This window comes from Dunckerocampus dactyliophorus, chromosome 7 (assembly GCF_027744805.1).
Source record: "Dunckerocampus dactyliophorus isolate RoL2022-P2 chromosome 7, RoL_Ddac_1.1, whole genome shotgun sequence".
Lineage (NCBI taxonomy): Eukaryota > Metazoa > Chordata > Actinopteri > Syngnathiformes > Syngnathidae > Dunckerocampus > Dunckerocampus dactyliophorus.
Window position 1 is genome coordinate 5747769 of NC_072825.1, and position 60948 is coordinate 5808716.

The 60948-nt window shown below is 41.3% G+C and overlaps 1 protein-coding gene across 1 annotated transcript; it reads left to right on the plus strand.

The window, feature by feature from the left end:
- Positions 1-12451: 12451 nt before the first annotated feature.
- Positions 12452-51141, plus strand: fhl3a (four and a half LIM domains 3a). Its single transcript, XM_054782006.1, has 6 exons — positions 12452-12655; positions 42866-43042; positions 44778-44952; positions 46638-46807; positions 48044-48230; positions 48463-51141. Exons 2-6 carry the CDS (start codon positions 42887-42889, stop codon positions 48612-48614), a joined length of 840 nt encoding a protein of 279 aa, XP_054637981.1. The 5' UTR covers positions 12452-12655; positions 42866-42886; the 3' UTR covers positions 48615-51141.
- Positions 51142-60948: the final 9807 nt, after the last annotated feature.

Here is a 60948-nt window from a genome sequence, read left to right on the forward strand (position 1 = left end):
CCACATGATGTCACATGTTTTGTTTATCAACCCGACGGGTAAAGACGCCGAATCCTGCGCACGTTACAGCATGACTGATCCCCTCACCGGCAAAACTCTACTGTGTATTTAACCGCTACCAGCGTAGTTACACTTTTTAATGTGTGCAATCACACTTACTGGGCTCCTTGCTGTTTCATTCATGGAAGTCTGGGAGGAAAACACTGCAATGGAACCTCCAACATCAGACACAGGAAGCTGCTCACCTCTCACTTTGTTCAGATTTCACATTTTCCCCATAGGAAGTCATGGAAATAGAATAATCACACTCAGAACAACTTTTTGAAAATGGTTTCAAGTAACATTTTAACAATCTGAACTGTCATACACGTGTAAAAAGATGTTAACCACTGTTATTAGTACTCTTAATAAACATAAAAACACTCAGTAGAAATGCAACTCATCTGTTCAAGGGTCAAACTCGTGCCATCATAAAAATAAAGTTTGTTATTATTATAAAACCTTTATTAACTGCACAGGCAGTTCTTTTTGAGTCACATTTTAACATTTGCAACCGTCATACTAGTGTAAAAATAAATGCACCACTGTTATTAGTGCCGTTACGAAACACAAAGACATATTTAGCAGTTGCATCTCACACATCCCGTTTTTTGATGTGCTTGATTGTCTTGCAAGTGTAAAAAGAAGCCCGCCACTGTTATTAATGTTGCTATTAACTCATTCAGTCCCAGACATTTTTCAAAATTCAACCCCTTTAGTACCGCCCATTTTAGACGATTTTGACTGATCTTTCAAGGCACACAGAATATTGTGTTCTATAGCTATATAAACATAGAACCAACCAAAACAAAGATTAGACTCCCATCTTTCATTAAAAAACAGGGTTGTTTCTACCTTTTTTTGTTCTTTAGTAATCAGCAGTAGAACATACTGTAGTTAAGTTTCAGGAAAATATCAGTTCCTGACTAGAAAAAGGATAAAAACGGCTTTTTGTGAGAAGATACATTCTAAGCATAACTTTCCCTTTGACACAAACTTTTTTTGCTTTTGTGACAGCTGAAATATCTAAACAACTATACCACATAAACTACACAAAAAGGGGTTGTTTTACATCAAAATATCAATTTATTTACAAATATAGCACCATGAACTGTTTACAATTTTCACGCTTGGAAGTGAACTGTGTGTGTGCATGTGTTAAAATGTCCCTACAATGCGTGACCTTTTGCACACTACACTCCTCCACGCTGTCTCCCTCCCTCCTTCCTGTAACGTGTGGTTCTTCCATTCACATGATCCCTGCGGAGCTCTGATCAAATGCACTTCTGCCACCTTGTGGCCGTTTTTATGGATTAAAATTGCTCGGAAGTGAAATACATTAGTGGAGAGTTGCATCATCACCTCTTCTTGCTTCTCATGCAAAAAATGTAAAAGACGAATGAATACGTTGTTGTGATCGGGCGTTTGGGTTTATAAAAACGTATCACTACGTCTTTGGTATTGAATGAGTTAAGCATAAAAACAGGATTTCAAATGTACCCGTTATCAAATAATGGCAATATAAATTCTGTCGCCATCATAAAATCTTTGTTAACTGCACAGGCAATGATTTTAAGAAGGGATTTTACAGTCTTAGCCAACATACAAGTGTTGAGGTTCGGATACTGTTATTTCATGTAAAAATACTCATGATGAAGACATTTTAAACGTACTCACCGCAAATAATTCCATTCCATTTTCCTCCGCTTATCCGGGTCCGGGTCGCGGGGGCAGCAGTCTCAGTAGGGAAGCCCAGACTTCCCGGTCCCCGACCACCTCCTCCAGCTCCACCGGGAGGAAACCAAGGCGTTCCCAGGCCAGCTGTGAGACATAATCCCTCCAGCGTGTCCTAGGTCTTCCCCGGGGCCTTCTCCCGGCTGGGCATGCCCGAAACACCTCACCAGGGAGGCGTCCGGGAGGCATCCGGACTAGATGCCCGAGCCACCTCAGCTGGCTCCTCTCGATGTGAAGGAGCAGTGGCTCTACTCTGAGCTCCTCCCGGATAACCGAGCTGCTCACCCTGTCTCATAGGGTGAGTCCCGCTACCCTACGAAGAAAACTCATTTCAGCCGCTTGTATCCGCGATCTCGTTCTTTCGGTCATGACCCAAAGCAAATGACCATAGGTGAGGGTGGGAACATAGATCGAACGGTAAATTGAGAGCTTTGCCTTCCGGCTCAGCTCTCTCTTCACCACGACGGTCCGGTACAGCGACCGCATTACTGCAGGCGCTGCGCCGATCCGCCTATCCACCTCACGCTCCAACCTTCCCTCACTCGTGAACAAGACCCTGAGATACTTGAACTCCTCCACCTGGGGCAGGACCCCGGAGAGCAATCCACCCTTTTCCGACTGAGAACCATGGCCTCGGATTTGGAGGTGCTGAGTCTCATCCCAGAAGCTTCACACTCAGATGCAAACCGTCCCAGTAAACGCTGCAGGTCACAGCCCGATGAGGCCATCAGGACCACATCAACTGCAAATAGCAGAGATGAGATCCCAGTGCCCCCGAACTGGACTCCCTCGACACCTTGGCTGCGCCTAGAAATTCTGTCCATGAAAATTATAAACAGAATCGGTGACAAAGGGCAGCCTTGGCGGAGGCCAACGTTCACCGGAAACAGGCTTGACTTACTACCGGCAATGCGAACCAGACTCCTGCTCCGGTTGTACAAGGACTGAATGGCACGTAGTAGCGCGCCACCAATCCCATTTTTCCGGAGCACCCCCCACAGGACACCGCGAGGGACACGGTCGAATGCCTTTTCCAAGTCCACAAAGCACATGTAGACCGGTTGGGCAAACTCCCAAGTACCCTCCAGTACCCTTGAAAGGGTGTAGAGCTGGTCCAGTGTTCCGCGACCAGGACAAAAACCACATTGCACCTCCTGTAGCCGAGGTTCGATTAACGGTCGTACCCTTCTCTCCAGCACCCTGGAATAGACTTTCCCAGGGAGGCTGGGGAGTGCGATCCCCCTATAGTTGGAACACACCCTTCGGTCACCCTTCTTGAAAAGGGGGACCACCACCCCAGTCTGCCAATCCAGAGGTACTGTTCCCGACTTCCACGCAATGTTCAAGAGACGTGTCAGCCAAGACAGTCCCGCAACATCTAGAGCCTTGAGGAATTCAGGGCGAAACTCGTCCACCCCCTGAGCTTTGCCACTGGGGAGCATTTTGACTACCCCAGATACCTCAGCCACGGTGATGGAACTGTCCGCGTTCGTGTCCTCAGTCTCTGCTTCCTCTATGGAAGGTATGTCAGTAGGATTGAAAAGGGCCTCAAAGTATTCCTTCCACCGCCCAACTATATCCTCAGTCGAGGTCAGCAGGCCCCCGTCCCCACTGTAAACAGTGTGGACCGGGCACTGCTTCCCCTTTCTGAGGCGCCGGACGGTTTGCCAGAACCTCTTTGAGGCTGACCGAAAGTCGTGTTCCATGGCCTCACCGAACTCCTCCCACACCCGAGTTTTTGCCTCGACCACCGCCGAAGCCGCGTGCCGCTTGGCCTGCCAGTACCTGTCAGCTGCTTCAGGAGTCCCACAAGCCATCCATGCTCGATAGGACTCCTTCTTCAGCTTGACGGCAGCCCTGACCTCTGGTGTCCACCATCGTGTTTGGGGCTTTCCGCCACGACTGGCACCGACCACCTTGCGGCCGCAGCTCCGATCGGCTGCCTCAGCAATGGAGGCACGGAATAGAGCCCATTCGGACTCTATATCCTCGTCCTCCCCCGGGATGCAGGAGAAGCTCTGCCGGAGGTGAGAGCTGAAGACTCGACGAACAGGAGACTCTGCCAAATGTTCCCAGCACACCCTCACTACACGTTTGGGTCTCCCGGGTCTGTCCGGCATCCTCCCGCGCCATCTAATCCAACTCATCACCAGGTGGTGATCAGTTGACAGCTCAGCCCCTCTCTTTACCCGTGTGTTCAAAACATGCGGACGCAGGTCTAATGATACGACTACAAAGTCGATCATAGACCTGCGGCCTAGGCTGTCCTGGTGCCATGTGCACTTATGGACATCCTTATGTTGGAACATGGTGTTTGTGATGGACAAACTGTGGTTCGCACAGAAGTCCAACAACATCACACCGCACGGGTTCAGATCGGGGAGGCCGTTCCTCCCAATCACGCCCCTCCAGGTCACCCTGTCATTGCCCACATGGGCGTTGAAGTCTCCCAGTAAAACGACAGAGTCACCAGTTGGGGTGCTCTCCAGCACCCCTCTGATGGACTCCAGGAAGGCTGGGTACTCTGAACTGCTGTTTGGCGCGTACGCACAAACGACAGTCAGGACCCTTTCCCCAACCCGACGGCGTAGGGAAATGACCCTCTCGTTCACCGGGGATGACTCCAACACAGAGGCACCGAGCCGGGGGGCTATTAATAAGCCCACACCGAACGCAATCGGTTCAACTCTACGCATGTGCACAACGCGTCTACATGCGGTTGGCCTATTTTTCAGCAGTCACGTGAGTAATCTACGCCATCAGTAGATATATTTTATGGCAGCAAGCAATATACGCCCCCCGCCCATTCCCAAAAATGTTTTTTTTGTTGTTTTTTTTTTACTTTTTTTAAAAATGTTATTAAGAAGGTAGAAATTTGAGAAATTACAACATAATCAATCTTTTTTTTTCTTATATCATATCCATGGTGCAAGTGGACAATTCATAAGCCCTCTTTTCTTTGTTCCATAAATTATTTAATGGCTTTTTTGCCACTAAAAAAAATACACACAAAAGCATTTGCTAGGAAGGTATGCTCTCCGTTTAGAAAAAAACTCTAGCTGAGTCCTCTAGGTTAATCCATCATTGCACTCTGCTTATGTTTGTTTACATTGAAATATCACTGCATTTTATGTGTTTTATTCTATTTATTTATCTATGTCATACATAAGCGGATATGACGTTTGCGCTACGTGCTTTGCATAAGTTTTTACGTCGCTCATTCTTGGTGGATGTCATAAGACGATAGAAACATCCGCATGCTAACAAAGTATTTTAAGAAGAGTCACTTATGAAATAACCTCCCAATATATTACATATATGAAGTATGTCTATTGACAATTTATGTTCATACATTTAAATAATAACTACCACAGCACGTGACCTTGCAGAAGCACTGTCGTAAAAATTTGCTAAAGTGGGAAGTGACTTAGTCCTCGTGCACACGCGGCACCGGTTACGTTCTGGGTACGTATTGCGTAGTGACAACAACTACAAGTACTACTGAACCACTAAAGGAGGCTAGGAGAACGTATTTGTGTAACCCTGACTTTGATACTCCATGTAGATTTGGTTGAAAAAGCCTTGTGCTTAACATAACATTTAATGGTTCGCTGTATATTTACACTGTGGTCTCTTCATACCAACTTCCACAGTTCATTGGCCGTCAGCAGCACTGCACAGCCTCTGTTTGATGCCCGCCGCCCGCCATCCTCTCCGATATGGGAGGTATTCTCACCAGAGCCTCTGAACCGCAAAGTCCTGTAAAGCAAAAATCGCCTACAATTAAGTGCAAATATACTGCTTATTTTCCCTGCTAGAGATTTTAAAGCGCGTATTGCAGCAATGATAGCTTTTTACACAGTCGGGTGGTGAGGCTTTTTGGGTGGCATTGGGAGTCCAAGTGTGGAAAAAGTTGAAATGATCACTGCGGCACATCATAAGAAAGAACATTTTGTTATATAACAGCAAAAGGATTACCAAGACAATTACCTCACGCTATAATGTGTGTTGCTATAAATGTGTTCCCTGACATCAGTGAGGTCAGTGGTTCAGAGCTGAGTTTACTGAGTTTTTGAGGTTACAGCCGCAACAGTAGCCTGTGTTTTTATTAGGGATTGTTGGGCCTGTCGTGAGATCATTCGAACCTGCAATAAAAGCCTGTTGTTCTGGCAATGAAGTCTGGTGTGTGTGTCTCACTGAGCATTACAATAACATCACTGACCCCCAGTGACCAGTGTAGAATGCTACATATCATTCACAGTGTCTTTGAATGTGTCTTCTGAATGCCTTGTATAATGCATTTTAGTTCATTTAGCCATTTTTATGCTTGAGAATTCTTAATCTAGGCAAAAAATACTTAAAATTTGCTTCAATATGCATATTTTCTTTTACTAATAATAGGCCATATTCAACCACAAAACAGCATGATTTGTTAATTAATATATTTTTGAAAAACCCTGACAGAGTGACGCTACGAAATTAGAACCTCAAAGTGTTGAGTGACGACTGTCATTTTACAATAATATGAAAAATTACAACCCCCATTTTCTTGTATTAGCGACTTTATTCACGTGAAGCTACGATTTTACGCTTGTAAGATGACAGCTTTTTCGTCTTGGAAAAAAAAAACTTTTTTAAAAATATTTTTTGTAGCCTTTTACATGTTATATTAGGACTTTATTCTTATAGTAAATATTTATTTTCAGTGTGGCCCGAATACTTTTTTTGTATGTTTTTCTGTACTTAAAAGAAAACTACCAGTACTGATTTTGTGTAAATGCTAACAATGTTTGCCCGTGAAAGTCATTGTCGATGTGCATGAATATGTTGCAACATATTTTCAGTCCTATTTTTTTTTCAAACATACCAATGAGTAAAAAATAAGTAAAGTGCATTTTAACAGTGGATTTTCTCCACTCCAGGACCGAAGGTGGCAGCGATGAGCATCATGACTAGCCCATCAACTAAAGGAAAGTTACGAAACTACTTTGTCACCCAACACCACAGACTTTTGTAGAAATCAGTTGAGTAGTTTTTGTCGAGGACGGTAAATTGACTCAGTTAAGACACCTTATAAAAATAGCTGTTTCATGTTGATGGTGAAAATAGAACTGGGACTTACCAAACTATTTCACTTACTGCGATGAACACAGCATTGAGCAATGTGTTGCTAAGAGAACCACACCTTGTACAATTGTGTGTACTGTGTGTACGGTTCACTTCGTTTTGATGCTCTTATGTCATGAATTTAGTTGGTTGTGTGGGCTGATCATCAAAGCCACTTCAGAGAGGACGCTTCTTTTGAACCACCTCCCAAAACTGGTGAAATCCAAAGCTAAATTGCACATGTGTCTATGTGAGTTTACTTCTTCCTTCCAGTCGGGGTGGGCACCCCGGTGATTTGCATTCTCCCTGAGGACGCCTTTTAGAGAGCACCGTACTGTAGCTGGCTCTGCTCGGCCACAAATTGTACCTTTCTAAAGCAAAGCTCAGCGCTGATACTTAAATGGTGTCAAAGCCTTGGTTTAGTCCTCGACTTCCTTCAGTGTGAAGGTCAAGGAGGACGTCTTGTGTTGCATTCCGACCTACCGCGAGAGAGAGACACTCTGCTATTGGCCATGGCTGCAAAACATGTCACACAGCAGCCGCTGAGATATACTGTATTTCTTCCAAATGGACTCAAAGCTTTTATTGCTTTTTCCACTCTGGATAATGGCAGGCCTTTCGCCCTCATCTTCAATGTGTTGCTGTGTGGAAGATGGAGAGCGTTTATTCGAAGTATAGCATGCCTGAAAGGAAGGCGAGGACTGATTTAAGCTTAGTCCCCTGAGACAAAAGTTGTAAATACACTACATCAGGGGTGTCCAAAGTGCAACCCGAGGGCCATTTGCGGCCGACAGCTCATTTTTTTTTAATTTTCCTGCGGCCAGTGTTGTGAGTTTAAAATTTTGAATTATATTATTTCACTAACGAGTAATCTAATTCATTACTACAGTGAAACGGAGCACATTATTATGCACTGATACCAACTATCCGGAGCTCCGCAGAGCTGGCAGCACTCGTACAGCCCCCAGACCAGGGGTGTTTTTATTGGCCTGCGGCACAAGTATAATTTAACAACAATACTGAAAAAAAAACAACAGCAAAAATTAAAAAATCATCAGTAATTTTCGAAGAATAGAATCAAAGTATTAAGAGAAAAAAGTTGCAATTTAACAAGGAAAAGTCGTAGTTTTATTCAAATGACATAATATTATGATTAAAAAATGTCATTTTAGTAGCAAAAACTTGAAAATATACATTATTTTTGTAATGTCATAATATTAGGAGAAAAAAATAAAACAACAATTAAAGTCGTAATTTTTTTAAATTAGGTTATAGAAAAATAAGTATTATTATGAGAATAAAATCTAAATATTATGTGAATATAGTCAATTACGAGAAAAAAGTTGAAATAGTTGGAATGTAAAAAAAATGTTAAAAAAAATCAACAGCAGAAATGGAAAAAGCAGCTGTAATTTTATATGAATAAAGTCAAAGTATTAAGAGAAAAAAAACTTCTTCAAATGGGAAAAAAGTCAAAATTTTACAAGAATAAACTTGTAATATTATGAGGAAAAATAATGTCATTTCAGTAGCATAAAGTTTAAATATAAAAATAAAATATTGAATTTTTTTAAAGGTCGTGATATTATGAGAAACAAATATAACAAAATAAAGTTGTCATTTTTGGAAAATTAGGTTGTGGGAAAAGTTAGAATATTATGAGCACAATTATGATTCCAATTCCTCGTTTCAATTCTGGAGCCTAACGATTCTCGATTCCGATGCTTTTAAAAGGCAGGGTCATACAAGTTTAGTGGTTTAGTAGTGGTCAGCATGTTGGCCACACAGTCAGGAGATCTGGAGGATCTGGGTGCGAATCTCCGTTTGGGCATCTCTGTGTGGCGTTTGCATGTTCTCCCAGTGCGTGCGTAGCTTTGCTCCGGCTACTCCGGTTTCCTCCTACTCTAAATTGTCCATAGGTATGAATGTGAGTGTGAATGGTGGTTTGTCTATACAGTATGTGCCCTGCGATTGGCTGGCGACCGGTCCAGGGTCTCGACCGCTCTGTTTTTATCAGCCGCTTATACTTTGCAGGTGCTCCCCGGCTTCTTCTTCGATGATGTTCGCGGCTCTTTCTTCCAGTCAGCCAAGTAGGCATCGGAACTAGGGATCGAAATAAAAACTTTTTAATGATCCCGGGAGAATTGGAATGTTAGTCCCGGTTCCCATCCATACTTGAGACTCGATGCCCAACCCTACTCACTACTCTGGTTTGATCCACATCACATGGTGTACGTTTGGTGTCGTATCCCGCCTGTAAAGGGCACCCATCTGCCACACACATCCTGACTTGATGAGGGAATGAACGCTGAGCATTAATAAATAGGATTGGGTTTTTTTTCCCCCTTACGCCACCTCGAGAATGCCGCCTTGGGCAAATGCCCATGTGGCCCATATCTACAACAGACACTGCCATGGCCGACCGCTACCACCACCATTCATGGCTCGTGCATGAAAAAAAGTGCTGGGCCTTGAGTACAGATTAGAGCACCTATACAAGTCAAACAAACCGGACTTTAGAAGAAAAGTCCTACATTCATTTAAGTACTGTATCAAACTGTCTTCAGAAGATGACTATGAATTCCTTGTAATGAACCACTCATAGCGCTTCTTCTCAGTGACTACAGTTTTTGCAACCTCCCAAAATGTTCTATTTGTCAAAAGATCAGCCACTGACATTAGCCTGTAAGCCAAGACTTTAATGTCATGACTAACAGTAACACAATGTTATCAAATGGGGTGGGGCTTGTGTCAACACCGCTATGGTGTTCAAATGTTTAGCCTGCATAATGACTCAAAATGACAACGGTGCACCTTTCTTTTAAAGTGTATGACACAAGACAAGAGCAGGCAGCTGCATCCACAACTTTGTCCACTTGTGTGTGGCTTGTTGAGTCACGACAGCAGCGAAACATGGCCAAGGTTTCACACTGGAGAATGGAGAAGTGAAAGGTTACACTACGCTTATCGTCCCGTTTGGAAAGAACAATGGAGGGCATACGCAGGTACATACATACTGCACAGAATAAAGATATGTCGTGTAGGCCATGGGTGACCATAAATGTCCTAAAAAAAATAACACTTATATGATATTCACCTGCCAAAATCACAAAAAATACACATTCATTTCTGGAATTTGGCGTATTCTATACACAGTGGCCGAGTGGTTAGCATGCTGGCCCTCTGTTGGGCATCTCTGTGTGGAGTCTGCATGTTCTTCCCGTGCGTGCGTGGGTTTTCTCCGGGTACTCCGGTTTCCTCCCACATTTCAAAAACATGCATGTTATGTTAACTGGCGGCTCTAAATTGTCCATGGGTATGAATGTGAGTGTGAATGGTTGTTTGTCTATATGTGCCTTGCCATTGGATGGCGACCAGTCCAGGGTCTCGCCCAAAGTCAGCTGGGATAGGCCCCAGCATACCTGCGACCCTAGATGGCGACCAGTCCAGGGTCTCGCCCAAAATCAGCTGGGATAGGCTTCAGTATGCAGACAATGAACACTTTATTAGGTACACCTGTACAATGCAATCTAATACAAGAGCTGTATCAAACATGCTATTAAAAAATAATAATTTTCACTTTTGATGAAGAGAAGTATTTATTGTTTAGCTTTTGAGAAAACACATTGGAAAGTATGCCCAATATTGGGCTCATTGAGTGTATCTACGGTAGTATACACTACAGTATATGAAATCACCAAAACACTGATAGTGATACTCCAAAATATAATAAGAAAAACAATAATAACAAAGGTTGTCCAAAATAACAAATTTGCTTCAAATTGTGAACCAAAAATTATAATTAATTTTTTTTTTTTATAAAAACCACCTTGGGCAAGTGTACCCAATATAAAACACTAATAAAGAACACTGTTACCTTTCCACCAAAATGTATAACCAACCCACCCATCCATCCAATTTCTATGCCACTCATCCTCATTAGGGTCGCGGGGCATGCTGGAGCCTATCCTAGCTGACTTCGGGCGAGAGGCGGGGTACACTCTGGACTGGCCGCCAGCCAATCGCAGGGCACCAAAATATAAAACAATAATAACAATAACAGAGCTTGTTCAAATGTACCAAAAATGTAAAAGTAATTGCAAAAAAAAAATAAACATTTGAAAATGCTTTTGTGTCCCTAATGTTGTGCCCGTTGAGTGTAGAGAAGTCACGCAAACACTTAGCTCTTCTCTGAGATACAACGGCACCTCGGTTAATCTCTGGGCCGGTTGCACCTTTTTTGGTTAACATCCAAAAAATTTGCCTTGACTTGCGTTCGCCGGCTTGTTTAGCGTCCGGTTTGTTTACGGCGCCTTCTTGGATCACACGGCGAAGACGAAATCTTGCACGTGATTGCGCAATACAGTGTGGGCCACAGCTGCCATTTTAGAACAACAGCGTTTGATTGTATCAGATTGGCTGTGCTAGAGAGATACACGAGGTAACAAAATATATGGGCCGCACAAAAGAGAAAGGCGATGGACCGTACCGAGACAAGGGTGCAAGACCTCTGAATTTTACGGCTTAAAGTGAAGACGGTCGTCATTTCAGAGAAATGGCTCAGAGGTGGCTTCGTCATTGGCTGCGGTGCACACACACATACATGCATACACTTCTCCGGTTCCCGCGTAACAGTCTATCAACCCGGCGGCGCATCGAGGGTTTTACATCCACAACACTCATTTCTGGTCCAACTCACAATCCAGCTATGTTTTTTTCCCCAACAAAACTAAGTAAAAGCAATGTTAAATGTTCAGTTATCCATTCATTTGTCATTTGTAATTATTTTTGCATCATTTTCTGCATGTAAAACTATAATTATTGTCTATAAAATGTCTGGAACGTATTAAGTGGATTTACGTTATTTTCTATGGAAAAATCTGCTTTGGTTAGAGTCTGTTTTGGCTTGAGTCGAACCTTCTGGAAAGGATTAATGATGTCAACTAAGGCACCACTGTACTGTATAATAATAAATACATACAAGTATTAATACTAAGAACAATAAAATGTCCAAAAGTAATAAAAATGTAAAAACAAATATATATATATATTTGAATTAGAAAAGGTATTAAACAGAGTACATGTTGTAATAATGATAATAACACTACTGCTACTACTACTACTAATAATAATATTATATATATAATAACGCAAAAGGAAAAAAATGTCAAAAAAATAAAAATACAAGTTAACAAGTTTGATCCCCTGTTAATAACTTTGTAATTGAAGAATAATAATCATTTATGTGATTCATGAGAACGTTCCTAAATGGTTAATGCGTGCAATGATTAGCCAACTGTGCCGTTCAATGGCAAGTGTTTGCACACATGCAAACACTTAGACAGCTACCATTGTTTGCCTCATATTATGTCCAATTAAAGCTCATTTCGTTAAAATACCGCGGAAACAAGCCACTGGACTCCGGTGGTGGGAGTTCACCTCCGAGTCGCCTGCTGCAGAGATGCAAGGAAGGGAGAGTACCTTCCTTATATGGAAGTGGGGGGGTTGGGGGGGTTGACAGAGTAGGAGAAGGGGGCGGGGTCCTGTGACTCACCAGCGACTTCCTCAATAGTACAGACTAAAAAAAAAGTAGCCGGCAAGCTGCACAACTTTGTTGACCACAGTCCTCCCAGGAAAGTTTTTGAGCGTGGACTGCTGGCGGGCGACGCTGCCGACTCACCGGAGCAGCCTCCATTCACGAGCCCGCCCCACAGTACTCGATTCCCGGCTGACTGACACCCAGGCTGCCTCCTGTCAGATCCTGCTTCAAGTCCTGGTAGGAGACATGGATTTTTATTGATTTTCTTCCTAACGGTCTTATTGCTTAATGCATGGAAATACACATTTGGAATGCATGGAAATACACGTATTGACGGGATAACTTTGTATTTACGTGCCTAACGAACTTCATTCAAACTTTGCATTGATTTAAAGGAACAGGATGCACACAATCTACTTACTACATACCAAGGCAGGGGTCACCAACGTTTTTCCTTGTGAGAGCTACTTTTACAAAATGAAAATGGCCAAGAGCTACTCATTTTTGTAACATTTATTTTCAGAGCTTATTTTAAACCCCAGCAAAGTGAATATGCTTGTTTTACCAGAACATGAACAAAATGCTGGTGTCCACAACTCACATTTTGTATTTCAGAATGCATTTCTTTCTACTGTTCTTTCATTATTAACTGAAAACCTGAATGAAAAGCAGGCTTGCGGGCACCTCATGTGGTCGTGGGGGCACCACGTTGGTGACCCCTGTCCTAAGGTGTATTAAGTGGTTGTTACTTTGGTCATTTTTGGGCATGATTTCAAACTTATTCAAAGCTTTGGAAATATTTTTTTTTAGTTTGAATCATATTTTGATCCTTTTTAATCAGAAAACAAAGAAAACATGTTGATAAAAAGAAAGAAAAATACATTTCAATTGTAATGTATTTATAATTTAATTGAAATAAAAAGTTACATTTAAATGTCATTTTAGTTAAAAGTTATTTCTGTTTTATCCACACAAAAAAGAAATAACTTTCCATATAATACGACAAAAAACTGGGATTATGTGAAAAAGATAAATAAAAAAAAATACAAAATTTGCATGAAACTGCAACTAATTACTCATCAAAATATGATTTAAAAAATGAACAAAAAAATGTAAATGAAACAAAAAGAAACTACATTTTTATTTTACAAATTAATTTTTTTAAATTAAAAAAATATTTTTTAAATCAAGGGCAAAAAAAATTAAACTTTCCTACTAAGTTTTTTACATACATAATAACATAATTTTTGATATGAAGAAAAATAGGTACCCAAGAAAAAAAAAGTATGTGAGGTTTTCTTGTTTTTTTTTGTTTAAAAAAAAAAACAATTTAAATTTAATTTTAAAGAAAAATCAAATTGTCAGATTTTTTTTTCATTTTCAAAAAATAAAGAAAATTACTGTATAAAGAGAAAAAAACTTGCAAAAATGTGGAGATACTGTACATGTTTTTAACTGGGCATGGACTGTATGATGTGGTTGCATTTGGTGGCCGTAATGAGAGCAGGCGTGGGCATGATAAGGCTTGATGAGGCTTTCATACGTCGCTGTTTAGTCAAAGAGAACTTAAGTGCACAATTGTTGCGTCTGGACATCTTATTCTTCTTCTGCCAGGATGCGTTTTCTACCTTCCTTTCCCGTTACACCTTAGAAAAATGTTCTGTACTAGTGTGGCTATTGGTAGAGCTTGCATTCGCTTAAGCGTTATTGCGTGGAAACTTTGTCATCCTCAGTGACGTCTGCTGTGCTCACCTGATGCACAGTCACAAGGTGAGGTGGGAGGGAAGGGAAGTGCATATGATGCAATTAAATACACATGGAAAGCTTACAACATCAGCTTATCGGCAGAAGTTAAAGCTGGAGTAACATTACCATACTTTCGTTTTGTGGCTAGCTGCTAGTGTTAGCATAATGCTAACAGCATTAGCTTACCAGCAGAAGTAATCTGAGACGCTTCAAAGCCGCCGCTAGCTGCTAGTGTAACGCTTAGAACATTATCTTAAATGTAAAAGATTTGTGAGCGACTACAGAGGAAGGGCTGCGGCTAGCGTGGCGCTAACAACATTAGCACAAGTAATTCAAAGCCGCTGCTATGTTTAACACTAACACTTCCAACATTTGTGAGATACCACAGAAGAAGGCGCTGCGACGAGCTGCTAAAGTAATTCTACGCAAAATAGCCCACTAATAGAAATAATGTGCGACACTTGAATGTTTCCCACAGAACTGCAATGTACCTTAGCTGTTGTTACCCACATAGAATGGTAGTTGATTGTGGTGTGTTATCTTACCTGTTACACGATGTGCTGTTTATTTTTTGGTTCGTACCGTGAGTAAGGCTGGGATAGCTAGTTGTTGACTATCATCTGCAAATTGAAGAGCACCTTCCTTAAGTAAACTAAGTGCGCCTGAATAAGCAGAGTTATGACGCCACCTACTGTAGGGAGTTGTGACAAGCCACACGGACATAAAGCCAAGGCGACAACCGGACGTACGATTTTTTGCCCGTGCGATTTTTGGCGTTCCCAAAACCGCTTTGTTTTGTTTTGTTTTTTTTGTTCATGGAGAACGTAGTTTTCGTGACCATGAAGGAGTAAGATCTCAACACGCATGGAGCACGTACGGAATATTTTAAACATGCCCTGGCTGCACTAATTACGTATGTGGGGTGCACGCGTGGCGCACGACACACGTAGGAGTCCGCAAGTGTGACGTAGAAAAAAATTGACATTTTGCCCAAAGCTGATGCCACAAAGCGTACGAAAGACACACGTTGGCCACACGGACGACGCACAAAGACGTACGAAGTGCTTAAGTTTGTCTTGCAGCCTGAAAAAAACCCAAGCGCCCGTAGAACTTGTTTGACGTGACAAAGAACCTCTGTGGCTGCCTACGGTTCGAAAATCAGCATGTCACAAGCGCCCTCTGTGCATGTTGTGCGTTTTTTTGCACTTAGACGGGCCGTAGGAGCCCGTACGATCGTTTGTGATCTAGGCTTTATTATAATGTGGGCAAGCAGATCGAGCCAAATCTTTTTTTAAAAAAGGTAGTGCCAAATCTTTCTGTGGCGGTCCAAATTTAATGGTGGCGTGCCGTCCCAAATGAATGTAACCTTGCACTTGAAAACCACTGGTAGCTGCTAGTGCAATGCTCACATTAGCTTATCAATAGAGGTTTTATTCGCCACAACAGAAGAAAAGCTGCGGCAAGCTACTAGCATTAGCGTGGTGCTAACAACATTAGCTTACCAACAGATTTGTGATTGGCACTGCTGGTTGTCTAAACAGCAACATTCTTTATTTTACGTGTTTATGGACTGTAGTTTAATTGTCGTGACCTCGGCCTTGTTGTGAACAAAGCACATATTTTAAGGCCTTTGAGTCGCCGTGCTGCTTTTTAATCGCTTGGCGACTCTTTGGACGGAAACTGCCGGTCCTGTTGGATCCATCCGCAATAAGCGGCCAAGAGGCTGTCACTCTGTCTGTCCCCTTTTTAGTATGTTGGAAGCAGGCCTCAGTGAAGCCTACGGGCTGCATAATATGTTTGTTTGCCTCCCTCCTCGTCCTCTCGTCACTGTTTTTATGGCGTGCACGCTCATATTTCTCAGAGATCTCTCTCTGTGTTTGCCAAGGGTCAGCCCTGTGTGGTTGCTGGAGGCCGGCCAGCAGCTGAAGAACGTCTTGTGGCTGGCATCGTTTTTTTGAAAAGCAGCCCAGAGAGAATAGGCAGTCAAGTGCTTGCAGGTGCTCAGAAAGTGAACATTCTTCTCCTTCGGGGACAAATCTGCATTGACACCAAAAGCTTTAATGTTGGATGGCGTGGATTCAAAAACGTAGTCCCAGAAATGACTGAAATGTCATGAATGAATGATAACATTACATAAGACATCTGTTTCAGCTAAATAAACCACAGCAGTGCAACAAAGTGGGTGTTCCGAGCTAGCTAGCGCTAGTTGAAGATCCTCTATAAGACGGGAGCAGTCTGCTGTTTTTAAGCACGTACTGCAAAAGCGCTCGTGAAAGATAGTCTTAATGACAGGAACACAGCTTTTATGAAAACTGCTGCAGTTCTCTCATCAAAGATCCTTTACATCAGTTTTTCGCAACATCACGCCAACATGAGAGCAATGTCACGGCACACCACTGAACGAAAATATTTGTATGAAGGGCAACAGGTGGATACACAGGTTAATTACGCACCTTCTGCTGAATTGCCTGTCCCCATATGTTCATGACATACAGTAGACCAGGGGGGTCCAAAGTGAAACTCTTTTTAAAAATTTTATTGGTACATTTTAAAACTATAATTTAACAAGAAAGCTAAAAAAAAAAAAAAAAGGGGGCAAAATGTAAAAATCTTCAGTAATTTTACAAGAATAAAATCAAAATCTAACGAGAAATAGTCATATTTTTATACAACAATATCTTCGTAATATGAAGAAAAATAATGTCATTTTAGTAGCATAAAGTTGAAATATGAAAGAAAAATCCATTACTTTTTAAAGTTGAAATATTATGAGAAACAAAAAAAGTTGTCATTTGTGGAAAATGTTATAATAGTATGAGAATAAAGTCAAAATATTATGGGAATACAGAAGAAGAAGAAGAAAACTGAAATAGTTAGAAAAATCATTTTAAAAAAGAAAAAAAAAATCAACTCATTTTACGAGAATAAAGTCTAAATATTAAAAGAAAGTCGTATTTTAACGAGAAAAAAAATGTACCATTTAACTCTTAATATTTTGAGGGGAAAAAGGTGATTTTAGTAGCATAGAGTTGAAATATTAAAGAAAAATGTTTTCAAAGTCATAATATTATGAGAAATTAATTAATTAATTAAAGTTTTTTGGGAAATCATGTTGGGGCACTTAGAATTTCAGCTCCACTCTGTCATGGTTTTTCAGAAATATATGAATTAATAAATCCCTTCTGTTTGTGGTTGAATATGGCCTATTTTTAGTCAAAAATGTTGCATTTTTTTGCCTAAATTAAGCATTTTCAAGCATATTAATGGCTAAATCAACTAAAATACACATATAAGGCATTCAGAATACGCATTCAAAGATATGATGACATGTAGTATTCTACACAGGTCAGTACGTGTCAGCAATGTTACATTGATGAGACCATCGCCACCGCAGGAAGAACTGTACAGAAACCAGAAGTAAAAAAAAGGAACAATAACAAACTCTCCCAGTGCTGACATGTGTGAGTGTATGTTACGCCTTATTTATGCCTTGTATGTCTTATTTTAGCCCTGCGATTGGCTGGGGACTAGTCCAGGGTACAGCCCCCCAAGACAGCTGGGATAGGCTCCAGCATACCCGCAAACCTAGTCAGGACAAGCGGTGCACAAAATGGATGGATGTGTTATTTTATGTTATTATATCTGCTACGTTGGGTAAAAGGAGAGTAAAGGTGACTAAAGGGGTGTTAGGTCATGTCTAGAAGGCTCTAATAATGTTCAAAACTGTATTTAGAAGGTCGTTAACAGGTTTTTTATTCTCAGGCATGTATTTATGAGCAAAGGTAAACAGGTAGCGTCAAATCTATTTGTGGCGGTCCACTTGAGTAGCCCCGATGTGCCACAGGCTGAAGAATATATATTTTAGTGTGGATTCTTTCCCTTTGTGCCCTAAATTGTGTGCGGGGGCGCGTGGCTGGCAGCAGGAGTGCGTCTGCATTCCCTAAATGACGGGGGAAGTGACCTCAGGCTTCCTGTGTGGGTGAGGATGTCATGTGTTACGGTGAGGGGCGCGGGGCTTCCTTCATGAAAGTTGTTAACATGATCCTTCCAGCCTGTGGGAGGTCAAACACCCCCCACCACAACTCTCGCACAGTGTTGCTTTAAAGCAGCATCAGCGTTATATAAGTCACTGACTTTGCTGGTGTTGTAATTACACTCCTCATGGGATATAATTACAGGCCTGCACCTAGCACTTACCCGCTAATTTTAAAAGAAACGCTGTTTTCCCTGGGAAATGGACAAATTATAGGAATTGTAGGATATATTCTAATTACAGGCACTTGTTTAATTTTATGTTTATTTAAGAAGCAGACTGCACTGGACAGTCAGTCAATTATGTAAGGCATTGAATTAATAGCGCCGCTTGAATCGATGTTTCCCATCACATGAAAACATCTGCCCTTGCCCTTCTCAATCGCTGTTCTGTACACACAGACACTCGAGCAGCACAAACACAGTCAAACCGAACGCCGTCGAACGCCCCAGATTATGTACGGTTCGGTTTTCGAGGAACATTTTTGCAGATTTGCTCGTTTTTGTACAATATTGCACATTACAAACAAAGTACCCAATGCGTTGCTGACTCACTGGCCGTGCATTTTTTATTGTTGTGACTGCTAAATAACGCGCCATGGGGCCAAACAGTGTCAGCAATTTGGTAAAGAAGGTGAGAAACATACAAAGATGGCATCCTCTCCCCTCCTCCCTCTTTGTTCCTCGCCGTCTTTGCCAGCAAGACTCTTCAGTTAAGGTAAAAATGGTGTTAAATCTTCATTTGCCCGCGTCATTTGTCATTTATAACTATCGTGCATTGTTTTCTGCATGTAGAACTATAATTATTCTCTACATTGTTTTTGTTAATATTTTGGGTGTCTGGAACATACTGTATTAATTGGATATACATTATTGCTTATGGGAAAATTGTTTCGGTGTTGGTAGGTTTCATTTTTGGAATGAATGAATAACAAAAACGGAGGTTCCACTGGAGAACGTTTCTGTTGTTAAGCATTGTTATAAACTTGCATGTTTCCACTGCTCACTGTTTCCAGTGTTTGGCGTCATTAAAAAGAGAACCGTCCAATATGCTAGCTATTTTCGGGATACATAATGTCATTTTTGGGTAGACTAAGTCCGAAAGTTTTTAGGTGACAAAGCAAATTAGTGTAATATGTAAGAACACGGTGGATCCCTGCTTATTCGCGATTCAGCAGTCGCTACCTCGTTTTGGGCAGAAAATATTTTTGTGTAAAATGTACAGCATGCGTGTACCACTGTTAAAAAAACCCAAATTTGTATATGTCTATGCCTTTATGCTTCACTGATGAGGTTTTTCATCAAGCATTGAGATTTTGCATTTTGTTAGGCGGCCCGAGGACGCACTATAGCTGTGTTCTGTGGAACATGAGAGTAGCTGTGACAGTCCATCCGGCCTCAAAACCTGCAGTGAGGTGAACACAAGTTAACATGTGATGGTAAATGGGAACTGGAATTATAACAGGCAAGCAGTGTGGATTATGTAGACGCAGCTTGGAGAAACACCTTTTCTAGCCTCTAGTGCTATCATGACGACCAGGCTGAAGGCTACACCGTACCTCCGATTCCATCTGTTCATCGGTTATCTTACATTATCATTCGTTGGTGGTGAGTAGCTTTACATTTTATGCTTTAAATGTGTCATACTTTTATTGAGCCGGAGGAAAATGTCAAGCAAGCAGGAAGGTTTGGAGGGGTCATGGGCGTGTTTTTTTGCCATTCACTGGTAGACTTGGAAGGCAACCCCTGCCAATAGCAAAGTTCTACTACTCTATTGGTCTAGAGCAGGGGTAGGGAACCTACGGCTCGGGAGCCAGATGTGGCTCTTTTGATGACTGCATCTGGCTCTCAGACATTTCTTAACACCATAAAATGTGTTTATTTTCATTTGTTTTCCTGACATTTTAAAGTAAAACATTACAGAAATCACAGTGTAAAAATAACATTAAAAATATGCTTTCTAACGCATTTTAATCCATCCGTTTGATGTTCTAGCACGATGCCAGCTGTCCTTCCCATGTTTTCCGTGTCAGACACCAAAACTTGATTATTATTGGGGTCGTCCCTCCTTTAATCAAATAGTCAGCTAGCTAATTGTGCAGAGACAACCCTTTTGACGAAAGAGGAAAAGAAAGAAAGATACGGAGTAGGGCGCAAAACCATGCAGCACCAGAAGTCGCATTAATGGTATAAAGTAATTTATTTATTATTGGTTAGGTTCAATATAACAACATTATTAAAAGGAATACATTCAGAGAGTTATTATATTCTAAAATTGTTGGTCTTTCTTAAATATACACATTTGGTTGTGTTCGGTGTTAAAAAATATGACATGGCTCTCACGGAAATACATTTTAAAATATGTGGCTTTCATGGCTCTCTTTGCCAAAAAGGTTCCCGACCCCTGGTCTAGAGTATGAATGACGCTATCTTGGAAACACATGCTGGGATAGCCAGCACAAATCACAAGCACAGATGGGAATATCTTTTCAGTCAAATCATGTTTAAATCGACAAATAATTTGCTGTGTTTTGGTATAAAGCCTGTAATTTGACGTGTCGTCGTCGTACTGGACGACTGCTAATAGCCTAATAATAGCACACCCTATGGCTGATGGAGCAAAATACTGCTGCGTATGGAGAATTCCTCACATAAACGAGGTACAGCAGCGGCATGTATGCCCAAAATCCCTGCTAGGAGACAAGTTATGCATGACATTGCAACACCATCATCATAAATCAATCAAAGAAGACAACCCCCTGCTGGGTAATGTTGTTACTGGGGGGGATTACGAGTTTATCGACCTTAATTTTTCATGGAGTTTACGTGTTTTAATACCCAATCTTCCCTGCTATTATATGCTGTTATAGTGTGAGTAAGACCTCAGTCATTTCATGGCAGGCGGCCGCCTCACCCACATAACTGTCAGAGTTGTTTTATTTGTGCGGAGGTTGTCATCATCCTTCCCGTTGGATGTTCTTGCTCGCTTGCGTAATTAGGCAATACTGGGTGAACATGTGGCAAGCAGCCCTCAGCAGCAAACAACTACGCCTGCAGGCCCGAATGTCACCTTACAACAACAAAGACAGTGGGCGAGTGAGACTCTTCTCTTTAGCTTTGGCAGCTTCCAGGCATCTTGTTCGTCCCCGCTACTGGATGTTGTCTTGATAAGGCTTTGCCATCATGCCAGCCAAGAAAGAAGCCAGACTGAGCAGTCATGAGAACGTCTTATGAACATGCATCTGTGGTTTGTCGTCAGAATTCCACATTGTGCAACTGTCGCCCGGGCAGGAACCAGAAGGACGTGACTTGTTGGGCTGCCAGTTGTTTCGGAATGAGATGCGAGTTGTCTTGTTCGTGGGTAAATTTATGACTGAGTGAGCGCATTCCTCTCGCTGACAGTAAACACTGTTAAAATCACAGCCCGGCATGATGAAACTAGATCATGGCTGAAGCTAAATAGTTCTGGGAGACCTCCAGCAAAAACGCTAGTCAGAGTGTGGTTGGGAATCTCTGGCCACCTCCCGATTCGATGCGATTACGATTCAGAGGCCTGGATCTTTTTTTGCAATCAACAGTTTTTCCAAAAACCGCGATAGAGTGAGGGAGCGATTTTTGAACCGAAATCTAGTGAGGGACGACTGCACTGCAAGAATGCTAGTCAAAGATCTTCTAAATGACATAAATGCTCTGCTGTTTTTAAGAATCTCCAGTAAAAACACTAGTCAATGATTCTCTATATGAAATAACTGCTGTTTTTAAGGATCTACAGTAAAAACACTAGTCAATGATTCTCTATATGAAATAACTGCTGTTTTTAAGAATCTCCAGTAAAAACACTAGTCAATGATTCTCTATATGAAATAACTGCTGTTTTTAAGGATCTACAGTAAAAACACTAGTCAATGATTCTCTATATGAAATAACTGCTGTTTTTAAGGACCTGCTGAAAAAATTGTATCAAAGATTCTTTACACGGCAGGAGGACCTATTGCAAAAAACACTCGTCAAAGATGATCTTAATGCCAGGTGCACTAGGTGCACTTTAAGTATGAGGGTTAGGACCTGAGCATGCATCACGGTATTTATCACGATATGACAATATAATTAAATTCAGCAGAGTCTTGTATAAAAAGCTACACACCTGAATCCATAAAATGAAAAATAATTACATCAAAAGTAAGCTTGCTTATGGCACTGTGTGTGAGTGTCCAAAGCAAGCCGGTCTATTCCAGTTGTCCAGGGCAGCTGCTGGATCACAACATTAGATCCACTGTCAGTAGTTACACACACTTGCTTCTTCTCATTTATGTCCCATTCCTGGAGAAACTCCTTGCGATGTTTTCACTTGTGTATTCCTCCGGAAAAAAACTTCCAAGTCCAGTTGCTGGTGATGGAGTGGACCGTGAAGCTAATATATGGTTGAGTCGTTCGGCTACTTCACATGTATGTACTACAGATACCTGCTCTATCGGAACCAAACCACTTCCATATTACAGAGGTACCTCCACGTTTTGCAACAATTTCTTTGCCTATAGTTTCCGCTTCTCCACCGGCTTCAGCCATGCTCATTTTCTCTCTTTTGTTGTTTTGTTTGCTCTGCTTTCTTCGCCACTGCTGTACCATGCTGTGGTAGACGTGAGGCTCCAATGCGAATGGTCGATACAATGCACCACGGCGCGCACTCGCAGGAAAAACACGTCTTCAACTCTGCTTTTTCCATTTTAAATATCTCATTCATACCGGTTTAAGTCATTTATACCGGTGTACCGGTATATGAAAATTAACGCCCAACCCTATTAAGGACCTACTGCAAAAATGGTAGTCAAGGGTCCTATAAGTGACAGGAACGCTCTGCTGTTTTTAAGGAGCGACTGCATCACGTCTTTTGATGACAGCATCCTTTCAGCCAAGTATTTACGGGCGTGGTGTCTCGCTCTCACTTTTGTCTGTGAGACAGTGTGGACTCTACAGATGAGGGCATGCTCAGACAAGCCGGATGAGCTCTGTGCAGCACGCTGAGGTGTGGATTTATATCGCTCACTATTGAATTGAATGTACGTGCAGAAGTCCATGAGGGGCGTGCACACGGCATGACACAATTAGCAACCTGTTGAGGTAACCCTGGAGTCCGAAAGGATGGGTTCTCGCATTACTGTTTTTCACTGGACTTCCCTCTGATGGGTCCATAAATGGCAGAAAGTGTCCTCGGTGTGGCTATAAAAGGACTTCTCCTTGCTGGCTGATTTACGACAGGGACGAGCTAAACAGGGATTTCTTGGCGTCTCCTGTTGGCGTTAATAGAGGAGTGAAGGGATGACTTCAGGAGAGGAGCGGCCCGGGCACATCATTGTTACCCGCAGGCTAGTCTGTCATCAGGCTGTCAGAGGACAAGCTTAATAGACGTCAAATGCAAGTCCCGCACTGTGTTAGTTTACTCAGTGTGTGCCACCTCTTCACCCTGCAAAGCTTTCAGCAGCTTTTTACCGCTATTTACACTTGCAGCTAAGAAGTTCTTGACTTTATCAACTAGAGATTGCGTGAAGGATACTTGGACCAAAGCATTTACTTCACTTTTACTCACCAGCTAGTCAACGAAACGCTGCCAATCTTGGCACTGAGTGAGTTACATCACTGTGCAAAAGTCTTAGGCCACCATTCATTTCATAGAGGTGTACATGGACCAATGAAGGATCCGTTACAAGTTGGTGAGAATCTGGATAAAGGGGCAATTTATTACTGCAGTTTGATTCACTGTGGTGGTTTGAGTCAATTGTTCTTGGGGCCACATTTTAGACAGTTAAGGAGCGGAGGCACCGGAGTTGTCGCCTCGTTATTATTTGTTAATTTGTATATACTGTAATGTCAGGATAATGCTTTGTCATACCTTAAAATGGTTACTTCACCAATGGCTAAAGTAGTTCTCAATAAATCCTCTGCTATTTTTAAGGAATTACTGTAAAAATGACAGTCAAAGATCCTTTACAGTATATGACTGGAGCGCTCGGAATTGAAGGACCTACTGCAAAAATGCAAGTCATAGATCCTCCATAAGGAGTTATTGCAAAAACACGAGTCAAAAATGTTCTACATGACTAGCAGGAGCACTCAGCTGTTTTTAAGGACCTATTGCAAAAATAAAAGTCAAAGATCATATGTATGACAGGAGCGCGCTGCTGTTTTTTTAGGACCTACAGTACGACAAAAACACAATTCAAAGATCTGCTGTTTTGAAGGACCTGATGCAGAAACACTAGTCAAAGATCTTCTATATGACAGGACTCTCCTCATTACGCACTTACTACAAAAACAAGAGTCAAAGATTTTCTATATATGACAAGAGCACTTTGCTGCGTGTGCTGCAGAAATGCTAGTCAAAGATCCTTTACAGCAGCGGTGTTGGAACTTTTTCCACCAAGGGCCACAAAGTGGAAAATGAAAGGATGCAAGGGCCACTTTGATATTTTGTAAAGCAACACACAGATATGCGAAGAAGTTACACAACATATAAGTCAAAAAGCCTACTGCTATCAACTTTGCTCTTTTCTTCCCATGTTTGCTGTTCTCTTTTTAAATTTTCTAAATATCTCAACTTTCTTCTTAATCTTCATAAATTAATAATATGACTTTATTCTAATAATATTTGGACTTTATTCCCATAATATTATATATAATAGAACTTTTTCCCCAACCTAATTTTACAAATTTTACAACTTTATTTTGTTTTGTTTGTTTACTCATAATATTACCATTAAAAAAAAAACTATTCTACGAAAATACTCTTAATATTACATTATTCTTATAAAATCACAACCTTTCTCATTAGATTACTGCTGTTTCAATTTTTGCAGTTGTTTTTTTGCTTGTTTTTTCTCGTTAAATTATACAGCATTTTTAGAATGGGCCGTGGGCCAATGAAAAAACAACCGTGAGCCGGAAATGGCCCCTGGGCTGCACTGTGGACACCCCTGCTTTACAGTATGTGACAGAAGTGCTCTGTTTTAAAGACTTTGCTGCAAAAATGAGACCCTACTGGAAAAATGCAAGTCAAAGATCCTCCATAATGAGTTACTGCAAAAATGCTAGTCAACTGACAGCTCTTTTAAAGGCCTACGCAAAAATGAAAGTCGAAGCTCTTCTAAAATGGGCTACCGCTGAAACGCTAGTCAAAGATCATGTGCATGGCTGACAGGAGCGCTCGGTTGTTTCAAAGGACCTTTTGCAGAAACGCTACTCAAAGATCCTCTATACGACAGGAGTGCTCTGATGTTTGTCTAGGAGTTGCTACAAAAACGCAAGTAAGGAAAGAATCGGAAAAAGGCCCCCTCACTCTAAATTCAGCCTTGGTGGAGGTCTGCACTCCACAAAGTAACATTCTAGTTATGTGTTCATGAAAGTATGGTGCCCTAAAACTTTTTGCACAGTAATGTAAACTCCAAACATCCCGAGCTCAGTGTGATTTGCTGCTTGTGAACACGCTGTCAAACAGCGCCGTATTTCGCCACAACAATTTCCCAGCTTTTTATGTTGCACATAGCATGTCTTCTTCCCCGTGGATGGCGGAAAGTAGCTGGAATTTTTCTGCAGACTAAGGGAAATCTCGGACCGATGGTGAGAGAGGTGGTGCTCACTTGAGTACACGGCACAGAAGGCGGAGGAGGAGGAGGAGGCTTGCCGCTTAGCAGCTGTCACCACATTTCTGTGAATAATCGCTCATGTATTGTATTTCACTGGCTGACTTTTTGGGCCCACAAAGTGCTAGTTGCTAAATTTGTGTTTTTGTCAAAGCCACAAAAGCACAGATGGACAAATGCTATAACGCTTAATAAGCTCCATTATAAACAGTGACCATGAATCACAGTTCTACAAGCCAACAGAACAGCCCTCAGCAGAAGAGCCGACTGTGTCTTTCACACAGTGGGGTACCTCATTTTTTCACATTAATATAAATAACGATTGTGGCGCCCCCTAGGGGTTTTGGTCAAAATCTTTTGGACAACATGCCGGCATACATGTAATACAGATATCCTCAAAGTTTTATAATTATTTGACAAATGGTCAATGACTTATGGACAACTCGTTGCTAAGTCACGCCCATGCCCCTGCAAAGACATTTAGCTTGATGGCGGCCATGTTTTTCAACCAGTCTAGCTCACATTTTACACACACATGCTTGTCAGGCCCCTAAAGGTGTGTGCCGAATTTTGTGGTGATTCGGTTAAACACCCTGAAGTAACAGTTGGTGTTTTTTTGTAGTGCGTTGACCCGTTGAGGAGTTGAAGAGGTACATTTTGTCACATGACCATACAGTATGTAGCTGGGCAGAAGTTGGGAGCTGTGGATGTTAAAAATGTCAAATTCTGGTACCGGCATTGTTAATATACTTTCACACAGGCGCCGTCCCGCCTCTGCCACAGCTTTGATACGACCAGAACAGCTCACCAAGAAACCTTTTTAAACAAGCTCAGTTTTTGTTGAATTTAGTCGCCGCATTCAAAGTGTGTTTTCTCCCATAAAACTATAGCATTCTGCGTTCCGTCTCTTCTCAAGAGTCTGGCAACCATCACCGAATTGTTTTCACCTCCACGTTCTTTGCTTCATACGTTAGCAATTCTGCCCCCCGCCCCCCGCTTTAATGGTCCAAAACATCCAGCTTCAAACAGAACCACATCCAATGGCGGCCATGGAAATGAGATCAATGGGTAAAATAGGGGCCAGACGGTGAGCAAAGCGAAACGAGAGGGCCTATGACACAAGCAGCATGACTTCACCATGCAAGTATTCAACCCCCCCACTGTCCCTGCCCCTTATCCCCTTGCATGGCTTTCTAGCAATGGTGACTGGAAACAGTTTGAAAGGTTCTTTTTAACCTTGATGATTTTTGTCACAGTTGCTGCATAGGTCAGGTGGGACAGCGTAGGTCAGGTGGGATAGAGATGTGCTAAATAGATCCAAACAGACAGACAGGCCTGTGTGGTGGAACATAATTCAACCACCGCCACTATCAGTGTTTTTACCAAAGCACCTGTTTTTTAAAGAAAAAAACGCAGTCTCACCCTTTTAGCATCGGCAGCAGAGACTTTGCATTTTATCAGCGGTAATGAATTAGGTGCGGAAGATGAATGGTGTTTTGCATGCGTGCATGATAAAGAAACGTGTGTGACATCGGGAGATAAGCAACTGATTGATTGCAATTCCGCTTTGGCAAAGTCGAGTCTTTCGGGATTTTCAATACTCGGCCTCTTGAGACCCAAACAAATCCGCTGTGATCTATTAGAGCGCAAAAGGAGATTTTGCTTTTTGATGGCAGTGAGCAGGTCATTTTTGGGTTTAGAGCTTCCATTCTGTCACCACTGAATCGCGTCTTGAGATTGACAAAACTTGGCATGCACGCTAAGGCGGGACTTAAAGTACATGATCCTCGGAAAAAAACGCATGGAAGTGGATATCCACAGATCAGAATCAATGAAATGCACCACCGAATACCCCAAAACACACAATCAGTAAATCAGAGCAGTACATCGTGCCTTAAATAGAAACTGATGATTAATGGTGGTCAGGAATCCCAAGGTTTTCTGTCCCCCTTTTGAGGAAAGTCACACCAGGCCAGGCCTTGTTCACAAGAGAAAAGAACAGTTTAGACAAAATAGTAATGTTGCTGTTTTACGTCTTCTTTTATGTAAAACTTTCTGACAACTGAAAGGTGCGGAGAGGCGCGACTATGACGTCATAGTTTTCAAAACATTGTGAGTCCACACAAACACGCATCGTTAGCAAGGTTTGCAGCCTCACACAACATTTTTCTACATGTGAACAGAGTGCTAATACAATAAATGTTTGCAAATTCCCCAAAAACAGTTTCCCAGGGTCGTTTGTTTGATATTTGTTTGCTTCCATCTTGTCACCACTCGATGTTCACAGGAATTACATCGGCATTGGCGTGGACAGGTCCACAACAGTTGCAAGACACAAAGTCCTGAACCCACAACAAAGGAGCCGAAGTAGCAATGGGTGGGGTGGGACTGTGCAACAGCGGGGGGAGGTGGCAGGCATCGGCAACATACATGGCAGCATGATTTATGGACACCTTTTGAAGTGAGCTCATTCCAGCCAAAAGACCTGCTGGCTACATTTTTCTGGTGCTGGTGGAACATGGAGAAGGGGGAAGAACGTGACCCCCAGGTCGCTGACCTACGCTGATTTATACCTCAAATGGTCGTTGGTCAGGTGGAAAACATTCATGACCGTACCTGTTGAAGAATGACCAGATAGGCTTTGGAGTTTTTACTATTCGTTGAAGTTCAAGAAGAAGGACAACAAGGACACTGAGGTGCTTTTGTGCTTTTATCCAGGAATGTCAATGGAACTTTGGCGAATGTCATCGCTTTTGTTACACTTGGAATTCGAGCTGGTACATCCATTATCCAGTTAATCGACAGCTATTTGGTATTCAAGTAATCGTCTGAATATCGTTTGTCATTTGAATATTGGTTTATTTCCTTAGTCATCCATGACAGCGGATCTATTTATTATCTTTGTGTTTTAGGCCAAACGAGAACACACATCAGCTTTGACTTTGGATCAGTGATCGTCATTTTTGCCTCTTTTCTGATGCTGCAGACCAAACCACTAACTAACTGTGTTTGGTTCGTATTGATTTGATCCGTCTAGGGCCTAATTGATTACTCAATCGAAACAGCAAGCTTCAGATTAATCGACTAAGAAAATAATCATTAGTTGCAGCCCTACTTGCAATCTTTTCTCTACATTTTCCTTCATTTTTTCACATAATATTGCATTAATTGTATTTACAGAATTTTAAAAAATAAGTAGAAAGTTGCTTACGTTTTTTTTTTGCATTGTACCGATCCGATGTCGACACCTAAATTAGGAAATCTGCCGATCTTGTTGCACTTCCCAAAGCTCTGTTTGCTTTAATGTCGTAACTGTAGCATTTGCCTGCACATGCGGAGTTGAGGGCTTCACAGACAGTCGGACAACACAGAACTCTTAGCATCGCACATCGCTACATTATTATCATGTTATATCATTATTATCACGCTACACTCCCAGCGTGATTGAGGAGGTCGGCTTCGATCATAAAAAAAAAACAGGCAGTTTTTAAATATAACAGGTTGTACGGCTTGAAGGGAAGTCCCTACAAAGAGTTTTTAAACAAATGCTGTGTGCTTGTGTATGCAGCTGTTGTCTGTCTGGATGTTCTTCCTGCATTGTCCCGTCCCCCACCATCATTAGAACTGCTGCTTTTGCTATCTGGCCGTAGTTTGGTGTGTTCACGGGCATGCATTAGCGGCTGTGATGTATGACCGTCTCTATGAGGTTTTGCTAAGAAGGTGTCTTTGACTCATTTGTGCGGTTAAAAGCGTCGGTAAGCTCGTATATTCAGCCTTTACAGCAAACACTAGGAATTTAGTTGTAATGATCTGGAAGTGGAGCACAGGGATGTTTCAGGGTGAAAGATTTTACAGTGTATTCACAAAAAATGTGTAGGTTTAACTGCCTACATTGTTAAAACTGACACATTTATTTGTTTTAGCCCATTCCCTGAGTATGCATCCCAGCTCTGTGGGGATGTGTTGATGTATCTGCTTTCTGCCTGTTTTTTATGGCACAGGCTCATCACGTTTGCACATCGCCATCCTGCATAAAACGTGCCAAGGCCAAGTAGCTCGCTGTTAAATTAACTAAAAAATTTTTTTTTAAGTTTATGACGGTGCGGTGGTGTGAGGACACTGTTTGCACGTTGCCACGGAGATGCGCCTGCAAGAGAGGTGGGCGAAAAAAATGGCAGTGCGGACCGGAAATGACTTTGAAGATATTCATCTGTCGGTTGCACATTTTGGCAGGTGACTTTGGGCGTTGCGTAGCCAACAATGACTTTATTTCTCTGCTCATGAACCCTTCTGCTACATTTTACTGGAAAAAGGAGAGAGACTGCAGTGGGGCCTCTGAACTCGAGGTTGCACCAGTTAGAGTTTTGGGAAAAATAAGCCTCTAAAGTCAGACAGAACCACAAGACTTCAGTAAATCACGTGAGACCTCCGTACAGCTGGCACAAAATCAATAACTATTGGTTTGTTTTGCTTTTTCTTTGGCTTTTTTGGCGACATTTATTGTAAAAACGGAAGGAATGTAATCACTGCGGGGTAAATGAAGGCGTAAACGTCACTTATTATCAAATTTAAGGTTTTAAAGTGTTTCATTGTTTAGATATAATGTTAAAAAGACGTGACTCGCCACGTGACGCTTCCGTCATTCGTCTAGCCTTATGCTGTTTTTTCACAGTAGTTATGTTCTTTTTACACTTGCATGGCAATTAATGTCCAAAATAAGCCACTATCATACACTATCATCTTTAAAGTTGTGACTGACCATATGTTTTTTACGTTTTAGTATTGCCAGTGGTTAACTTATTTTTACACTTGCAACCAGAATTCTGACGTTTGACATTTGAGGTTCTGCATTATTTTGTTCTTTTGTTGTTGTTTCCTGTTGTTATTGAGGTTTTGCAATTAATAGCAATACTGGAAAAGTGCCACAAATACTGAATATGAATGTGCCGGTGCATTAAGCAAGGAAAAGAAGCCTTCCTACGTAGGCCTGAACCTCAAGGGTCAACTTCCACCATTGCAGCCACGAGCCGCAAGTCTGAAGGGGTTATGAACAATTGCAAGCGGGTCACGGGGGTGAACGCCACATCTTTGCGCGTGGCGCCCGTTAGATGGCTGACTTTGCGGCTTGTGAAATCTTAGGCCGCCCCTTCATGTGGTGGCCTCATTGTGCTGACTCAGCAGTTGCAACAGCAGCAGACCTCCTGCAAATGACCACACTGCACCAGTCTTATGTTGACACCACGTTACTAATAGCCATACGTGAAGCACGATGATGTCGTCGTAGATTTCTCAGATTAGTATGTTTATTATTAATGGTCGTTTTTTTGTTTGTTTTATTATAGAAGCGCACATTGGAAGTAATGGAAATAGTAATAATCTGTTTCTAGGTCAGACCTTTGGCATCATAAAACCTTTATCAACTGTATGGCTAATGTGTGCCATAACATTTAACATTCATGGTCATACAAGTGTATGACAACAAAATAATATGTGTATGACAACAAAAAGTCACAACACATTTTGTGACACTGCAATCCTTCTTCCTCTTCTCAAAAAGCCACCAAAAGCTAAAGAAAAAGCAAATCTCATATAGAGTTGATCCTTTCCGCGCGAGAGCTGGATTTTTTTTCTGAATATTTTTGGTCAAATTCCAAATTGTTTGACCTTCAGGACATTCAAATACAGTCGGCCATCTTGGTTTATTGGTTCCAGATCAGATAAGTGAATTTGCGCAAAGTAGGATTCAGTATTAATAAATGGAATATTTGTGTAGTTAGCGCATAGCAAACCTGTTTATGACTTTCATCCAAAAGCATGCAGAAATCGTAAATATGTAAGAGAAATGTAATGTGATGGAAGGGCTGTCTCTCTACTCTGCTCTTTCCCTTTGTGTGTACATGAGTTTGTGTTACAACAGCGCTCTTTAAAAGTATATTTTACAAGATTTTTGTGAAATCTAAGCTAAAAAAAGTAAATATACTGTAGCAGAATATGAAAATAACCTACGTATTCAACCCAGCAGCAACATTTGTGTTGCCACGAACTGCTGTTCTTTACTATGCATTTGCATATATTATATATTTACTATTCTTTACTGCGCAGATTACTGAACCACAAGTGTCAACGCAGCCTCAAGCCCTTGTTTGGTGAAATATAATAAAATACTTTGACCTTTGATGAGCACATCTAATGACTATAATGTAACTGTCACCACGGTCTCTTCCAGTACCTTACCCAGTTTTTCCATTTGGAGTTAGTGAGCATATATTTTTGCCTGACAGCTTTACACCATCCTCGTAACCCTTCTCTCATATTATTTACCATCTCGCCGTGCATCCGCAGACCAGTTAACAGGCTGTCACAAAATCGACTGCTCTCTTTTCTCACCCCGACTGCAGTCCTACTGCCATCTAAACATATACCAGAAGTTGCAGAAGGGGGGAAAAAAGACAACCTTGCATTCTCCAGGCAGTGACTCTCCAAAACTGGAAGGCACACAGGAGTCCGCTGCATAGTTTCCCCAATGCAAACCAGATGTGAGGCACTAATGCATGGCAGCGTTTTTCTCGTACTCAAAGGAAGACAAATGTAGGCCAAATGTGTCGTATGTAGCTATCCACACACAGCGGTATAAAAATAAATCCATTCCACAGATCCCAAACTTCCTTCATGGCGGTTTGACGGGAACTATATGATTTAGAGTCGCGATTTAGAGTTATCAACTCAACTATTGTTGAGTTGATAACATTGTGAGCACCCCCGTGCTAACACGTCATCAAGGACGTGACAAATGCACATTTCGAGCAGGACTAAATTAGTGCAAGCCTTTTAAAGCAGACACTTGTTCTTTTAGCACACAAGCCCAATATTAGAGGACTTCATTAGAACAAACTACAAAGGCAGTGGTGGGGTTTTCCATCTGAAGGCAGTCAGTCATTTTCTTCTCTTGTGTTCATGATGGTGGCCCTCATTTGATCCCTCTGTCACCTCCTATTCCCACACCAGGCCGCGTTTAAGCGCTCAGCGACAATAACGGGTTTTGGGTTTCAACGTCTGCTCCTAAAGCCATTCTAGTCCCAAAATTTTTCACAGGGGAGGAGCTATGAGCTAACACCAACCAGGTCACTGATCCTGTTAGGAGTCTATCCCAGCCTCTGGAATGTATATACTACAGTAATCCCTCATTTATCGCGATTAATTGGTTCCAGACCCGTCCTTGATAAGTAATTTCCGCAAAGTAGGATTCCTTATTTACTGTATAAATCGAATATTTTTCTAGTTACAGCATAGAAAACCTGTTTACAACCTTCTAAATACAGGTTTTAACATTAGAGCCCTATAGACATGAAGTAACAACCCTATAGTCACCTGTACACCTGTATTACCCAATATATAGTAGACATAATAATAATAATAAATAAGACTCATGCTTGTCTGTGTTGCTGTAAATGTGTTCTGTTAGAAGGGGTGCTGACATAAAGTGACGTCGGGGGTCCAGAGTTGAGTCTTAGCCTGGCGTGGGTTTGGGCCGCAACAGTAGCCCGTGTTAGGGATGATTGTGCCTGTTGTGAGATCATTCCAACCTGCAATAGAAGTTTGATTATCGCTCCCTTGCTATAATCACAGTTTTTCAGAAATTAATTACTGAATAAATGATCGCAGTTTCGTGGTAGACTACAGTCTTTTGTTAGTCAAAACATATTGAAATACAAGTGATATGTCGTATTGTGGTCACTAGGCAGCAGTAATGACACAAAACATTGAGGCATTACCTTACATTACATTACCTTAACACTGCATGAAGTCATGATGTTCGACACGACAGAGTGAAAAAATGTTTTCCACCCATTCCGTGTGGAAGTGGTAAGTTTTTGGCTTCTTAAGTTTAAAAGAAATACATTTGAGGCTAACTGGTTAGCTCACTAGCTAGCGGCCATCTCGAGTCCCTGTAGCATAACAGTTGCGCAATGTGTTGTAAACGAATGAATGATAGGAATGTCAAGGTGACTCTTAGGGTGTTATTTCATGTCTACAGGGCTCTGATAATGTTCAAAACCATATTTAGAAAGTCATAAACACCTTTTGTATGTCCTTACTGCGAAAAGATTCCATTTATTAACATTAAATCCAATATCGCAAAAAATCATTTAATTAGCTGCTATAAACGAGGGACGACTGTACATACAAACACAGTGGAGTCGTAGGATGCCTGTTGGGGTACGTTGTGGTCATCCGCGGCCATGCATTCCTGGTTACCTTGACAAAGTTGCTGCTCATTCATCATAATACTGTAAGACAAAAGTGCAAATCATAGCTTTCAATAAGCATGAACATGTTGTCATAGTTGTGCATTCGTTTAAATGAAAACATATGTTGATGAACGCATGCTGCAGGATTATCATACCCCCCCTCACCTTTCACGTGTAATTCACTCATAGTCTCAGTGGGTTCTGTCAAATAATGGTTTGCAGTCATGTGGAGCAGGGAGCAGCACGCCTACACCAAACATTTGACTAATGCTCTAACTTTCGTTTGGGTGACCTGACAACGTTAAGTGTATGTTCATGTGTCACGCTGATGTTCATTTAGTCCTCAGAATGAGTGCTCGCCGTCGTCCTAAAAGGAGCAGGTTTCCAGTCTCCTGAAGAATAATATACACCCTCAGACACTGAGTCATAAACATACGTTCTGAACCATTAAAATCTTCTGGTGCAATCCGTGCACTTGACTTTTCCCATTCGTCACCACATGGAACGTCTTCCACGGTCATGAGATGTAGGAGTAAATAAGACCGGTGGACATCTCCATCAGGATCCTATTCAAGCACATGAAGCTTCTGACGTGTTTTTTTTTTTTTTGACATCATGCTTCATTTTTTTAGGCCCTCAAATGATATACTTGAGTGTCCAGCGCTGAACTTTTTACCCAGCTAAAAGTCAGCCAAGGAGCTTGACTGTGCCTGGACGATGTCCAGCCAGCAGACAAGAGCGCAAAGTGATGGTATGTGTTTATCCAAACGCAGCCTCCTTCCTTTGCATTCGCGTGTGATTTAGGACTCGCCTTAAGGTTTAAGCCTTGATTTACCCCCATCTTCAGTTTCCTCGCGTTCTCCTCCCGCAGTGTTGTGAGAGTTCCTCCATCACTCTTTATGGAGCTTGTGTAAAAGGAAATAAAAGTTGCGTACTGAAAGGGGTCGGTTCAAAAACACACTCCTTCCTCGGTTTTTGTGAGTGCACTGGCTGCCAAAATATCCAGGCCGTTCAAGGTGATGGAAAGGCTTTTGAAGCAGTTAAATCATAAAAACCCAAACCTCACAATGAGAACACTCAGCTGTGTTGCTTATGGACCTTCACGAGATGTCCTGTGGTGTTTCCCACAATGTAAATGATCTTTTTCAATGGGGTGCTGGTCACAGTAGTCCAGTACATTACAGGCTGGAGCGTAATGCACTGCTGTCCATTGATTGGTCGAGATTTTCACTTCCATGTTGACAATGGATTGTAAGACTGCAATGGGACAAAACCACAGACCGCCATTTAAAAAATACCATGCGTCAATTGAAAATCTGCTGCGAACTCCAAAATAGACAAGAGACAAAACAAGTTCTTTGAGAATAACGAGAGGTACAATTTAATGCAACTTGCATGCAAGGAGACAAATCAACACAACCTGAGCAGACGGCTTCTGGAGAAAATGTCTGACTACTCATGCTAGAATGTTAGTTAATTTAGGAGGAAACATTGAACAGGAGGGATGATCTCCTCCTGTGAGGCACAGAAACAGTGAAGGGCAGACTCACATGCCCAGACACCCAAGGCTATTTGAATCAGGTGATAAGCATATGAAGGACTCCTAGTCCAACAAAGATACAAACTAAAGCTACACAAACTGAAATAAGCAAACATTGTTTGAGTATATGAATAAAAACATACCTGATTTAATAAATGTCAGAATGTTCTCAAAGAAGACACTTTCAATTTGTGACATGATGCCTGGACATATTGGCGTATTTTAACACCACAATTTCATTTTTGAGTTCACAAATGAATTAAAATAGGCGGACAATCATATGTGTGTATTTAGTTAGTCAGTGGCTGATACAGCAGCTACAATCGCCGAGCTAGACATAATTAGTGTCCTAATTAAACTAAGCTGCTGTCTAAAATATGACGTTTCTCAATCCACACAAGTTCCATATAATTATAGTTGCACATTACTTACAGTCACATAGTCTCCAAGGCAGAAGTAGATTAGAAAGCAACAAAAAGTGTCCGGTATTGCTCTGTATCATTCAATTTGTGTGCCGAACAAGCTGAACTCAATGAGCTACTGCGGCCACTAGCTGTCGCCAAAAAACAACCACGGCCGCGCTTTGACTTAAAGGTAGCACATGTTAAATTTCATATATATATTTTGGTACTTATGTCACAGGACCCATCAAATAATGAAAAAAAGTATGACGTATACTCTGGAAAATACGTAAATGGATTTTTATTATTTCTTATTTCACATGATTCGGTCAGAGTACGTTTCGGTTTGATGTGGACCGTCTGGAACAGATTACCGATGCTAACTGAGGTTCCACTGTCGTAATTTACTGGCACTTATTCTATGTAAAGAAAAATCTCCATTCATCATTCTGTCTTTCCTGTATGGAACCAGGAGCAAAGATACAGTGCAGTGCAGCCGTTTTGTTTTCAGAGGGCTCAGTCATGCCTGCTGCGGTCAAGATGATCTCTGTGTTGTTATAACATGATGTCAAATGCTTTGTCTCGTCCTTGTAAAACACTTTTTTACTAAAATTGATTATTTGTACGAGACAGTAGGGAATGGGGAATGGGCAGCCAGGACTTCTTCCTGCAGGGAGTAAACACTCTTCACTGGGAATCAAGCAGAGCGTAAGAAGAGTTTGGGCTGGGGATTAAGACCAGACCAGACAAGACCAGACCAGACTGGACAGGGCATTGGTAGAGCCGTCCCAGCAGCTTGTGGCTATGTTGCCCGGCAACAGCGTGCAGTCCGCTTCCTAGAATCAGCCAGTTGCCCTTTGTAGTGTCTTCCAATTGGCCCTGAACTTGTCCTTGTTTGCCAATTAGGAAAGGATTGTGATGACTAGTCTAATCCCGGCCTTGGCATTCCTCCTCTATCTCACAGGCGGATATTTGAAAACAAATAAAATCCGGGAAGTCGCGAGGTTCATCTCTAAATTAAAGAGTTGCGAGGAAGGAATAACACGCCGAGGGTTTTTTGGTTTCCAGAAGCCGCAGCGGCGAGGCCAAAGTGCAACATGGGTTTAAGGAAAAAAGGCCACAGACTGAAAACATGAGGCATGGGCGTGCCTCGCGGAATTCAATTAAGCGAAAGCTCTTGTCAACAAAGCTCTTCATGTCAAGTTTCTTAATGTGAGTGACTTTCTTGGGACCTTTTATTCCCAGTTAATTCAATCGAATGTGGCGAATAAGCAAACTAATCAATGTGCAAACACTTAAGGGAAAACAAAAGCATGTCTGACCCATATAGCTGCATTGAATATTTGGCTTTCCGTCTCAGATGAACTCCCGCAGGGATCACTGCAGAGGATGGAATTCTCCATTTGGTGGTGCAATACTGTAATAATTAAACTCTGCACAATGTCATTCATCCTGACTGGACGACTTCTGATTTCCTTGAAATCCAGTCACAGCTGTGGTATTTAGCAACCTTCCCGACCTACTCCAAGGTTCTGAGTCACTGGACATGAATCAGATGGAGCTTTGTCGGGAAGATCTTACTACTTCCACATTTCTCAACCAATTCAAACCATTCCAACATCAAAATGTTGACTTAATTCAAGACACGGTGCCAATCCATATTTTCCGTAATTCCACATTTTCTGCGATCAAATTCCCATTGAAAATGAATGAAGTTCGACATTCCCCAATTCCAACCATTCCAACATTCATCTCATTCAGGAAAGTTGGACGAACATTTTCACATATCCCAAAAAGCCCCAAAACGTCCTTTGATAATTCCCTGTGATCTTGAGAAATCTTACTATTTTCACTTTTCCCAACCGATTGAAACCATTACAGCATCAAAACATTCAGGCTAACAATTTTCTACATTAAAAATGTCCCACTTTTCCCATAATTCCATGTACAGTGGAACCTCGGTTAGCATTCGCCCTGGTTAGAGTGTTTTTTAGCTAAAATTGAAAAATTACGCCACAATTGTGCCTCGGATTTCATGCATTCTGTGGTTAGCATACAATATGGCACGTGTCTTGTCGTGTTGTTAATACACTGCGTGAGTGCATCTGTATTCTTAATATATATGTATATTTTTAAATCAGAAAACGTCCTTCCTTGTGAGTAGCCTCTTAGCTAGCGAAAAAAAATCTCATCATCCGTCAATGAAGCCATTAGCAGTTGACTCAAAAATGCTACCAAAAAACAAGTTTTTATAGTTTTATAAGTTTAGTGTTACAGTACATGCATAAAACAATTTTAAATGCATATAAATTACGAATGAACGGGCTAAATGAGGTTACTTTTACTTTCATTGAAGACTACTGTTCCCAAAGACACGATGTGGCAGCGAGGCACCACATGGACACCATTTTCGGACCTTCTGGACCGAATTAATGACGGTTAGGGTTCCACTGTACAAGGAAACAAGAACTGGAGGTCGGCTCCATCGCCCGCCTTTGATGTCATCAGCGGTTGACTCCGTAGCTCTTTGCTAACTAACGCAGTTACGCCACAAGTCCCTGCTTTTCTTTTGACCACGGCTTCAAAATAATCCACGATGGAGGCAGAGAAAGTTGCAAATGCCAGCAAAGAATGTGAGAAACACGAGTGAATTCAAGTAATAACTTACGGCAAAACATGAAGGTGGTGTCCGTGTTGATCTCGTGGCCACAGTGGAGGTAAAAGTGACGGTACATGTTCGTATATCCCTTTCATTTGTCATTTATATGCATTTCAAAGTGTTTTCTGCATGTACAAAAGGTGCTTTTGTTAACATATTTGGGTTTCTGGAATGGATTAATTGGATTTACATTACTTCTTATGGGAAAATGTATTTGGTTAGAGTACATTTTGGTTAGAGTCGGACCTTCTGGAACAGATTAATGATGCTAACCAAGGTTCCACTGTATCACGTTCAGCGTTTCCGTATGGCTTCAGCTCTTTAGCATTCAAATGCAGTGTCTACATACTACAGTATTCCTTCTCTATTTTTTATCAGTTAATATTCCCTCTTAGAAAATTGTAACCTGGTATACATTAAACACAGGAAGTGAACAAACTATATGTAATGCGACATGGAGAAGGAGTAGGGTTAAATAAACTCTGCTTCCTACTACTTTTCGGACATGAGGAATTGTGCGCATGTGATGTACTTCACTGTAACTTTGTAGAGCATGTAAAAACAAAGCGGAACCATTACCATAGAGTAGTTGATCCAAAAGCCCCGTGAGGCCTGGAATCCGGAGTTCACTCTGACCCAGATCCTTCTCTCCTCGCAGTCACGTCTTGGGCCTCGCATGGCCTCGAGGGTCAGGACACTGACGTCATGCACCTCCCCCCCCTTCTCAGTCTCTCATTTTTGGAAGCCTGTGCCATCAGGAGTTCATTTAACCCCCGCGTTGGCCACTCCAGCCCTGATACTCTGAAATGGAAACACTACATGACCCCTCAGGTCACAACAAGCCCTTTTGTTTTCTGAAGTAATACATATTTATGTATCAGGCTTTTGGATCTCGGGGTATAACGTTCCCATCTGTGCTGGAGTGAGTTCACTGATACTTACAGTAATCTTACATGATTGTTAGTTATTCTTGCTCAAACCCACATCTCTCCCAAGACCATAAAAACAAGCCAAGGCTTTATGAAAGCGCTCTCATGAGGAAATAATCCAATCTCGGCAATAGCCTTGATGATCCTTTCCAGGTATGTGGGTGTCAGATTGTTGTTCAGATGGTGCTTAAACTGTCACAGGAGCACAAACCTTCTAAGATACTTCCTTCCAGATGCATACAGTAGATTTTTGCTAGCTGCCTTATTTGCAAAGGCCCCTATTACGTAAAAGTGACTTTTTAATGTTGTTCTGTCTCCTGAGAGATGGTTTATGAGCCCCAAATGTGACAAAAATCTATCATTTTTGAGACAAGAAGAAATCCAACAGCTGCTTTTGAAGTTGCAGCTTTTCATGACATCATGAAGGAAAAACCTCCTTCCTCATGGTAATCTGCCCCAGCTAGATAAGCCCAACTTGTGTACTTCCTTAACGCTTTCTAAGTAAAACAGCAGGCTTTGCTACACATCTTAAAATAAGGTTATGCCAACAATGTCAGACAGACATGTGGGGCTGTAACTTTAATTGTTTTGCTTTTCTTTAGCTAATAGGCTAACCTAGCATGATGTTGATGGTCAAATGTAAGTGTAATGTTTGCACTGTAGCTAATGTAGCTATGCTGGTGGTGCTAACGTTTGTGTCCTCTTGTCCCACTCCTTAATGTTATGTTGTTGTATGTTGTTGAGTTGTATATGTAACAAGTGAAAAAAAAAAAGTCCACTATGGCGCTTCAGACAGGCGTGGGCAAACACAGCTCGTTAGTATTAAAGCTACAGACACACACTAATCAGTCTAGTCTTTGGACAACACACTATATTATTGTGAGACCTCTGAAACCTACAGTATATACAATTGCAGAAAGATACTATAATATGGGACCTTCAAAATTGACAGCTAACATAATTTGTCAGCGCATATTTCCACACTCCGGGAGTCATGCCTTGTTGTTGTTTTCATACCCGGCAAGCACATGCCTGCCGTACCTTGCAGTGTTGGCAACATAGTGTTCAGCTTCATCGTAATATTGTGCTGATCTAATCTTGACGTCTCGGTTACGTGGGCCGATGACAGAGCGGCTGGAATTTTTGTGATACGTAGATGGAGTGTCAAATGTACATGAATTGAAAAACAAAAGCTGAATACCTTGCCTAACATGCACAGGTGCTCAGACCACAGCTGCTCTTGCTGACCTTTCGCTCCAGATGGCCGCTATCATGGCCGGTGACTGGATGTACTTAAGATGAATCTATTCAGTCGGGAAGCACAGAACAGTCATGTTAGCCGGTATAAAATGACATCAAAATAATAGAATGCAATCCAGATACAATTAAAAACAGACAGAGTAGTACATAAAAGGTACAGTGGAACGTCAAAGGTTGACTTTGTGGACTATTTTTTGTATTATGGAAGGTGGTGATTATCATTAATATCTGCTGGACGGCTCATTCGGCTTAATTATATCATGCAAACGTCCGTGTGCTAGAGCGAGCATTCCTTGTGCGTTGGCTTTGTGGATTTGTGCCTCAATTAAACTCAGTTAAATTATGTTTTAACGAGGGGGGCTTGGTTTGGATTTTTTTTTCTCCCTTAATAAAAAAAAAAAGTTTCATTTAAAAACTGCATTTTGTGTTCAGTTGCGTTGTCATTGACATACTTAAATTTGTGTGGTGAGCATTTAAGTGTGACAAACATGCAAAAAAAAAAAGAAATCAGGAAGGGGGGGAAAAACACCTTTTCACACTCCTGTATTTGTAATGTGCAAGGTGGCGGTTTTCATTAACAACTGATGGGAAGAAGGTTTCCATTGATTCCATGACAGTACTTCATGCGTGCGCACGAGCTTGTTCATGAGCAAGTGCGCCTTGGCTTTGACTTTGTGGATTATTCTGCATTGTAGATGATTCCAACTGGCAGGAGGAGTAAATGCATTGACAATGTGACACGTCCAGGTTGCGTGCGTGTGCTGTCTGCCCCGGCCCTCTCTCAATCTTAAACGTCATTAAGTGGTTATCATCGCCGCTGCGGTGGGAATGAGCGGCCAAGCCATCGCATCCTGCCAGAGGGGCTGCGTCACTTATCGCCAGGCTCCGTTCCAGTAGTGCTGTAATGTTTAGTCAACCCGATACTGTCGCCACACTCTTCTTACACCATTGTTAGGCCTCGTCATTGTGCCAAGTGTACGATCACTGTGTTTTCAGACATAACACACACTGCTTCTGTGTGAGTGCTTACACTTAAAACGCTGACAGGATGGGCTTTTGTGGTGTATCTGGTCGGTGGTCCGCGCTCTGATCACATCACCGTGTTATTCCCGAGTGTTGATGATGTCCTTAGAGCAGAAGGAAAAGGGAGAAGCTTGGTTATTAACTTGGCTCGTCTTTTTTTTTTCCACTTTCTGTTTCACTTGAGCACAACTCAAGACTTACTTTTTTATAGAGGCGGGAATCACAGAATAACCTTTAAAACAATATTAGTACAGCGTTTGGCACATGATATTCGTGTAACTAACGGGGGAGAAATTCATATAAAAAGCCATTTTAATTGTATGATATAAAAAACAATTATAAAAATAGTGTACATGTATAACACGTTTTAAAGCGATAGGAACCATATTTGGTTACCTAAATGTAAGTTGAAAAGGATGCAGCTTAATGCACTGCACAGCAGTGGAACCGTGTGATTTCTTTTAGCCGGTTTATTTCAAGCATGTAACGCGTTAACATGTGACAAAATTATAATAAAATTACTTTGTAATATTTAGAATTATCTGTATATATATATAATGGAATTAGAGCATATTATTATTAAAATAATTCACTACAGATATTAAAAAAATAATATGTAAAACGCAACAAAAAAGGATTGTAATTAGCAGTTATTAGTTCAGTTTAGCATATATATATAATACTTAATATTATAATAAACATAGTATTTGTAATATTAAGTTATAATCACATTGAATGAAATGAAGGCATATTATTATTAAGTATATTATTATTATTATAAATATCATAAAACTGCTTAGAATTTTGTCAATGAGACACAAGTTTTCGCCTTTGTTGACGTCTCAAGTATTGTTACTAACGCAGAGGATTTGTATGCTCCTCTCCTTTTTCCTTTATTATGTCAGCCCTCTTTTATGTCCTATATCAGTTGTCAGAGCATTTAAAAAAAACCTCTCTCCTCTTTGCACCTCCAGGCTTACAAACAAACAACCGCAATGGCCGACCACTTCGACTGCGACAACTGCAAGGAGTCCCTGTACGGACGCAGGTACATCCAGTCGGACGACAGCCCCTACTGCATCCCCTGTTACGACAGCCTCTTCTCCAACACGTGTGACGAGTGCAAGGAGCTGATCGGCCATGACGCCAGGGTACGTGTTTGATTTGATTTGCCAAAAAGAATAAAACATTGACATGATGATGGTGGTGCCTGAATGCTTTGCTGGCATACACTACGATGTCATGCCCACACACTGCATACAATTGCAGAGATAACACTATCATTCCCTAAACAAAGTATGGAAAGGAAAGGAAATTTAGCAAGCAAATTCTCAGCAATCAACTTCAAACATAATCTGCCCTTAATGGGTCACCAACATGAAGTGGACCAATAAGGACCGAATGATTTGCATTGAGCTGAAGAGGGCCAACGACCTATCAACACCCTCAAGGGCAGCACGTTATAAATGAAGACGTTGTTTTCTTGCCGCTATTATGCGCTATCCAATTTTTTTTTGCACTTGTACAACTTAATAGATGCCGCACATCACATACAAGTTAAAATTAAGGAGTGGGACGAGAGGAAGCAAACGTTAGCAACACTAGCAAGGCTACGTGAGCTGCTGTGCTAACACACTCACATTTGAACAGCAACATCATGCTAGGTCAGCTTATTCACTGAAGAAACACAAAGGCTGTTTTTTGTTTGGGGGGGGGCATGTACACACAGGGCAAGGAGGTTTTTTCTTCATGATGTCATCATGAAAAGCCAGAACTTTTTTCTCAAAAGAGAAAACAAGCGGACACATTTGGTGCTCACAAACAGGCTCCATTTCTGTTAGAACAAGCAAAATGGCGGACCTTTGCCCATATAATTGTTAAAGTCAACAACAACAAAGGTCACTTTTACTCCATGTCATGTTTATTAGCGCTGTTTCGCTCACTAGTCAATACACCAGGGGTGGGGAACCTATGGCTGGGGAGCAAGATGTGGCTCTTTTGATAACTGCAAAAACATCACAGAAATCACAATGTTAAAAATAACATTCAAAATATAACCCAGCCGTCCATTTTCTACCGCAATCCCAGCTGCGTCAGACACCAAAACTCGATTACTGTGGATAATACGGTAGCCCATCCGGGTCATCGAGAGGTCAAGAAGTAAACTTTGCTCCTTTGATCACATAGTCAGCTAGCTAATTCTGCAGAGCAAGAAGAAGATGGCGAAAAGAAAGAAAGATATGGGCTTTGGTGCAAAAGCATGCAGCACCAGAAGTCGCATTAATGGTAAGAAGTATTTCATGTATTATTGGATAGCTTCAGTATAACAATGTTATTAAAAACCACGAGTCAGACACTTACTATATTCTGAAATTGTTGGTCATGTTTTAAAAACATAACCATAACCAAAAATGAACGCTTTTAGTTGTATTCAATGTAAAAAAAAAATATGATGTGGCTCTCACGGAAACACATTTTTAAATATGTGGCTCTCTTGGCCAAAAAAGTTCCCGACGCCTGCCGTACACCAAACCTCCTTCCCTTTTCATTTAGCGAGCAATGAGAGAAGAAAACAATGCCATGTGTTTTGCTGTGACACATTTTGAGTCACTTGGACTTTTTGTGAAAAGAAACCGAGGTCCACACATGCCGTCAGAACCGCGACAGTGACGCAATGCTTGCCAAATAGTGAGCCCATGTTGAGCTGCTTTAACTGCTTTGCCCCTTTGCAACAGTAGCAGGAAACATTAACTAACACAATAAGGCTCCCTTTTGCCTCTTCTAAATGCTGGCGGCCCACAAAAGATTATTTATACTCTTTATGAGGTTAGCCCTTCTTGTAAAGTGCTACCAACGGACCCACGCATCCTGTTCCTGTTCCACCAGGAGCTGTTCTACGAGGACAGGCACTACCACGAGCACTGCTTCCGCTGTTTCCGCTGCGACCGCTCCCTGGCGGACGAGCCCTTCACCAACCAGGAGGACGCGCTGCTCTGCAATGACTGCTACTGCAACGAGTTCTCCTCCAAATGCGTCGCCTGCGACAAGATTGTCATGCCGGGTGAGTGTTGTGTATTTGGTCGTCGGGACGCCTTGAGGTTCCGGTTTTGATGCATGAAATAACCGAAAATATCAAGGAAAAATGTCTGTTTTTGGGTCAAACTGTGACCTTTGTTAAGGCATTCTATCAGGCATCAACTGTCATACAAGGGTAAGTATAAGTTGATATAAAAACAGTAATTTAGATTTAATGACAAAGGTGCATTGTGAAGGTGAATTACATTTCAGTTTTGCATTTTTTTGTCAACATTCTTAACTCACACAAGTGTAAAAAGCGCCTAGTTGCTTTGTACAATATTAGCAGTACAATTCGTAAATACTGTATGTTTTGTACATGTATTTCATTTTTTTATGCTGCTACTGAAGGATGCCAATGATGGCAAAGTGTGCTGATAGCCATAGAACAGGAAATGGATAAAGGACTATAGAAAAGCATATGGTTGCTTAGTACGGTGTGAGCAATACTTGGCTTAAAAATAAGCCACCAACAAAAAGTACCAGTGATGGCGAACATTAATTTTTTTTTACAGTATATATATATGTATATATGTATATATGTATATATATATATGTATATATATATATATATATATATATATATATATATATATATATATATATATATATATATATATATATATATATATATATATATATATATATATATATATATATATATTGTTAATGCTGCCAATGAAGGGTACCAGTGATGGCGAAGAATAAAAGTGTGATGATAACCATAGAGGAGGAAGTGGATCTTACTCTGACATAGGAAATTAACTGACTGAATTAAAATCACAACTCGTCATTAATGCAGGGAAAAAGTTGCTATTAAACTCCACTAGGATTAGTAGTTTGATTTGTTTTTGTTTTGTTTTATTGCACAACTTATTCTTCCAGTCCATTATGTCTCTAAATGGTGTGTTATTTTGTGTTTATTTGTGTTTTATTTATTTTTAGACGGTAGGTATCCCTCTGCATGCGATTAGTGTTGCTATATTTTAGTTTTATTGTACTGTCATTAACTTCTTTTCACACTTGTACGCCAATTAATCATTGCCTGTGCAGTTAAAAATAACTTTTATGATGGTGACAGTTTGACCCTGGAACAGATTAGTTCAATGTCTTATGGGAATTTAGAAATTTTGAAATTGGAACTCTTAGTGTTGGAAAAAAGACTGAATTTAGATACAGTTTGTGTCCTGGATTTCATTCCATTATGCATGTGTGCTTCAGGATGTTGGTGCTGAATGTCGTTTTTTCCAGTACTGTGGTACTGCGATGCGTGTGAGTTTTCCATACGTGATGTCCTCCGTCTGCAGTTACACAGAAAGTAGATAGGGCCCCAGAACTGCAGCGTCATCACTGAACAACCCAGCACGTACTGTAAAGTGAAAAAAACAAGTGGGAGAAGATGGATTATTCAGTGACACAAAGAGGGAAAATTGCATGAATCCATCCTGTACGGCCTGTCGCCAGTTTCCAGCAGCGGTAACCCAATGTGGGGCTTGTGGTATTATGATTTCAAAGAAATTACCAATAAATCAAAATAGCTTTTTATGCATTTGTGCACTTTGAGCGCATTATTCAAGCCGCCCCGTGAAATGACCGCAAAACAAACATTACCAAAAGATTCTTGTGTTCCAATCCAATGAAAGTCTGCCTGTGTTTTTCCGTCGTCCCCAGGTACGAGGAAGCTGGAGTACGCGGGGTCCACGTGGCACGAGGGCTGCTTCATCTGCCACAGCTGCGAGCAGCCCATCGGCTCCAAGTCCTTCATCCCTGAGAAAGACGAGCACTACTGCGTGTCGTGCTACGAGGACAAGTTTGCGCCGCGCTGCACTCGCTGTAAAAAAGTCAGTGAATGCAGTGAAAGACACAATCACGCCAGAAGGGTCTGGCTGGGGTTAAAATACCGAAACCGTACCTGTTAATGACATCCTGGCTGTGTAACAACACTACTTGAAACTTCAGTGGCTGCATAACGCTCGTCAGGATTGCTTATTTACTCACCCATGGGGTGTCCTATTTTTTCACCACTGTATTGGTGTACGCTAACTCTCCTGCTCCTGAACTGAATCTCTATACAGTACCGTTGGGATTACAGGTGTGTCAAGAACGAGTCGTTCAAAACTTCCCAGTTTTTTCCTGAATGGCTACACATCTCCAGTAACTCGTTCACTTACTCACCCCTGTTACTGCTAGCTACATCCAAAAAGGAGGGCCAGGGCGTGATTAAATGTGGGACAAATTAGGTGTGGGGGCGGGGTACCTGTTGTGACAGGTGAATTGAGTTTGGTGAATGAGTTAAAGGGATAGTTAGGATTTGTTGACATGAAGTTGGATGGCATCCCCATCAACTGTGACTCACCCCCCATTTGGTCCCCGGAGTCCAGTTCTGGTCGGATTTCCGTGACGAGGATCATAGTTCCTCTTAGTCATTTAAGTAAAGAGTTTGGCTTCTCAAACCAATATGCATTCATTTGCATCATAAAAATGCCTACTCGATCAAACCTCACAAATGGCTCTGCGTTGTATTTGTCTCCCGCCGTTCTTGTGTATGAGACGAAGACGCTCGCATCTTGTTCCCCTGGGGAACACACACGCAAACAAGATGACCGCAGCGCTCTGTCGATTTCCGATCAGAACTGGACCCGCGGGACCAATTGGGGGGTGAGTCACTGTTGATATAGTCCGCTGCCGATGGGGATGTCATAGAACTTCATGTCAAAAAATCCAAAGTATCCCTTTAATATTGTCACGTTAAAGTGATGGTATGTACAAACGGGGCACAAGCGGCATCAAAGCCACGGTACTTTCATGGCTTACGTGCCGTTGGAAGAAATAACAGGCTGCTCTGTGGATCAATCAGGGTACAGTAGCGTGTCAAACGCCGTCCTACACAGGGATAGTCTATGCAGTGGAAACAGCAAAAACGTACACAGAACCGAACCGAACTGTACTTTGTTGTGGATACCAAGTCTTATGTGTGACATAAAACACACATCTCTGCTTTGGTCTGGACTTGGACCTGGATAGCTTCACTATCGGAATATTGGTCACTTGGGCAACGTTTACCTTCATCCTTGCAGACCTTGGCGAAAGGCGGTGTGACCTACCGGGACGAGCCGTGGCACAAGGAGTGTTTCGTGTGCAGCAGCTGTAAAACGCAGTTGGCCGGCCAGCACTTCACCTCGCGGGACGACAGCCCGTACTGCCTCAAGTGCTTCGGCAGCCTCTACGCCAAGAAGTGTGAGGCCTGCAGCAAACCAATCACAGGCAAGATGATTGTGGCCGTGGTCACGGTTTTATCACACGCTTAACAAATGGCATTAGGGAACATCGCATGATTACATTACTTGCACAATTCAACATCCAAAGAGTCTGGAGTAGGAGTAGGAAGAAGCAGCGCTTATTTAATCCCACCCCATCGCCATGTCTCAATGATGTGTTAGATATAAGTGTGTCAAAGGTCAATTGTGATAGCTGCTCTTCTCATCATGATTGCCAGGTTTCGGCGGGGGGAAGTACATCTCGTTCGAGGACCGCCAGTGGCATCAGCCGTGCTTCACCTGCTCCCAGTGCTCCGTGTCGCTGGTGGGCGCCGGCTTCTTCCCCGATGGGGAGCGCATCCTGTGCCGCGACTGCCACAACAGCCGATAAAGAACCCCCGAAATCCTGCTTCCACTCGTGTCACAGCCTTTTTGCCTGAAGCCAAAGTCGTTACCCGGCAAGGTAAAATCAGGCCAACGAATGCAAAAAATGGTATTGTATGGACCACCACACAGCTTTGCTGCTTCTGTAGTGCCTTAAAGCAACATGATAGTCGGCATTTTTAAGAGGCGGGACTCTGGTGTAGTGCAGTTTATCCTCTGGAACTGCATTTTGAATGTTTGCTTTCTCTCACACGATCAGTTATCGCCACCATCATCATCATCATCATCATCATCATCTATACGAATTTATACTACTTTGTCAAAAAAAAAAAACCTAAAGGAAAAATCATTATGAGCTTTACAATAAGGGCAGCCTTTTGGATGGTGTATAAATTGGTTATTAACATGGTTGGTAATGCTTTATAACCGGGGTGACCAAAGTGCGGCCTGGGGGCCATTTGAGGACGCAGCTGGGGTTTTTTTTGGTCCCACGGCACATTCTTAAAAATATCATTTTTATTATCTTCCTAAATGGAAAAGTCAGCAGTAATTTTACAAGAATAAAGTCAAAATATTAAGAGAAAATCTCACAAAAAAGTTATAATTTTATGACAATAGCGTTGTATTAATATGACTATGAATATCATTTAATTAGCATAAGGTTTAAATATTTAAAAAAAACTTCAAAAAATTGAAATATTTTTAAAAGTTGGAATATTACGAGAAGCAAACAAAACAACGAAATAAGTTCTTTGCGGAAAAAGTTATAATGTTACGAAAATAAAGTCAAAATATTTGGAAAGTTTAAAAAAAAACAGCAGAAATAGAAATAATAAAAAAAAAAAATGAGCAAAATATTAACAGAAAAAAGTTGTATTCAAACGGGAAAAAAAGTAGCAATTTGATGAGAATAAACTTGTAAAATTATGAGGAAAAATAATGTAATTTTAGTAGCATGGAGTTGAAATTTTAAAGAAAAATACTTTATTTTTTAAAAGCTGTAATATTGTGAGAAACAAACAAAACAAAATTAAGTTGGAATTTGTGGAAAATCAGGTTGGGGAACTGTTATACTTATATAATGATAGATTTTGTAATATGGGAACAAAGTCCAAATGTTATGGGAATAAACTCATAATATTACGAGAAGAAAACGGACAAAGATTATTTAAAAAGAAAGTTGAAATATTTGGCCAATTGAAAAAAGTAAAAATGGGGAAAAAAGGCCGAAGTTCACACAAATGATGTGCATTTTTTTCTTGGAATATATAACTTGTTAGTATATCTGCATGTGTTGGTTTACAAAATACATGCATCCTTTCATTTTTCACTATGTGGCCCTCGCTGGAAAAAGTTTGGACACCCCTTCTTTATGAAGACGTAACCCACTCTTATAAGTGTGTAAACCCTTTATGAGAGTACCTATCAAAGTTATTAACTACGTTGATCATGCTTTTAGTCATATGATATGCTGGTGATCGCCTGAAACACCTAATTGTGAGCCTAATGGTGAAAATGATAGTTTATAACTGTTTATTGAGGATTTACAAAGCGTTTATAACAGCATGATGAACTTACTAATGGCCAATTTATATAAGAGATTGCAAAGTGGCGCCAAACTTTCCATCGGTTTGGATGTACTGTACGTCATGATCAGTAAAGTGAATTTGCACTTCTGGACTAAGATAGTCTACTGCTACCATTGTTGCGTGCACATAAACACACACAGTACAATACAAAAAAAAAAAAAACACCGCACAAAACCACTTTTTTGTCATTTTTCTGATTGCTGAACGATGCTTATTTTTTATTTAAATTTTCCTGCTCCTTTTGTACGATGAAACTTCTTTTCTTTTTTAATCACCATCTCTCTAAGGGAACATTTTTACATTTTATCCCGTAACACCTGACCATGCTGGCACTCGTCCTGTGATACCATTTTGTCCCTCAAGAGGTGCTAGTGAGCGCTTGAAGTGCTGACTTGACAATCGTCATTATTTGTTTCTCCACATGTGGCAAAGTTCTGTTCCAACTGGAAGAACGTCAAAAGTCAAGTTCAGCTAGCTAGCCCGGAATGCTTGTGTTTGCTCTTAAATACTCGGACACCAATTATTCTGGTACTCTGCTGCCCCCTTTAGGTCTGGAGCCTTTTCCACGGTTGCTTCCAGATTAAACCTAGAAGCATCCAGCAATTATAACCTAAAGAGGCTGCCTTACTTTGATGTGTCATGTCAGCGTATGCATGTCTTACTTTATTTTTGTGTACTTGTCTTATTTTTCTCTCCTTTTTTACATTTTTGTTATTGTAACGTATGTGACAAAAGTATTACAAAATCTATATATTTCATCATTTCAGCTTTGATGCTGGTGAGTCAGAGTTGGCAAATGTGCTTTTTTTTTTAATAAGAAGAAAAAAAAGAGACGTCATGGAGGCGTTTTATCGGTATGATGTTACTGTAAATCCAAAATGTCAACGAATCCTGCAGTGGTGGTGAGTTGTGTTTGTCGGTGGCAAATAAAGGGAGTAAAGCATTTGTGCTGTCTGTCGTGGTGTGGTTGCAGTGAACTGGCCGTATTTCAGGAGGTAAGAACTGCTTTTCAGTTTCAGAACGAAAAAGTATTAAGGCCACATTGGAAAAAAAAATGAGATTTTGAGAATAAAGTCGTAAATTTACGAGAATTAAGTCGTAAATGTACAAGAAAAGAAGGTGTAAATTTACGAGAATAAAGTCATAAATTCACGAGAAAAAAAGGATTTATATTGCCTTTGCCCGAAGGTCACTTAAGTCCCCCGTGTTCATCGCGGTCTCAGGCAATGCTTGTTAGGATGGAGCAATAAAATAATCTGCCATTTCAAAAATAAAGTTGTAAATTTACGAGAACATAGTTGTAAATTTAAGAGAATTAAGTCCTAAATTTACAAAAAAAACTTTTTTTCTTGTAAATTTCAGAAGTCTTTTTCTACGACAGAGTATTAGGGCCACATTGAAAAAAAAATCAGAGATTTCAAGAATATAAATTAAGTGGGAAATTTTTGAGGAAAATAAGTAATGCCTGTTAAGATGGAGTATTAAAATAATCTACGATTTAAAGAATAAAGTCGTAAATTTAAGAGAATAAAGTCCTAAATTTACAAGAAAAAAATTCAGAATATTACAAGAATAAAGTAAGAAATTTACAAGAATAAAATCATGACCTCACGAGAAAAAAAAAGGTGTAACATTACACCTTTTTTTCTTGTAAATTTAGGGCTTTATTCTCTTCAATTTAGGACTTTATTCTCGTAAATGTATGACTTCATTCTTGTAAATGTACGACCTTTTTTCTCTTAAATGCACAACTTTTTTTCTCGTAAATTTACGACTTTATTCTCAAAATCTCCGATTTTTTTGCAATGTGGCCCTAATACTCCGCCATAGAAAAAGAGGAGGTATTGGTGTGTTTTCTGTGGTGGACTTAAAGCGACAGCAAGCTCATATTCCCAAGTGTCTAAACACAGACACACTGCCATGTTTGTACTTGGTCAACTGTTTTACCACCTTCATGGAGCGCACACACACACACACACACACACACACACACACACAGAATAACAGATGCACACTCCTGTTGGTAAAACTCCCCGCCGCCCTTTCAGATTTTTTCACCAAAAAAGGAAATGGAAAACTCATAGCTGTTGGGGGGGCAGGGGGGAGTGTGGGAGAGAGGAAGGAGGATGTTCACATCTGGAGTTGCTCCACGACACTTTGAGCAGGGCAGGGGGCGGAGGGTCAGGAACAGCAGCGCTTGTCCCCCCCCCCCTTTTTTTGGAATTATTGACAGGAGGCCGGCAGGGTCATCAAGGGCAGATGCTAATGTTAGCATGTAGCTAACATTACAGTGACAGTGCACTTGCAGGCCGTCATGTGCATGCCAGATAACCAATAGTGATGTGTCGGTCGTGAATGAATAGGCTCTAAGAGCCGGCTCTTTGAAATGAACGACAGGATCTGGTTCGGGTCGTTGGGCGGGGTTAAACACGCTGTGGTTCTCTTCGAGCTGATTTGTCCGTGACAAATTAGCATGAAGAGATTTGACCTAATTTGTCTATTGAGTTGAGGAGCCACACGGGAGACGAAAGAGCCGGCTCCTTTTAGTGAGCTGATCCAAAAGAACCGGCTCTCTAAAAAGAGCCTAAATTTCCTCCACAAATCAACAGGAGGCGCTAAAACCACTAACATGGGAAACTTGATTCCTTTTACTGACTCGAGTTGTTATGAGTCACTCACTGAAGTGAATCGGGTACTGAGTCACTCTTCACAAAGCACAAAGAACAGCAAGTTCGGCAGCAGAGCTGTGAGCCAGTGAAACTCGAGTCTTCGACAAGTACCCATGAGTCAGTGAAACACGAGTTTTCGTCGAGCATCGACGATGCAGCTCGGGTCGGAAAGGGAAAGGAGAGTTGATATGAGGCAAGGACCACATCTGTTGCTTTTTCCACGGAGCGAATGCATTTATACATATGACATGTTTTTTTTAATTTGATCGATCGATTCGTTGGTGACTCGCACATCTTTACTAACAGTCCATTTTAGAAGCTTTTGTGTGAAAGGTAATTGGGGAAAAAGTTGATGGCGTTACTACTAAACATCAAAAAAGTGAACAAAACTATAAAAATAACATATCATGGTGCAATTTTCCAAGGATTATTCCTCCAGAGCAAAGTATTAACAGCCTTTTAAGAATTATTTTGAATGATATAGAGGTACTTTATCCGGATCATGCCCACATGTTCCATGGTCACGTTTATCATCCCACTTCAAGGTAAGTATAATGACTTCAAATTGTTTGAATTCAACTTAAAACACTCAGCTGTCACTTTAAAGTACCCTGGTTTCTATCAGAAAACTTGTTTTAATTACTTCACTGGTCTCTAATATCTATATGGTTATGTTTTGTGATGGTTTATAGTGCACTTTATTGCTAATGTGCAACGTAAAAGTTTGTTTTACTAATATTGTTCAATTAATGCATGTATAGCTCCCTCTTGTGGTCAGGTTTTTTACTTACATCGATCCCTCAGTGCAGCACGCGTATAATACTTTAAATCTGCATGCATTCTCTGGACAGTCTTTCTTAAATGACTTTCAGAATAATGTAATGCACTGCTGTATACATATTACCAGTTGCTGTCATTTATTGTCACTTATTGTCACTTATTGTACTTATTTTACATATATTATATGGTGCTGCAACGTTCAGTTGCAATGCCTTCACCTGTTTCTGTGTTAGTTGTGGAAATACCTTTACCAAAAAAAAACAAACAGCAGATTTGTTAAAAGTGTGGAACATAACTTCAACAACACGTTGTTGACCTTTTAACAACTTTTTTTAGGAATTTCTGGAAGTGCACTTTTGAACATTTCCAAAAGAGGGCAGCAGAAAAACACTCAAATGGCGCTATGAGATTTAAAAAATACACAGTATGCTGTATATGCAGTACATACATATACAGTATGCTGTATATGCAGTACGTACACATACAGTATGCTGTATAGACGGTACATACACATACAGTATGCTGTATATACAGTACATACACATACAGTATGCTGTATATGCAGTATATACACATACAGTATGCTGTATATGCAGTATATACACATACAGTATGCTGTATATGCAGTATATACACATACAGTATGCTGTATATGCAGTATATACACATACAGTATGCTGTATACTGTTACCAATTTTACCTTTTACCAATCTTTCATTCTTTCTCCTGTGAAATAAGTCAAAAAGTTGAACAATTCGTTTTATTTGGAGTGAATACAAGCAGTTGCAATGCTTGGGGACAACCTTGATTTAACCTTTTTCACCTTCTGTTGACTTAATTGCACATTAAAACCACTGCAATGTAGGTAGAAATACTGTATGCTATGTAATTACATAGAGTTAAAACAAATAGATGTGTTTGACTCTGACTTTGCGCTGCAGGCACTACTGTGGCCCCTCGTTTAGCCGCCTTACTTTTATTGATCTCTGAAAACAAACGACCCCTCAGCCTTTGACGCCAAACTAAAGTCGCCCAGTGTTGAAATCAGTGTTAACGACTGACTTCACCAAAAGTCTTGACAACAAAAGCAGGATATTCCCAATTATTAATGCAGACTATTTGTGAGCAAGTGGAAATGTGTCCTTAATGGATTGCAGAGCACAGATCAGGGTCACACCGTGAGCCAGGGCTGTTTGCAAAAAGAAAACATTTAAATATGGTCCAGTCCCTCAGCGAGTCCTCCATGTGAACTTGGATTTAGATTTTTTATTTTGCTTGATAGGAATGACGAAAAGCGTCGGGAAATTGTATGAATAGTATAAACAGTCATGATTTAAAAGGACACCCATGGAACAATGTTACAGGTCTGTGTAACAATAAAGTGCAGCACTGAGCTCATCTCCGCGGCAACCAAGCATCAACACAGAGCGCTCGAGAAAGCCTAAGGCTCAAAAATGATAATAAATATCGTATAATACAATTACAAAAGGACACCCGCACATGTGCTATCTGAGTTTTACATTGTAAACGTGCAGGGCAGGGATCTGCAACCCACGGCTCTGGAACCGCATGCTGAGGCTCCAGCTGGTTTATGCTTCCATGTACAGTCGTCCCTCACGACACCGCGGTTCAAACATCGCACCCCCACTCTATCGCGTTTTTTCACAAAATAATTCAGTAATAAATGACCGTCATTTTGTGGTCAAATATGAACAATTATTCGCTTAAATGCATATTTAATGCATAAAAATAACATAAAAAATGCATATTTAAGCAAATTGTACTTAATCTTGGCCTAAATTAAGCATTTTCAAGCATAAAAATGGCGAAATGAACTAACTGAACTACAATGCACATATAAGGCAGAAGCAAGCATTTGAATTGTGAATGTAGTACTCCACATTGGCCATTAGGTGTCGGTGTTCGGTGAGACAAGGGCCCAACGTGATCACCAGAAAAGGTTTAAATGATCTCCGAACAGGCACAATAATAATAACATAATAATCATAACAATAACACGGGCTACTGCTGGGGCCTAAACCCACGACAAGATAAAACTCAACACTGAAGAGCCGACATCACTTCCTGTCCTTTACACATCTGTCCGCCCGCCATTAAGGCCCACTAGGGAACACATTTGCTGTGACACACATGAACAGGAGTTTTATTTACATCTTAAATGGCTTATTTATTCTTATTACGTCTACTATATTAAATAATACGAGTGTAAAGCCATTTCAAGCAGCTGTTGCAATACTTGGATGCCACTGCAGGAGGTCCGCTGTCCAGGAAAAACAACAAGGGACTGCTAATGTGCAAGTCTGTTATCTAATTTATGTCTAATATGTCTTATTTTCTCTGATTCTATCTACTATATTGGGTAATACAAATGTAAAAGTGACTATACGGGTGTTATTTCATTTCTGCAGACTCTAATAATGTTAAAAACCGTATTCAGAAGACTGTAAACTGGTTTTCTATGCCATAACTTCAAAAATATTCCATTTATTAATATTGGATCCTACTTTGCGGAAATTCAATTACCGTAGTTGAGTCTGGAACCAATGAACCACGAGGGACAACTGTAGTCACTACGCCTTTCTTCCGTCACGAGCCTTTCGAAGTTCTGTGTCGGGAATGAAGCGTGTGCCGTGTTAAGGCCGGTGTTTTCTGGTGAGTCAACTCTGACAATTCATGATGTTGGTCAGCTATTTTGCTTGTTAGCTTCCTTTGATGCTGTGCCAACTAAAGCGACACAGAGAGTGGCACTAGAAATGGAACTAACTGGTGAGTTACAACACTTTTATTGCAAATGTTGATCTGAAATCGGTGGTGGAGGCTTAAGAAAGGGCTTAAGAAACATGACTGGCTGCCAGGTGGCAACAGCTGTGGCTCCTCACTCCGCCAGGAAGGCAGAAAAGGAACGTGACAAATTGCTTAAGGAAACTATATACAGTATGTAGCGTTACCTTGAATGTATTTGTCAAATAGGTTTTTCCAAGTGTGTTTTAAATTGATGAAAACGGGCCCAAATGGGTCTTTTGATGCTACAGGCTGCCGACGCATTGTAAATAAATTAAAGGGCAAATCACAAAATCTTTCAAGGATCTTCAGAAATTTTAGTAAAACATATCAGCATCACTACTGGCAATACTGGTTTTACCGGTTTTACCATGAATTCCACATTTGGTCCTTGTACAACTGGAGCAGGAGCCCGGTTTGCATTGTAAGCAGAAAGTCGAGCCGGTTTTTGGTGAACGTTGGCCTCCGCCCTCCGGGTTGGGAGTGAGGTCTTGTCCCAGGTGGAGGAGTTCAAGTATCTCGGGGTCTTGTTTGAAGGTCTTGTGAAGGTTGGAGCATGAGGTCAACAGGCGGTCGCTGTACCGGACCTGTAGTGTCGGGGTGAGGACAGAGGCATAGCTTTCAATTTACCGGTCCATCTGTGTTCCCACCCTCAACTATGAGCTTTGGGTTGTGACAGAAAGAACGAGATCGCAGATACAAGCGGCTGAAATGCGTTTCCCCCGTAGGGTGGCTGGACTCACCCTAAAAGATAGGGTGAGGAGCTCGGTCATCCGGGAGGTGCTCAGGGTAGAGCTGCTGCTCCTTCACATCAAGAGGAGCCAGTTGAGGTGGCTCGGGCATCTAGTCCGGATGCCTCCCAGACGCCTAACTGGTGAGGTGTTCCGTGCATGCCCAGCCAGGTTAAGGCCCAGAGGCAGACCTAGGACATGTTGGAGGGATTATGTCTCACAGCTGGCCTTGGAACGCCTTGGTGTCCTCCCTGTGGAATTGGAAGAGGTGGCCAGAGACTGGAAAGCCTGGACCTGCCTGCTGAGACTGCTGCCCCCGCGACCCAGACCCGGACAAGCGGTAGAAGATGGTTGGTTGGTTGGATGGTTGGTTGGTTGGTTGGTTTAGCAGAAATTCACCCAGAAGTTAGAAGAAGATGTCATCCATGCCACATATGAGGCATGCCATCCTTACGGGTCTAACGTAGGGAAAGCGTCATTGTTGCTGGTGGAAATCAAAATGAAACAACAGTGGACGAACTTAAAAACCACCAAGACGCTTCATTCATATGAAACGAAGCCATCAACAGAAAACAGGAAAGGTCAGACAGGATTCATCATCATCCATCCATACATTTTCTACTGCTTATCCGGGTCCAGGTTTTAGGTTGGGGTTTTTTGCTGATCTTTTATCTGGTGTTGTGTTGTGTAGATATATAGCAACTATAGCCACTTAATGACAGTATTTTCATGAACATAACAATATAGCCACAACCTTGTTGCCTCAGTAGGTTAAATGACATCTTAACAAGCCAGCACGGTATGTGGTCATTGTCAATAATCGCAATGTAAACAGCAAGTTAAAGTTCGGGCCTCCCGCCAACCACTCTTTCCAATTGAATGGACCCAGTGTTCGCCAGCCCCTCCCTCCCCCTGTCCTCTATAACTGCTGCCATCTCAGAGAGGCGGCTTGTCTTCAGCGTCTTCTATCTGCTGCCCCTTCAATTAGATAAGGACACAGAGAGGCGCGTTGGCAGGGAGGTGTGTGTTATGGCAAGGCTGCGAGCTGCCACTGCTGAGGTCATGCCTTATAAGGGAAGTGAGGCACGACTGTTTCCCCCCGAGAACCCAGAAACACAAGCGATTAGGCTGGCTGATCTGTCCAAGGTTTACAGGCTGGTGAGGATCAAAAGCTGCTGGGAGACCACCTGGAACCTCTCTTGGCAGCGGAGGTGGCCTGTGGAGGGTCGAGGGACTCTGGGAAAAGCCACTGTGCCTCATCTCTGTGAGAACTCTCTTTTTTCATGTGAAGATGAGCGGCCGGGATGAGGAAATCTTGCAAATCCTAAGCATCTTGGTTGGTCTCGACCTCCCACGAAAGATACTGGACACAATCTGGAAACGACCTTACATTCTTTGAATGTCTCTTAGTTTAATTTTGTTTTGTCTTCCATGCAGCTACTGGTGTGAACTCTGACCTCAGACATTTCAAATGTCGCGTTTTTCACAGTTTTTCAATGATTTTAAAAACGCATTAGAGGTCCTTCAGTGGTGAATTACAAGTGTGTTGTCCAAAATCCAGCCTTGATGCTGGGATTTAGAAAGTCTTTTCGTAAGCCTTATTGGGAACACTCCATTTTGTGTGTCTGTAGCTTTAATGCTAATGAGCTGTGTTCCACACCTGTCTCCGACAGAGTGTATGGCTTTACTTTTTATATACAGTCGTCCATTGCTACATCGTGGTTCGAACATCGCTCCCCACTCTATCGCGGGTTGTGAAAGATTGATTCATTTATTCATTTATGAATGATCGCTGTTTCATGGTTGACGATGGACTATTATTAGTCAAAAAATACTGAAAGCCAAGTTATATGTCGTATTCTGGTCACTAGGCATCAGTAATGTTACATTACATTACCTTCACACTCCATGTAGTCTCACATGACATAGAGAAAAAAAAATTCTCCTCTCATTCCATGTGGAAGTGGTACGTTTTTGGCTTCATACTTTATCCTCCTTACCCACTCTGTTTGAAACACTTTCTGAAGTTTTGAATAAACAAATTGGCGGCTTACTAGTTAGCTCGGTAGCATGCTATGTATAAAGTGGCGGCCTTCTCTTGTGTCCCTGCAGTCATCCTGTAGCCTGCGCATTAACGTTGCATGTGGTGTAAACAAAGAACAATAGGAGTATAAGGGTGACTGTAGGGGTGTTAATTCATGTCCAAAAGGCTCTAATAATGGAAAAAAAAATGTATTAAGAAAGAAAATCAGAAACAGATTGTTGTAACTACGAAAATACTCTGTTCATTAATATTGAATCTGGTTGAGTCCGGAACCAGTTAACCGTGATAAATGAGGGACGACTGTATACACTGGAACTCTGCTTGTCCAAAGTAATTACTGGGTTTCACGTGACGTCACATCCAGTTGTAGTTGGCCCCGCCTCAAAGACATGTGCGGCAAAGCATAATTGTAAACTATAAGTCAAGTCAAATCAGGGCAAAAATGCCACATACATGCGCTGTTCTCGCATGTGAAAATCGCTCAAATATGTATTTCGAAAACAATATTACTAAGATAGTCCATCATAACAAGAAAAAAGTTCAGGAAACACCCAAAAAACACTAAGAAGCCGCCTTTTGTGACGCTCTCGTCGAGTGGAGCAGAGTGTCGACGCGCTCCAGTTTGCAGTGAGCAACAAGCAGCAACATTTATACTCAAAGTTAAAACTTTGTTGGAACTCAAAAATGTGAAATTGAGAAAGAATTGCCTCATATCGGAAAACTACAGATTGGGAATTTCTTCATACTGCTTCATTTAAATGTTCCAACTGTAATATTATTAACTGTAATATTATTAATAAACAAATGAGTAAACAAATGAATATACCGCCAAGATTAGAAAGCATTACTTTCATCTGCTACATTCATTCTGACGTGGAAGAAAAGCTTTCACTGCTGCTTGATCATCTTGTTTTCAAATATTTTATGTCTTCATGCATCACACCATGTACACTCACACCATTGGAGACACTTTCATCTGCCAAATATTGTAACAACATACTGAGTGTGTATGTTGGCCGAGGCCATTGAACTGTATAATGGGAAGAGACGCCAATGCCTGTAGTTCATGTGGTTGAAACCCAGCGATAGATGCCATATATCACATACAACAACGTAACATCATGTGGGACAGGAGGACACAAACATTAGCACCACTAGCATAGCTACGTGAGGTACAGTGCTAACATTACACTAGTATTTTAGCAGCAACATCATACTAGATTGGCCTTTTTGATGAAGAAAAACGAAATGACCAAACTTACAGCTCCCACGACTGTGGCTGACTGACAGCTACTGTAGTTAGCTGAGGTCCAAGCTTGGCTTTAGAATGTGCAGTGAGGCCCACCTTTTTCCTTTTTTTTTCTTTTTACCAAACTGTCATCCGTGAAGCCGTAGGCGTATACGCGGGGCGGGCTCATCTACCTAGGGGCCAGTCTGAGGGAGAAGGAGGTTTTTCCTTCGCAACATCATGAATAGCCGCAACTTCATAAATTGAGTGCCTCTCAAAAGTGAAGCAAACAAGTGAGGGAGAGCTCACGCTTGGTGCTCATAAACCACCTCAAGGGTCACAGTACTGTAGAAGATCATTAAAAAGTCACTTTTGCATATAAAGAGAACTTTAAATTTCTTTGGCACAGACAAATACTGTATGCCTTAAATTCCGGTTTATAAGCCGCACCGGTGTATAAGCCGCACATGTCCATGTCATAAAATGGCATTTTGTGGC

What these genes read in the sequence shown, in the direction of transcription:
- fhl3a (XM_054782006.1), top strand. Translation starts at nt 42,887, where the DNA reads ATGGCCGACCACTTCGACTGCGACAACTGCAAGGAGTCCCTGTACGGA. An exon ending in TGATCGGCCATGACGCCAGG is followed by an intron (nt 43,043 to 44,777) that starts GTACGTGTTTGA and finishes CTGTTCCACCAG; the next exon opens with GAGCTGTTCTACGAGGACAG. An exon ending in CTGCAGCAAACCAATCACAG is followed by an intron (nt 48,231 to 48,462) that starts GCAAGATGATTG and finishes CATGATTGCCAG; the next exon opens with GTTTCGGCGGGGGGAAGTAC.